We start from the raw sequence: 72,089 nt of genomic DNA, 5'->3' as shown, positions 1-72,089 counted from the left end.
CATCTACTATCTGCGATAGTAAATTAAATGAAGATTTTTGAATATTTTTTTATCTTACCTTGACAAAATAAAAATTGAGATCAACAGTTTGTTAAAATTTGTGATCAGTTCAATTTAGGGGGAACAGGAAGCACTGGTGGTAAGTTGGTGGTAATTTAAGTCAATGATATTTGGTTCACAGTACTATAAGGCAAAAAAAAAATATATGTCTGTTTACGGTTACCCGACCGACCCTATTTTGAAGGCAGACCCTAAGCCATTTTATTTCCGTCATAAAGTAAAAAATAAACTGAACTCGTATTAAAAGTAAAGATAGTGTTGCCTGATACATCCCAATGTTCATAATCATGAATATGATAGCTGTTTTAAGGAAATTCGCGACGCTTGTGATAGAATAAACAATTTGCCGCCATTTTTTTCCAATCATTATCAAAGGGAAATAATCCAATCATTAAAAATATTGGTAAACTCAGCCCACTGCAAGACGGACCACACAACTCAAAATCATGGCGCAAAAAATAAAATGGAAAAAAATAATAAAATGGAAATACCGACCTACCTACCCTATATATTTTGATGATGTAACCTTAAATAGACATATAATTTGTTTTTGCCTAAGCTTCTGAACATCACATTTTCATGGCAATTATTTGGCTAATTCCCGGCCTTAGTCATAGTTGATTGACTTAATATCTTTTTTCAAAGATTACAAATATCTATCATTCATGATTAGCCGCCTAAGATCAGTTTAAAGGGGAACTCTTCTAGCTGTCTGGGTTATCAGCAATATGAATGTATTGTTTTGTTTTATTTTAAGCCTATAGATAGATTTATGAGAAAGAAGTTAAGGTAATACTAATTGCTCAATGAGTGCTGGTATGCAATTGTATTTATGCATTGGCAAATTTTTATTTCCATAGAAATTATTTGGCACCACCACCTAATTCATGGTCTATTTGCTTCAAAACAATTTCATTGTTTAAAGGTTATTTGTGATAAGGTTAGTTGAAGAGGGACCCCTGATGCTAAGTTTGTGATATTTGGTAAAATTATGCAGTTTATATAATCATTGACACATCTCATTTCCATGGAGATTATTTGTCCCTGTCCCCTCTGTCATGGTTTATTAACTTTGAAACTTCTCCATACTTTAAAATTTAGATATCCAGTAGATTAGTTTAAGTGGAACCACTTATGAAAAAGTTAAGTTAGCTATAAAACCAGGTTTAATCTACTATTTTTAATCCACCATTTTCTATGTGGAAAAGCCTTTTCCAAGTCAGGAACAGTTGTTTTCCATTCATTTGTTGTGTTTGAGCTTTTGATTTTGCCATTTGATAAAGGATTTCCATTTTGAATTTTCCTTGTAGTACAGTTTTTTTTTTATTTAACATTTTTTTTTTGTATTTATAAGCAAGATATCTTATATCATAGAAATTATTTGGTCCTGTTTCTCCAGTCATGGCTCATTTACTTTGCGTTTTTTTTTTTTTAATTATTTGCATGTTAAAGTTGCTTTTTTAATATCAACGTTTGCATTTCACTATAATAAAACTAAATACTTAAGTACCATAAAATTATTTGCAACTTTGATTTATAAAAGTTATTCTAACCTACATATATAGGGAAATATTTGAAAAACAATTTCTGCAAATTCAGAATCAACAACTTTGCAGACTAATAAAAAGTTTAAAAGAACTCAGCACTGATGGAAAAAAGGTTAAAATCTTTAGCTCTTATGAAACTCTTGTATTCAAACTCAATAGTAACAATGCTTTGAGTCTTCTATTGGATGATTTTATGAACTGTTCAACTATTAATCTGTTCTGTAATTTTAAAAGTCCTTACATGTGTCTTATTAAACTTTTCAGTTTAAAAGTTGGAGTTATCCTTCTTGCAATAGTACTTGTCATTGAATTTTTCTTTAAAAAATTAGCATAGATAAGGATCTGTTTGATTGTATAAAGTGTTCCAAATTTTTACAAGGAAAAAGTTTAAATTCTGTTTGACTGAAATTTTACACATACATGCAATATATTGTACCACATGGCTCATTGAGGGGTTGACATATATTAATCCCAATGTTGAACATACATTTTAAAGAATATGAGAATGCAATTTTTTTTTTTAATTTTGATTGCCAATAAGATAATTTTGGTATTGTTAATTTATAAGTAAATTTATATTTCATTTGTAAGACAAAGATAGATTGTTCCAATTTTTATTTCAGCTGGTGCTCTCTCCATGGTGTAGAGGATGATACCCATTTGATGAAAGATGTTTTCTGCTATAAAAATATGAGACCGTCACCAACTTTCCACCAACAAGAAAGTCCAACAAGACCATAGGTATTGTGTTTATCATTTTATTTTGTTGTCTTGCCGTGATAAACATGATGAAGTAAAACAGCGAGTAAGTGTCTGGCTTTGCCAGTGTCAACAATTATACATTTGTTTGTGATTACACTGTGGATTAGGTCAGTTTATGAGAAACCACTAGTGGTAGGTCAATGATATTTGATATGCTGTTGTATCAGTTTTGGCACATCTCATTTCCAAGTGCTAGCTTACATTTAGTAACAGTTTGCAGGAAGATAGTTACATAAGCACAATTTGTCAAACATGTTCTATTGAATCGTACTCTGAAAATTATTGTCAAATTATGGTATAAATACTGATACCATATAAATAGAAGTCTTTCATTGCACTGGGATCATTAGATGTACATTTGTAGCTAAAAACATCCTCCATGCATATGCCACCATTAGATATCCCAGTCCAATACTGATTGATTTGACCTTTCCCTTTTCATGCTTTTGTTTAAATGTCAACATGTACATCATTGTGTTATCAATTCAGTTCAAGGCAAAGCTACTTACATTAGATATTAGATAGAAGTAGAGAAAAATTGTCAACTTTTAACGAACAGTCATTAAATATCAAGGCTGTTTGATATTTTGTGGTCTTATAGTCACTATTATTAGGATTTGCAATGTTTAAACTTTTCATGTCTCATTTTGTTTTATTTTCAGCCTTAGAAGAAAAGACAACAAGATAAAGAAGATAACAAATGTATTCTAACACTATGTATAGAAAGATGTTTGCAGGTATTGTCAAAATATTACTTCAGGCTTGAATGTTAAATTCTTTTTTTATATTAAAAAGAATTTGATTGTTAAAGATTTTTTTAGTATTACGTTTTGTTCGTTCTTTCATGTTTCAAATATCCTAAAGCAGTTTTCATCACTTTTCTTTTTATCAGGGATGTTTATCATAATTGACATACAATATTAATTTGAGTAAATGTCATATTGAAATAGTTGTCTTTAATTATACATGTAATTAATTGAGCAAATTTATTTAGTTATTTTCTAATGGAAAAAAAAAACTGTTTAATTCTTAAATTTTTATGTGAAAAATTATGACACATTATTATGTTGAAAATAAAATGATAATTGTATGATACATGTTTACAAATTTTATACAGAAAAAGAAAAGTGAAACAATTCAGTTTTCCATTTAAAAAGTCATAGATACATGAATCTAATAGAAGAGCATATGCTTTTATTTTTTAAAATAAATCTAATAGCTTTTATTCAATAACCAATTAATCAAATAGAGAAAATTGATGTTTCTCTTCTTCTTTAAATCACTATTGACGAAAAACAAAATTATGAATAATTAAGGAAAATAAATGTGATAAAATGATAAAGCTAAACGTCCCTAATAAAAGCTGAAAGAAACAAGCACACTCACACTCAACAGAAAAAGGAGAGATATTTTTGCAGCTTTGAGAAAATAGGCAGAAATTACCAAGTGGGCATTAAAGATTTATAAGCCAAAAAAAAAAATCACAATGGACGAAGGGATAAGACAAAAACTACACAGAAAACTAAAGATTAAACAACACAAACCCAACAGGATGATCTCTGACAGAAGTTCTAAATATATCATATGAGATATGAAAACACAATTTGTACAAAGATGTTAATATTTATTCTGCAGCATTTAAAGTTAATTCATTATTACATGTAATGTAGAAAACAAATAATTTTCATATTTGAAAAAAAAATAATTGACCTATTTATTCAATCTGAAAAAATATTCATATTTGTTGCAATTTTATATGGCTGTCTGTTATAAAAAAATGCATATTTTTTTTTTAGACAAAGCAAAAAAAGAAAGATATGGATTAGTTTAGAGTTATCTTCCTTTGGGTACTATAGTTCATGAAACTTTGGTGGGTCTATTGACATAATCCCCTTCAGATTTTTATAACTAGAATTATTAGTTTTCATGTTATGGGATATTATTCATAAAAAATTGGGGTATTTTCCAGATTTCATAAACAAGACTTGTTGTACATGATATGGTATCCTTGATGGCAGATGATATTGAGTACGGTATTGACATTTTTTTGTAGAAAGACCCAGAAACAAGACTTGGTGTACAGAATATGGTATCCTTGATGACAGATTATATTAAGTGTTTACCTTTTTTGTCTGAAAAAAAAGCAAGACTTGGTGTATAGAATATGGTGGCAGATGAGATCGAGCATCGACATTATTTTGTAGTAAGCCTCTGTATCAAGACTTGGTGTACAGGAATTGTTATCCTTGGTGGCAGATGATATCGAGCATTGACATTATTTTGTAGTAAGACTCTGTATCAAGACTTGGTGTACAGGAATCGTTATCCTTGATGGCAGATGCCTTTAAAGACATTGATCCTTCTTGTCAGAATCTGATGGAAGCACTTGTCATGCAAAATATTGAACAGGTATTCTTACAAAATATGGACTGTCAGGTCTAATTTGTCAGATCAGTACAAAACAAGTAAACTTCTAACAAAAAGACAAAATTACAGTACTGTCACATTTAACTAATGGCAATCACCAAAAGCTAGTTCAAAGCCAACTTGAATTACTAAATGAACTCTGTTCTCTAAGACAAAATAATCAATAAGTACACCTTAAGTAATTAGAATTTATTACATTGGTTTCAACAAATTACTATGAATTCCAAGTGAAATAACATGTAGCTGATGTTGCATTAAAACAATTGAGAATGCTTAGAAAAAGATATAGTTCCTCTTATTTTTTACTTAATTCTATTAAAAGTTCAATGGTCAATTATTTAAAAGAATAACTCAAGAATTGAAATATTGAAATATATTTGACATGTGACCAACAACACTATTTAACTCATGTGCTACTCTTAATTCTTCTATTAATGGTGTTTAATAAATGTCTGGTTGCTACATCGTGAATATTTTTCTTTATATGAATCCTTAGATTATTTATTCCATAATTTCTCTTATTCAGGATGTTATGTTTATTTTGTTTTTAATATAAGTTGAAAGATAAAATTTTGTAACAAGTTCACACTTTTGCTCCTGAATTAATATTTGTTGTGGATTTTTAAGTCAAAATAAATTGTCCCAACACGATTGCCTGACTGGAATTTATTTAAAATGTGATTAGCTTATATGACTGTCTTAATTATGTTTTATCGCTCAAATCTCTGGAATTGATGGTTTTTCACCTAAAAAAATGGACATATAATTATATGGAAATCTTTATTATGTCTTATTGAATTTTGAAACACATTCATTCTGTAATTTATGTTGATGTATATCTCCCTACTTTAACCCTTGGGTGTTCACTTTATATAGCTAGAGTGAGCCTACATACCATTGGAAAAGATTAATTACAAATTTAATTCTGTTGGAGCAGTTTTTTCAACAATATGATTGAAAATCGCCTGACAGTCACGAAGGTTGATAATTTATATTGTGTGCCAATACTGATTGAAGGGAGACAATAACATCTGCTACTGTGAATGCCCATTTGCAATGCTGGAGTTGTCTTTCTTTTATCCTTATACATGTATGTGCAAAGTAACATTCACTATTAGCAAAGAAAATAGTTTAGACTACTTAAAAAGAGTTTTAATATTATTATTATTAGGTAAAAAGCTCCTGTCCTTCACCAAATCAGTTCATTTATAAAATTATTCCAATGCATTGAATTTTTTTTCTATTCATAAAAAACCAAAAACAAAACTGTCAGCAAAGTCTTAGTTTTGGAACAAACATCAAAAGTAGAACAAATATAATATACTGGTCTTACTTCTTAATTATTGCAGTTCCTCACTGTGTGGTATCTTGAGAAACACCCAGGCAGACACATGTGTTTTCCACATTCCAAACATCCAAACTAGGTCTGTCAGACCTTTGGACTATTTAGGTTTCTCATGTAACAGAGATGGCACTTATATATATATAATTAGATTTCTTTTCAAAGAAGGCTGGCATGTGACAATGAACAACTAAGTTTTCAACTGGCTTGAGAGATGCTCTGATCCTCTACACATTTCAGACTTATAACCATTTACCAACCCCTTGGCTACAGAAATGGAAAAGTCCAGGTATGTCAAATTAGTTTGATTGTTGGCACTAATGAGAAAGACTTTGTTAAAAGGCATTAAATTTAGCCATTTCCATGAGCTCAAAGAAAACTCTTTTGCTCCTTTTAGGTTTTATGGTTGTAGCAATAGTATGGAATGTCTTGGTCAGCATGATTAAACTGCCCATGTTACAGGTAAAATTTATTTTTTGGCGCAGAATTGATTCCCAAAGTATTCTGAAAGCAACATCCTTGTGCAGCTATTACTGCTTTGCTTTACTTCAAAATTTCAAATGAATAACTGACATATATGAACATATTGGTAAAATAATAGTGAACAATTTCATTTGCCTAGAATTGTATACCCCAGCAGTAAATTTCTCATGCTAAGATAAACACAAACGAGGCGAAAGGTACAAGAGGGACATTCAAACACATAATCGAAAATAAATTGACAATGTCATGGCTTAAAAAGCAAAAGACCCAACAGACAATCAATAGTTCACAAAATACAACATAGAAAACTTAAGACTGAGCAACACAAACTCCACTAAAAATTGCAGGTAAATTCCAGTGCTTTTGAAGGGTAAGCAGATCCTGCTCCACATGTTTGCTTTCCTTTTAGAATACTTTTAAGATTCTATAACAGAGTTGATGACGTAGGCAAAGTTATGAAAAACAATGCAATAAATTTTGATACATTATTATCTGCCCTTGCTACTGTATTGTATGTCCTTTCATTACATTTACTTTAATCACCTGACTATGTCCCAGTAAGTTTTTTGACAGTTTTCAGATGGTAGAGAGATTTAAGACAAAATAAATTTAGTAACAGTTATGTCTTGCTGAAACATGTTTATAGCCTTTTTGCATTTTAATTTTATTAATTTGATAAAAATTTAATAAAAATCAAATTACCAAATTTTGTAAAATTTGATTTGAGATAAAGATAACCTACATATTTCAACAGTAACCTGTTATACAATAAGTTACCATTGTCCCCGTGCAGTATCTAGTTTATCTATTTGTACTAGTTTATTACTCAAGTTTACAGTGGTATGATTGTGTAACTTCCCGCCATAAAACTCACTTACAGTTATACCTTTGTTGAGGTATCTTAAATTCCATTGTTTCCAAACAGTGGCTTTAAAATTAAATTGTAATTAAATGATTAAATAGATAATGAGATCAAAAGAAAATAGACCACTGTTTTATCACCTTCATTTTATTGAAATCTACATGTTAGACTTCATGTGGCTCAAGCACCAAGGGGCACCTGTATGCTTAATAACATAATTGTAAACTTTAACCAATTGCCCAATTTGTTCAATACTGATCTATATAAAAAGGGGACATAACTCACTCAGGTAAAAATTGCCTTTGGCTTTGAAGTTTTATCTGATTAACTTTTGATCTTTACCTATCTCTATTGTTGAATTTTATTAAGTACCAATAAAGCCAAATTGGTTTACACAACATTGGCTAATATAATGATACACAAGTTATTTATGGTTTTGTTGTCCAAACATTTATTTAGTAATATCGTAAGTTAAGGGCTATAACCATTAGGTCACTGTAAACTGTCTGGTTTTACTTTTAGATTCTTCAATTGTTCTTTCTTTCAGTTGGAATATTGATAGACATTCAATTGGATTATTAGAGAAGAAAGGAAAGGGAAAAAACAGGTTTGTATCTTTTTTCAGGATGTCTTTGTTTCATGTGTATTCTAAGCTACTTTTTGTTTTAACATGGCACTATTATTCACAATATATATAAAGTAAGTCAGTGAGGTGCATACCTTCAAACTTCTAGACTTTTCATTGGGAATAATGAGCATTAGAGATCCTTAAGCATCTCTTAAAGATGTATTAAATGTTGTTAATACAAAAGTACGAAGATGCGGTATGACTGCCAATGAGACAACGCTTTACAGGAGACTATATAACACAGAAATTAACTCCGTACAGCCTTCAATAATGAGTAAAACTCATCAAAATATATTATGCTTTTGGATGAGGATTTATGTGATAAAAAATTACCATTTTAAAATCCTTTGAACATGTGGATATATCTGTTTGCGATATTCATTTAATATAATGAAGGCACCTATCATACTTTGCTACATTTAAATTTAAAGTACTGTGAATTCATTTGTTTTAGTGGATACCAATTTTCAGTATAAAGGAAAAATTGTGATTTCATGGTTTTCCAAAATCCTACGGATTGAATATTTGAATTTGTGGTTAAATTATACCAATTAAATTCCATGAATGATGAGTTCACAAGGATTTTCTTTAACACAAGAATAGATTTATGACGAACTCATAAATGATGAATTAGATTGAATTAAAAAAGTACAAATAACAGGCTATTATTTGAACTTGGAATTATTTTTAATTATGGAATTTGCATAATTTCTTGTGTTTAAAATTTTTTGATAAATTCCATGTAATATTTGGTATTATGATCTTTTGAGCGGTTAATAACACTTTCCATACAATGTATTTTGGTTAGATAGTGTTGTGCGCGGCACAGTACATTCTATTGAAAAATACTATTTTCTTTGTAATAGAAAGTGTTGTGCGCAGCACAGAACATTTCAGTACAGAATAAACGTGGAATTTATTGAAAATTTCTATAACAAGAAATCAAGCAAATTCCATAATTAAAAATAATTCCAAGTTCAAATAATAGCCTGTTAAATGTAAAAAAAAAATATATGATATTTTTATGCAAAAAAGAAATACCCTTTATTGTGTTTTACCTTCAGCTGAGATGCAAATTGTATGCTAAGTTTAACATGCTACACATGCCACCTTTACAATATTATTACAAAATCATAGAAATTACATTTAGTATCATTTAAAAGTCATAATGTTCGTCATTATGGTTAATGATTCAAATAAGTATGAACGCAATGTTTACCAGGAATAAATCAAGTTTTCATGCAGAGAAATTTCAATTATGCTATGGTTGTCAATTGTCTGTCAAAGAGTTGATCTGAAATATAAATTTATTGTGGCATTATAACACATTTAATGATTACATTAGATACATGTAATATAGTTTTATGGCTAAATTATGAATATTTAATGTAAATTTATGTGATGATGAAATGTAAATTGCAGTAAATTTCATTAAGATTTGAATTTCTATCTAAAGCAAATTCAAAGATAAAGTAAACAGAACTGGTAATAATGAATATTTAGTATAATTTTGCTAGCAGCAAATAAAACAGTTTTGAATTATTTACTATTGGTATTCACAGGTTAGGTAGGGCTGTGGAGGGGAGGGCTGACCTGGTTTCTCATTGCCTACTCCAAAACCTTGCTTTGAGTTGCGAAAGCAAGAAATGCAATCGAGATGAGATGACCAATGATAATCTGTTTATCGCTATTTTATCTATGACGACGTTGTCAACTTCGTTAGCAACGCCACATGCCTCCTTAGTTTCTAGCAATAAATGTCCATCTCAAGCGAGTAGCATGATATGAAAATTATCACAAAAAAAGATCAAAGGAAAAATGCACAAAATAGCGATAAAAAGTTTATCACATATACACTGTGGAATCATATATTTTAATGGGTACCAATTATTATGGAATAAGAAAAAAACATTTTGTTGATAAAGGTATATGATTGTAACCACCGTGTATCATCAGTACACCGGATATAGGTACTAACCAAGCGGGCATGATCCATTTTGACCTTACAAGGTAACGAAGATCTTTGTTTTGCTTTATCAATATTCAATGTACATTTCTCAACATTTGAAATTCCTGCTCCCAAATAATGTTTGCATCGATTTTTTCCTATTCATAAAACAACTTTGATATTCAAATAAGAACAATTAACTTGTTCATGCGCAAATAGTTGTGAAAGTCAACATCCACTTTCAATTTCGACAGTTGTTGAGAAATTTACATTTTTTATCTGAAAGAAACCTAATACAGGGCAACAGTAATAGTTACCAATCATAAACATACCTGTGATTACTCATTCCTTGAAACTGTTTGGGTAATAACGAGTATATAAATAAAGTTTTTGTGTATGGTGTACAACAACTTAACTATGCACCGTACATTAGAATTTATGTGGTCAGCTAAACACCATACACAACGCTTCTTTAGAGATAAAATATCGAATAATAACATATGTATGAAAGATTTCAATGCCAATTATTGAAACAGCTATACTTATAACACACACACATTGACCTCCTATCAGAAAAAGAGTTGCAATGAATATAGAAGTATATCGGATGAGACGAGGGCCAACTTCTTTTACAAGTATTTGCACATGCTTTTAGTAATCCCTCTTGTTTTGGGAAAATAATGAGACATCTCTAATCATCAACCTACAACCAAATCATTTCTTAAAACAGCAATTATGTTTAGATTGAAGTACACATTCATATAATGCGAACAAAACAAAGATTTTTCATTACTGTGTAAGATCAAAATCGCTCACGTCCGCTTGGTTAGTACCTATATCCGCTGTACGATGATACACGGTGGTAATTAAATTCTGCATAATACCTATAGAAATTTGTTATTTTGTCGAACAGTTAAATTTGAGGTTCACATGAACCCACAAAATCAACAAATATTGGTGGTCCACAATAAATAATGAATCCACAGTACATGTAGGGGTTGTTTTAATTGAAATGGAAAAATAACTGATATGAAAGTTGCAGGATTGTTTTGAACTTGACAAACTTTTTATGAAATCTGAAAATTAATATGATCATAAGAAATAATTAACTTTGAACTGTAAAATGAAATTATATTTGGGAAGACCTTGCACATCTTTGATGATTTCTATTAGACCAGTCCTGAACTTTGGATAATGTTTTATCAATAGGTTACCTTGTTGACTCCAACCCATAAACCACACCTTTTTCCAGCAAATGGTAAAATAATGACAGTAACAAAATGAGCCACAACAACATATGAGGCAAAATTAGTTATAAAATGGATTTTTCTTGTTTCTTCCATTCCATGAATCACTTAAATTGTTTTTTAAAGTGACTTTTATTAGATTTTCTGTTAGATATGATGTGTAAGAATTTGTATTATATCACTATTGGTCTGTTACACTTGTTACTTTAAAGCTTCCCTTAAAAAAAAGAAAGGAAAAAGATTTCATTCTCCTTTTCTAGTAAACAGTGGTCATTTTGTTCACATTATCAGAATAAAACATACAATGGTATTCCAAATGAAATAAAACAGTAGGAGATTTGACAATAAAAAGTCCTGACTTTGTGAAGATTAGAATACAGAGATTTTATGTATGGGGTGCAATTGACTTATTATATAATTATGATTATCTAATGGTCATTCTGTTTTGTTAAATGGAAGAATTACATCCATTTCACTTATTTGGTAGAAAGTGATAATCCTAAGTATGTCGCCTAAATGGCTATGCCGGCCATATTAAAATGACCTTTGCAAAACAGTTGTATCATTATTTCTGTTAGTTTGAATAGAAATGTGTTGAATGTGTACTAGTTTCTTTTATTATATCCCACTTCAGATATTAGATAACCAGTAAACATTCTTACAAAAAGATGCTATGTAAGGTTTTAAGAAGCTTTCTTACAAATATTTGTTAACTTGCCCCTCTTCCATACATATATATGTATACTGTAACTGGCCTATTCAAATGCTACTTGTATCCTTTTGATTGAAAATTCAAAATGCGCTTTCCTCTGTGGTTTTTTTTCATATTTTTTTTATAACTTTTAATTAAAAAAATGCTACTTGTCATCGTGTTGCCATATAAGATGGATTCATTATTTAGTTTTCAATAACACTCAGTCTGATACTTTTCTTTACTTTCACAATTTGTAAGAATATGTTTTAACTCAAAAACATCAACAAAATGTATAGGTTGATAGAAAATATGACTAACAACTTGAACTTTCCTACCATCATAACTTTTTCTTAAGATTTCTATCTTAAAAGAACATATACAAAATAATGATTTACTAAAACATGTACAAGGTACAAGACCTTATAAATAACTAAAATATAAAGGACGTTCATTAAAGGTATGATATATCCTCAAGGAACCACTTTATACTGTAGGGTCAAAATACTATCATGTCTAGCTGTTTTACCCTGTGATCATAGATAGAGGTTGGAAAACTTGGAAGACAAAGAAACTGATGGATGTATTTCTATTTATAGGGAACATGCAGGTTTTACATCAGTTACATGTTTTTTTAGGTTGAAAAATTATTTTTTTTTGTTAAAAGATTCAAGGTCACTGACAGGCTGTTTTATCATTATACCCCATGCTTTCTGAAGTAGGCAGTTTATTAAGTGTTGGAAGAAATTTTCTGTGATTCTGTCTGTTTGTCCTTCTGTCCAAGGAGGTTATATTAATATAACCTCCTTGTTCTGTCCAATTTTATCATTTATATAATAATGTGTCTGCAAATTCTCGTGAACTGCTTGACATAATTTAATGCAACTTTCAAAGAATCTTACTCACATGGTGTACTTTTGCACCTCCCATTCTATTTAATTTTAAATGTCAATTGGACTTAGTCTGAATTCATTTATTCATAATCTTCATTGTATAATGCTGTGGGCTTTTCTTGCAGTAACTTCTAAGTTTTTCTTTTCTTTTGTTGGTTAAGACTGAAACCAAGATACTAAAGGGAATACTTAACATGATGTGTTTTGTACTTCCTGCTCCATTTTGTTTTCATGCCCTTGCTGTAGGGGAGGGGACATTCAGTTTTACCCTTGTCTGTAATTACAGCACATCCAAATTAGTTCCTGTTCTCTAACTTTAGTTTACCTTAACCAAATAGTATGAAACTTATACACAATGCTAATTACTAACAAAACACAGATCAGGTTTGAATTTTGCTGGCCTCACTTTTACTATTCTAGAGTTATGGCCCTTTACAAATGGAAAAATTGCTGATTTTTGTTTTCATTTTCTTACTTCAGTTTGCCTCAACAAAATGTTATGAAACTTATACACAATTACAAAACATGGATCCATTTAACATTTTGGTTCAGTCACTTTTAGAAGTCTACAGTTATGCCCATTTACAAATGTAAAAATTGCTGAATATTCCTTTCTGTTCTCTCACTTAAAAGTTTGCCTCAACCGAATGAAACTCATACCACAAAGGTCTTAACTAGTACAATTTTGGTAGCGTCATATCTATAGTTCTTGAGCTGTGTCCCTTTTTAACGTTATATGCAAGCGGAGGCATCATCTGTGTCCCCTGGACTCTTTCCCAATTTATTTGGGGTTTGATATGGCATGACAATTGGACTTAAATTTGTCATAAATGTCTCATTATCTTCAATATAAAATGCCAATAAAGTTTTCAATGAAAAAAAAACCTTCCTAAAAATTTCATGGAATTAAGAAGCTGTACAGAAGCTTTTTCATAATCAAGAGATACCATTTGGAACAAACTTTTCATTTTTTCCCCTGTTTTTCCTATTTTTACTTATAGTTATTGGCAGTCAACAATTTACACTTTCCCACTAGAATCAACAGTCACAAGCCAGACATAGGGTCTATGTAAAGCTCTTTTTTTTTTTAAATGAACAGCTGTCAGTTGACTCGACCAAACACTTACTTAGAAAACTAACAAAATAATGACAAATTATATTTTATATTTTTAATTTTGCAATAACTGAACCCATTTTCCGCCTAGAATGAGTAGCTTTGTTATTATTAAAAGTTATTCATATATTACCAAAGAACACATGTTTCCTGAATTTAGTGTAAGAATTAGATTTGCTTTTTGTGTAAATTCATTCATTATTTTATTGTAGTCTGTGTTTCTAAACCTTTATTACTGTGTATAGATGTATATTTAATCGTATTATATATGTTCATTTTATACAACATACTATTATTTTTACACTACATTAAATACTTAAATACTCTTTAAATTTCCTTTAACTGTAAAAATATTAGAAAAACATGTATCGCTTTAGAAGGAAGGTCAATTGGGTTAAACCAAGACAAGTAACCCTGTTCTATACAAAGGATTAGATCTCCACAAATGTCAAAATTCATTCTCAATGACAAATTATTAAAATGATAAAAATCTTGTATCGTAACATATATCTGTCCAAAAAGTTTCTAACAAAAAATTGGTCACAATCTTCAAAAACTTCAAAATTACAGTTTCCTAATTTAAAACGATTATCTCTTTTTGCAAACTCAGTGACCCATTAGTTGCTGAATTTTATGCTCGACTCATTTAACAAGATCGCTTAATGTTGTTAGATTATATCAAACAGCATAAAAATAACTACAAACACAGAATGTTAAATGACTTATGTAAAATAGGAAATACTGATGTCTTTATGTATCATTTTAACGTCTTTGATATCTAAAAGGAACATTAGGAAAATATTGATGGAATTTTTGATAACATATTTCTTAAGTATTTGACTGCAGTCCATTTTATAACTATATTTGCCTATCTTTTAAATGATAACATTCTATTGATTGTAGAATTAGATATAAAAATATATGGGAAATAAATGTCTTTTAGAAAGTATTATGTTGATGTATTTTTTTTTTACATTAGCTTATTTTTGCTTATTGGAAGAATGCCTAGGGGTTAGGAAATATTGAATTTATTAAATTGTTTGCTCATTCATCAGTGAGGTCTATATCAATGAGGCCCTAAACAAACTTAAAAAAGTTAACCTAAATTGTCAGCAGGGGCAAAACCAGCCATTTTAGAATGGGGGGGGGGGTTCAACTACATGTCCCCATTCAAATTCAAATCCAACCCCCAGAACACCCCCCCCCCCCCCCCCACACACAAAAGGATCTGTCACTGGTCAGCCTTATTAAGTGTATGCTAGGTTCCCCCTCCACTTAAAACCACATCTATGTTACCAATTGAGTACCAATTGATTTATTATAAAACTAAGATGTGCCTGGTATGATTGCCAATGAGACAACTCTCCACAAGAGACCAAATGACACAGAAATTAAGAACTGTAAGTCACTGAATGGGTCTTCAACAATGAGCAAAGCCCATACTGCTTTAAAAGGCCCTAAAATGACAAATGTAAAACTAGAAAACAAGAAAACTTATGGCCTAATTTATGTACAAAATAATGAACGAAGACAAATACCAGTATGTAAAACAGCAACAAATGTATACTCTGAATTACAGGCTTCTGACTATGGACAGGCACACAAAATGGGGCAAGGTTAGCACTGAGTTACTGTCCACATTCAGCACAGAGCAATGATATATTAAACAATGTATCCTAGAATGGGATATATCTAAGTGAATTTTTCACAGGATTAGAAAAGTTTTTTAAATGTTAAAAATTAAAATAGTCTTTAATTTGGAGCAATATATAGATTCTGGTTTAATTGTAGTACACTCATATTACCCAACATCAAATAGTTCAGAAACTTGAGAAGTTAAAATTGGTTTATCTGATACTGTAAAATGCTTTGCTCTTTACTCATGGTAAAAGTTAATTGATTTGTGATTCAAATTGTGAATTACGAGACACTTTCATTACAATTTTTACAGATACTTAAATCCTTTTTAAAATGATTACTATTTATGCAAGTGTTAAATCGTTCTGGAAAATGATTTCAAAATTTACTTGTCAACAGGTGACAATTGTTAAGTCTCATTACAATCCTGCTGTGCATAAAATTATTATTATTTTACCCTGTACAAGTGACATACAACCCATCATCCCGCCATCCTTCCTTTCACTTCTTGTCTTAAACAAATAACGATAATTTTCTTATAATTTGTCGGGAACTGGACGTTGACAAATACCCTGAAGCTGGTCATTATAAATTTTGTTTACCCAACAAATATAGTTTATTTACATTTCTGGTCAGTTATTGTTGATCACCTCTTTCTTGGTGTAAGGTGAAAATTTTGAGTATTGTTCAGCTTTTCTTCACGTTCAAGTTTTCGGCTATTTGTGATGAAAGGTTATGGTGACTTTTACAAGTGTCTGATTTGTCCTACTATACACTAAATGATAAAAAGTAGAAAAATTTGATACTACACAAAACTTAAAGAATTTTCCTAAAATGTTTTCCATTAAAATAAGAGCTTGATCTAGCTACATAGAAATCATAGGTGGATCCAGGGGGCTCTGGGTGGCCCGGGCCCCCCCTATTGTGGGAAAAATTTGATTGATTATATAGGGAATCACTGAAGCATGACTGGAGAGGGCCCCCCCTTAGGTCAGTCAGCGGGCCCCCCCTTAGGAAAAGTTCTGGATCTGCCACTGGAAATACTTATCTGGTTACACTAAATGTTTTCAAAGATATAGTTTCTTTTTCTAATAAATGAGGAAAAAGATTTTACTTTTTTCTGCAGGCCTCACATTTTCTTATAAGTTACCTGACTTTTTTAGAATTTGATTGATTGTTCACAATTTTTAATTGACAAAAAAGGTTTATATCCTGCTTTTAACTCTATGCAGTTGTTTATATTTAATCTACCTTACAAATATATAGAGCTCATGCTGACTATATGAAAGATTAGGTAAAAATATAATAAATGACAGGTATTGCTTAAGATTACAGGTGTTTTTCACTAATCGTTAGATGTTAGGAGATAAAACAGAAGATAGGGATAAGAATTAGACATGTTAATTAATAGACTACATCACATCCTATTATTTTGTCTGTCTGAATCCAGGTACATTCTATAATGACCGACCCCCTGCAGGTAAACGTGTAATGAGAAATATTTACCTCATGCTGGTCCAGAGACTATTAAAACACTCAAGTACTCTTGACTGTGTCTGAGTGCTGGAAAAGCTTGGCTCAATTACACCTGAGTGTGGATATGTTAGATAATTATTAAGTGTGGCAAATATTATTTAGCATGTTTAGAAGGATTATATTAATTAGACATCTGGTAACAAAATGTCAGACCAATGTCCAGTTGTCAGTATAGAGTGTTTTTATTTAACTTTTAATTAATTGACTAGACACCTTAGATTTATATGCCATAATACTACTTCTTGTGTTGAATTATAAGTTCCTGTATATTAGTAAAATATTATAGGGTTTTAGTCAGATATATTCGTGTAATTGAAGTTATCTGTACCTATCAAAGATAACAGTATTATTTCAAAACTTTTATTAAAATACAAAACCACATTTTAAGTTGTGGTATCCAAATAAGATGAGTTTCTTAATTATGCAAAAGAAATCTGAAGTTTACCAAAGTTAAAGTTATTGGACACAGTTCCACTAATAGCCTGGAGTTGGTTTCACAAAAAAACTTACGACTATTATGTCACTAAGATTGTTCTCAAGTCATGAACAAATCAGTATTCTTACGACCAATCTTGGTGTTAGCATTGAAAACCCGGTCTCTAAAAACACCGCAAAGGACCTCCTTTGTGCACAAAGGAGCACAAAGGAGCACTAAGGACCTCAAAGAAGTTTAATAAGAGCACAAAGGACCTTAATTTCCCTTTAAAGCATTAAAATATTATAATTCCTGAAGAAAAATGTAAAAAAATTGAAATAGTTTCAATAAAAATTGCGATTTTTATGACGTACGATTTGGTATAATCACCGGTATCGGTTTGAAACCGACTTTATATCCGGGCTATATGATAGCTCATGTATGTGAATTTTTAAATAGTTTTAATATGATATTAATGATAAAAACGTCATTTATTATTCTTAATATTTTTGTTGTAATATTTTTTAAGAAAAAAAATATGTATTAAGTTAAATTGGTATTAAAGTTGAAGATATACGAACTGCACAGTCATGTGTTTTGTAATGGGTACGGATATGCATAATATTACGACCCTTTTCTATAAGATTTTACTTAGTAATACATTCATGAATTATAAAATATTGAGAAAACACAAACATATGATATAAATACAGACTGGGTAATAAACCGAACAAAAATAAAGCAAACATTGTTGGTCAAGATTTCGACTCGAGCATTAATAAGGATTGTTTCATGAAGACTTGATAGCACTTGGGATGAAAAAACGTTATAAATTCTTTACAGTTAATTATTAGCGTTAAAAGACTGTCTTTAAAAACAATTACATTCAGAAAATAATAAAATATGTATTTTTAAATTATAAATTTATTTAAAAAAACAAAAGAAAACTATAGACATATGCACAATAATAATATACCTACGGGTCTCGAGGCCAATACAGCAAACCTTGAATCTATACCAGTGCCAATACATAAACAGCCAGTTAAAAACACTATAAAAACATAGTGTATTTTGAAGTTTATGAAATACGGATTGACAAATTTAAACTAATTACCTACCTTTATAATTATTGCCATAGTATTCCCTTTGTGCCTTTAGAAACGTTTTCGTCATGGCAATACTGACATATTACCATACATAAGAAAGCTAGCTGATGAAATATGAAAGCAAAACATCGGTATCCTTACATAATTTTCGTAGTTTTGGTAAAGTCTGTTATCTTAAAATATATTACAACAACAAAATATTAAGAATAATAATTGACGTTTTTATCATTTATATCATATTACAACTATATAAAATTTTACATACATGAGCTATCACTTTCCCGGATATAAAGTCGGTTCCAATCCGATATCGGTGATAACATCCAATCGTACATTATAAAAATCGCTATTTTTATTGAAATTATTTTATTTTTTTTACATATTTCTTCAGGAATCAGAATATTTTTATGCTTTAAAGGGAATTTCAGGTCCTTTGTGCTTTTATCAAACTTTTTTAGGGTCCTTAGTGCTCCTTTGTGCTCCTTTGTGCACAAAGGAGGTCCTTTGCGGTGTTTTTAGAGACCCTTGAAAACCACCTACTACATTTTGTTTATAATAACCGTGTCTAGTCATAAGTTTTTTTTGTGGAATCGACTCCTGTTCTTTTTAGCCATCACTAGGCTTTAACATTCTGATATAGGTCTGTCACATCCTTCAGTACCAACAATCACTTCCTATTCCATCAGAAGAAACAAGGCATAACATTTTTTGTTACAAAAATGAAAAAAATAACAGGTTACATAAAATTTATGATGATCTTGAACCCCAAAAAATTACAAATGAAAGAATTAAGAATCAGTTAATACATGTGCTTCAATATTTTCAATTAGTTGGAGCTCACTGTATACATGTTTTAAGATGTATGTATATATATTTTTTGTCTAGTAAGCAGGTTGAGTTTTATCCTAAGTAAAGTTAAGGTATTTGATGTATGTTATAGCTGCATAGGATGTAAAACAAATTAAATTGTCATATTCAGGTAAAAAAAGGTAGTATCCGATGATGATAACATTAGTAAATTCCTCAAAGATACGGACCATCTGTGTGACTCACGACACTCTTGTTGACAATCGTGATAGATGGGTGGTCAGACTTTTAGGTTCAGGTCACAGTTATATCGCCATAAACTGATGAATAATGACCAGAGTTGGACCAGTATCATTTGTTACTGACACAAGCGGCCTTTCGGCACAGGAAAATCTCGCCAGTTTAATTAGATTTCGTATTTGACATCTGAGCTTGTTTTTTCAATCATTAAGGATATGATCCATGCCATAGGGGGTTGTTTTATTTCAAAATATTCACCAAATCTTGTTTGAAATTTGATAATATGTTTTACTCTTTATGTTATTAAATTACAGGTTTTTAAAGACCTACAACTTTTAAAGAAAAGCAGAAGAATTTAATTACCCATCTTCACAGTGGTGTGTTTTGGATGGTGTTTATAAAAGGTTAGTATTAGGTTAGTTGTTGTTTCCTCGAGGTGTTAAATCTAACACATAAAGTAGTTATTTTCACTATGTAGACATGGTTAGGCTATGTAACATGTGGGCTATAACACAATTATATTGTCACATTGAATAAGAGATATTGCCAAATAAAAGTCCCTCAACAGTTTAGTTTATACATATTTATTTATAGTGGATTGGGAAACAAGTTTTACAACTTATATTAATCCCTTTCTACTTTGGAGGTGCTAGTGCTGCCTTGTAGCGGCATTAGCCTGCTCTTTTTCGAAATCTACAAGGGTATCTTTGCTGGCTCTCTCTTAACACAGGTCAGCCACTTATCGTCCCCTTCCGACAGACTATCATCGTTTCCTAAAGACCATACTCGCAAATGGTGTCAAGGGAGAGCGGAAAATTCAGTCCCTCAAATTTTCCTCCCAGAATGGGAATCCGAACCAGGAACCTTTGTGTTAGTAGTCCGATGCACTAACCACTACACCATGGCTCCCTCACCAGTAAAGCTTAAATCCAAACAGTGATGATTGATATCAAAGTCTAAAAGTACATGTAAATAAAATTGACTACAAGCATGCACAGGAACGATTTTAGGCAAATGATCTTTTTATTACTATTCATTTTTTATGCCTCACTTTAAAATGGGCATTATAGTTTTCAGTCTGTGCCATCTGTTGTTCGTTTGTCCGTCCATCTGTCTGTCTGGCTTCAGGATAAAGTTTTTGGTCAAGGTAGTTGTTGATGAAGTTGAAGTCCAATCAATTTGAAACTAAGTACACAAGTTCCTATGATATGATCTTTCTAATTGTAATGCCAAATTAGAGTTTTAACCCCAATTTAACAGTCCACTGAACAGAGAAAATGATGGTGTGAGTGGGGCATCTGTGTATTACAGAAATAGTCTTGTTTTTATTGAAAGTTGCTGTCTCCTTTAAGCAAAATCATACAGGAATAGATGAATATCTAATTTACTGTCCACATATCTGGAAATAAAAGTGTTCATCATTGTTCAATGGTAACAGTTTGATCTTAGACTTCTTCACTCATTCTAAAAAGAGATCACAAGAAAAAACATCCAATTCAATTAATTTTACTTCTCAGATCTATGGACTCTGACCAATGAAAATTGGAATATACTTATATGATTGATTGATTGATTGGTTTTTTAATGCCACTTTCAGCTTTTGCTTTCTTGTGGTGGTTAGTTTTTGTCAGTGGAGGAAATACTAGGGATTGCCCATTGAGAACCTCATAATTTCTTAAAGTCCATACCTGCATAGAAATACATATAAAACCAATTCTAGTATAAATAGAAAATTCATCAAAAAGGCAAGACTTCCTTTTGAAAACCCTTTCATGTATGCATACAAGTTTACTCAATTCAATAAGAGGAGTTTGAGCAGAAGTTTATTACATAAAAAGGAGGAATGTTAATTTACATAAACTTACTAAACCTGATGACTGTACTCTTTAAGTTTGTATCAAAGATTCATTTAAATATTGTCTTCCTTGACATAATTATAACATATTAGTATATTGTTCAAATTTATAGCTTTGTTATTTTATTATCCATCAAGGAAAAACAAACTACATAATTACAACAGCATCATAATAGATGAATTCATTATGACAAACTATTGTTATGATTGAAGATATTGTTTCCACATTAAAATTTTATTGTTTTAAAATACTGCTAATTATCATTTTATTGTCATAATTTTTTCAAAAGGTCAACATCTTTTAAACAAATCTACTACTGAAGAATCAGGGGTACCAATTTCTTTTTTAGATTTAATGCAAATGTAAAATTTGCTATGACCTATTTGTTGTTTCAAAGTTTAAAATAAACATTGATATTACTTTTATATGTGTCTTTTTCATGCATCCATTACACAAGTAAAACAATGTGTCATCCCAAATTTTTCTGATGCTCAATCATGTGGTTAACACACGCATAACTAAAGATACTTGTTTAATTACTCTTTCCATGAAATATTATATACTGAAAGGGTTTGATGTTTGAAACCAGGCCAAGGGGTTTGAGGGGTTCTTCTGAAACCCATGAACCCCATTTGAAAATAAGCCTTATTAAAGTTGACATTTTGTTTGTATTGTGACTATTAAAGTTGCGACTTTGTTAGTCTACCTGATTTGTAACTATATAAAGTCACACTAAAGTCACTGTCATGAGTAGTCTTCATATATTTTAGGTTCCCTCTCAATTTATGCATCCTGATCTGGCTTTGCTTTGCATTTTGATGCAGATCAATTTCAGATCTTTTGGTATATCATATGCAATAGTGATGTTTGACGTCAATCCAACTGGTGATGGTGTTTTAAGAAGATGACTAAAACTTCACTACTATAAACCAACATGTAATTCTTGATTGACTTAAGGTAATATCTACCTTTGTGTTAATTAATTTGAATTTCATTATGATTTCATAACCAATTTTTAGCTCATCTGGCCCGAAGGGCCAAGTGAGTTTTACCCATCACTTGGTTTTGGCCGTTGTCATCTGTCAATGATAGCTTTTACAAAAATCTTCTCCTCTGAAACCACAAATGCCAAATTTAACCAAGCCCTGTAATTTTCAGACAAAACTGACAACCCGTTTTTGGGTTGCTGCCCCTGAATTGGTAATTTTAAGGAAATTTTGCAGTTTTTTGTTATCTTCTTGAATATTATTATATAGATAGAGATAAACTTTAAACAGCAATGTTCAACAAAGTAAGATCTACAAATAAGTCGTCATGACCAAAATTGTCAGTAGTAAATTTTTTACAATTTTTGGGATACGATTATTGTTGTTGCATAATTTTAAATCATATGCATTATTTAAATTAAAATAAATTTATTCCTCATCGTAGAACACCCCTTAACGCGAAATGGAGTGTTCCATATTATCGTTTCGAGTTGTCTCCCTTCCTGAAGGAACTTCCGTGAATTCTGAATCAAAAACACGTCGAGTATTAGCTCGTTCTGTCAATAAACGTCGTATTATATTAAAAACGATCGCATTTTAAACCGATAAATGTGTACGGAAAGGAGTCATGATCACTGACCCAAAGGAAATTAAACATTTAAAGAGTAAGGAATGGGGCTCCTAGAATTAACGTAGGAAAATAGGTGATAAGATACGAAGTGAAATACCTTCTCTCGGTCTGAGTCTCAGTGACTGCTGTGGAAAGTAAACTTGGAATTGATAGTACAAAAATAAAACATAGGCCTGATTACATTGTTCATACACTTTTATTCGTGATTGGCTTTTTTGTAACTATTTTAAATGTGCAGTTGAATTAGTTTTGAAAATAATATTATCTAGCTACATGTATACATGTGTCATAGAAACAACGGCAATCATATCCCTCAGAGCAATCTGCTCTTTGATTTACAATTTTTGTTATCTTTTACCAAAATCTTCTTCTCTGAAACTACAGGGACAAATTTATACAATTTTACTTGGCCATAATCATTGTAAGAGTACCCGCCTTACAACCATCATTGTGGACATGGTTAAAAATAGAACACAGTGGTAAAATGCAATTTATCGTTTATATCTCTGAAACTGAAGCATTTAGAGCAAATCTGACAGATGGCAAAAATGTACATCAGATTTAGATTTATCTGTTCTGGAATTTTCAGACGAATCTGACAACCAATTGTTGGTTTGCTGCCCATGAGTTAGTAATTTTACAGAAATTTTGCATTTTTTTTGTTATTATCTTAGATATCATTATAATATCTACTGTTGATTATGATTTTAACCTTATTATACCCCCGCTTTGAAAAAAAGGGGGGTATTCTGTTTTACCTCTGTCTGTCCTTCCGTCAGTCCGTCAGTCCGTCCCATGAATATTTTCGTCGCATTTATCTCAGGAACTACTTGACAAGGATTTCTAAAATTTGGTTTCAGTGTTTATATAAGTCAATTATACCTTGTGATGCGTTTTCAGATTCATCACTCGATAACTTCCTGTTTACCGAACACTTGTATCATTTTACACATAATAGCCAAGTTGAAAATTTTCGTCGCATTTTTCTCAGGAACTACTTGACAAGGAATTGAAATTTGGTTTAAGGGTTTATATAAGTCAGTTATACCGTGTAATGCGTTTTCAGATTCATCACACGACAACTTCTTGTTTACCGAACACTTGTATCGTTTTACACATAATAGCCAAGTTGAAAATTTCGCATTTTTCTCAGGAACTACTTGACAAGAAATTCTGAAATTTGGTTTCAGGGTTTATATAAGTCAGTTATACCCTGTGATGCGTTTTCAGATTCATCACTTGACAACTTCCTGTTTATCGAAATATTTCAGCGAGGTATCATCAGTGAGCAGTAGCTCAAAGTATTACTTGTTTTACATGATTTCCAAAGCATCAGTAAATACAGATGAGTGACACAGGCTCTTGAGAGCCTCTAGTTCTTATAGAAACAAAATCTGCTCAACAACATTTTAACATCCGCAGCCTTCATTTCATACTTGAGTTGACTGGTTAAAAGTTTTGCAGTTACAAGATCAATATCAAATGATTAGGTTGCATTTGTTTATTAAAACCCCACTAGTGAGGCTATATTTTTATTCACTATAATGTCCATCTCTCTCTCTGTATTTAAGTTCAGTATTTTTCTCAGGTACTACTACACAGTACACAAGTTGACTTAATATTTGGTATACATTGGACCCTTACTTCTTGTGTTGTGATACTTTGAATTTAGACAGATGGTATGCTAATAGCACAACAACACATACAACTTCTTAATTTCTTTTGCAGACAATAATTGTCTTTACATGTTAGAGTGAGCACCTGAAGACCAGACAAATTTATCAACAGTTATTTGAAAAAAAAACATTTTATAGATATTTTCCTCTATGAATTCCTAATAATTTTGTGCACTTCTGTTGGACTTTCATATAAAAAAAAGATGTAATAAGATTGCCAATGAGACAGCTGCAGAGAAAAAATGACACCGAAATTAGTGACTACCGGTCACACTACAGCCTTCAACAATGAGCAAAGCTCATACCGCACAGTCAGCTATAAAAGGACATAAAATGACAAATGAAAAACAATCCATTCTAATTTATGTACAAAATAATAAATCAAAAACTAATATGTTACACAGCAACAAACATTATTGAACAACCCACTGAATTAAAGGCTTCTGACTTTGAACAGGCACATACAGAATGTGGCGTTAGATGGCGCCTACTAATTATCTTCCTGCTAACCTGGGACAGCACAAAACAAAAACACTTTATACATAATATGTCATATTTGTATTACAACTTGTATATAGTTGGAACTATAAAGAAAAAAAGTTCAATTTATTACGAAAATATATACATGTAACATGTATATAGATTTGTGTTAACGCAATTCTTTGTGTGTAAATCATAACTGGGTTTTTTTTTACGAACAAAAAAATGCACTCATTAACTTTGATTTCTTATTCATAATAATGTTAAAAAAGGACAAAAGAAATAAAATTGTTTGAGAATTGCATTATCATAAGTTTATAGAATTGAAAAGCTGTAAATAGATCTATTTGCTAGACATGATGACAAAAAGTACTTTACACATGAGTGTGAAAATATCGTTAATATTGATATTTTTATATGTTCAAAGTAATATATGTAATTTTCAATTTATTGTAAAACATTTAACATCTGTGTTTTCATTTTATTGTTATTAGATTTTAAAGATATGAGTGGAAGATCAGAAAGTCACATGACCTAAAGTTTGATAATTGACATCTCCGTTTTTGACAAGTTTATCGTCATTTTTTACCTGAGACCTAGTATTAAAGGGACTAGATATCACTGTTATACAAAGGTAATAGTTATGTTTAGATTGTTATATTTATTTATTTTATTTGCTGAATACTTATTATTATAAGTAGTTTTATTGTATCATTTTATTTAATTTTTATTGCATATACTGGATTATACTGAAATATTACGTTAAAACATCGAAAAAATTATTGAATTTAGATTTGTTTATTTTTTAAATGAACTATATTGTTATTTTTTCTGAAACTTTTTTTTCCTCTTTTTCACCCTTTTTTCACTTTAATTTCAGAGTCATATAAAATTTATTTTAAAATGCAAGATGCAAATTTGAATGTTAAGTTTTAAAAAACAATTTTTGCACATTGAACTAAAATATTTCATTTTTCTTTAATCCAAATGTAATTTCCCTTATTTTATGTTGAAAGATGTCTTCGAAAGAAGTTGACACTCTTAATCTTTAGTTAAAATAATGTTATCTGTTAATTGTTATAATATAAAGCTAAAAACTACAATGATTCATTCCAGGAAGAACTAAGATAATTTGTTTTCAATTCTCAATAAAATGTCAAACTGTACAACATGCACTTATATTCAAAGCTGGAATCAGTATTTAAAAAAGTAAGGTTTTAAGGAATACCATACACTAGTAGAGGCAGATCATTAACATCCACATTTTACATCACTTATGAGAGAAATCTGAAATTAGTAGAAAATTTACATGCATAATCAAAGTGGTTGTGCTACTTCCGTAAATGTGCTGTTTCTGAAAGCAGGCATCACTTATTTAGATTACTTAGCATAAAACTGTAGACAAATAATCAACAATGAAATTAACATGTTAAAAATCCTGTTCATCTGAAGTCCCTGTCTAGATTTACCTTAATCCAAAACTTGAAAATTAGGATGTATAAATACTTGATGATTTAGAGGGACATTTGCATGGGCGGTTCCTGTCATTTTCAAAAGGGAGGGGGGTGGGGGTTCCAACTATATGTCCCCATTAAAATGCAGCATAGATTGTCCAAAAAACTCTACCTCTGGATCTGCCACTGATTTTTCTCTGGTTGAGGGTTGTCTAATTGTCAATTATATCTCTTGTATAGACAGAATAGCCAAAACCATCTATAATTATAAATTATACCTGATGGATTTGGAAATTTTGGTTTATAATAATTTCTAACATCTGGTCCGAGACCACAATTGTCGTCCCTTGATTTTCGTTGTCCACGTGTTACTAGTTAATTTTTTTTATACCCCTTCCAAATGTATTTCTCCCTGTTAAAAAATATGCCTCAAATAGCAAGTCAAGGGATGAAATGACACTGTCAAAAAATTTGGGTCCTGAATTTTAAAGTAAAGCAGTGATTTGGTCCAGTTGAAAAAGGTTAAAAATTAGCACTTCGGAAGCTGTCAAAAGATTTCAAGACCCCCTTAACATAAAATTGTCCATATTTTGAGTTAGAGCCGATGAAGTTTTCTATAATTTTGATATAATTTGTCCCAAAAGTAGTACACACTGTAAAAATTTTATTGAGAAAGCGCAGGTGAGATTTTTTTTAATTTGCATTTATTGTCTAAACAACAAAAAGCAGTTGGTTTCTTTTTTTGGTAACTAATTGAAATGACTGTAAACTTAATAAGGAACAATTCTACAAACAACTGATGAAAACATCTCTTTCCTTCAGCCGCTTTTTTCCAGAAAAGTTTTGAAATACGAAATTGTGTGTTTTACCTCAAACATATCAAAATTATACAGAATTATTTCAAAACGTAAGTCATGAAGTGTGATTTGTTTTTGCATATTCCTTCATAACATAACAAAATTAAATTTTTGTCAAAATTTCATTGAGCGATTAATGTAAGATCTCTTATATATTGTATGCTCTACAGATGAATTTAATTTATTTTAATAAAAAAAGAAATATTTAGATGATGCTTGATAATTTCCCTCTGCAAACTATATTAAAAAAGAAAATGTACATTTCAATTCAATAATTAAGTAATTTTAATATTTTTTTATGATTAGTATTTCATTTTGTGTTTTTTTTTTAATTTTATCTCAATGAGTGACCTTTAATAGATATTTTCACCCTTTCAAATTTAATATTCTGATTGTGAAAAAATGCATCAAAAGGGTGAAATTTGAAATCACTATTAATTTAAAAGTTGAAGAGAATTCAATGACTATTTAATGACTCTAGATCTTTGGTGTCAACAACAGGTTTTTATCCACCAAGAAACAATGATCAGTAACCGTAAATGTTAATATTTTCTAATGATGTCAGGCCGTCAAAATGTCTTTATCGTTTTAAAATTTTATATTTCCTGAAAAGAGGTGCGAGACATAATTAATGTCAGTATGAAATTAAGGTCTTTAGGTGTACTCTGTCATTACTGGATTGGAAAAATATCTGAGGTATTGAAAAACAATTGAGAACACATTCTGTCGGTTGTCATAGTTCTTTTTTTGTAACAAGGAATTGTGCATTTTTATTCTATATTAATGTAAAAAAAACAATAAAATCCAAACCTTGGCAATATAGCAAAATTTTGTGCCTAGCATATGTTTAAAATAATAAGTAAAAATCTGATAAATGCTTTAGTATATACTGTAAATTCAGAAATTATTGCAAGGTTTTTATTGCGAAAAATGCAACAGAGTTGTAGACGTGAATTTACGGTACTTTGAATTATTAATGATTATGGACTAAGTTTGAATTGTGTCATGGAATCATAAACAATACAAAAAGAATTTGTTTCAAAATGAAATTACTTCCCCTGAATCCGCTCATAAGAAAAAAATCATCACTATTTCTTACTGACCTGCTTTCTACAATAGTTAAATGAGTCTGTTAATTCAAATGATTCATAGGTGCCTACTCAAGCTGTACTATACTCTAACACCAATGATTCAACCTTTCTTTTATTAAAATAAAAAAATGTGAAGCTGGAATTTACTGTTAAAATTAATTGGATTTGCCAGAAACAAAAGCCCATAGAATGCATCTTTATCCATGTCGGAAGTGCTCATTTAAATGCATAAAGTTAAAATCATTAATTTATCAAAGAAAGAGGGTATATAATTGCTAAGCTGAATAGTATCCCAATTTTTAAAAGAAAGGAAATGGAAAATGACAAGAAATCAGAGAATTCTTTAAAGATCTATATCTGGTTTTGTTGTTAAAATGTGCAAATTACACAATACAGCAATTATTGTCTGAATTTTAATGTCTTTGCTGTGCATTAAAGATCTTTATCTTTTTTTGTTGAATGAGAATTTAAGGGCACTACTGAAAAATAACTTTTGTGTAGGATCAAATAGTTGGATTATATCCCTTTTCAAGGTTAAGAGATAATATGACCTTTTCTGTATTCAATTTGTATCTCTGACATGCAAAGTTTTTTAACTGTGTGGTAAGAATAGCATAAATGATTTTATTTTACTGTTTTCTTTTCCCTTGCCTGTAACAAATGTTGCAAAGCTAGAGTTATCTGTGGCTTGTCATGATATGGTGGCATTAGTGGCATTGCCAATACATGTGTTTTGTTTTAATTTTGGGTTTTCATTCACTCTTGATTTGGTCATGTTTATATTTCCTTCTGGTCTACTAGAAAGGATTCAGATAATCATTATTTGCAATGACCACTGATGATGAGGGAGTATTCTCAGAATCATGATTTGTATGCTAATTATTCATTGAAAGACACTTTTGATCTGACCAGTATACAGAAGATAGCTTCTTACAAATTATCACCCAAAAAAAACAATATTTGATTGAATTATTCATGTGATAGAACAAGCTGCAATCATCCATGCACAACTCAGTTCGATTGTTTCACGGCTTTTTTTAACATGGAAATGGAAATTGAGCAAATTATGTAAAATTTACTTGTTTAATGAGCCTTTGGTTTTATCCACCTGGGACTTAAATAATTTTCTGAAAGAGAAAAGATCAGATAGAAGATATTAATCTTCAAAGGTCAAATTAGCCTTTTTTGTATCTTTTTTATCCTTTTCGACATGCAAGTTTTTTTACAAGCTGTGTTTATATGAGTAAAGATGATAAAAGATTGACTCTTGACATAAGATATCAAGAAGCCAGTTGTTTTTGTCTGCATGAATCATAATTGTAATGTAAGAATTTAAATGTGAAATCAAATGCTCGGAGTCGGCTTTTTAGTAGGGTTAATGTTGTCCATCACACTAGTTTTTTTTCTCAACCATATAGTTCAGTTTTTCTAATGTATCAATCTATTTATCTTAAGAATAATTTGATATAAAAATGATAGATTTGTCAATGTTGATGGACCATTAAAAAATACATTAGAGTAAAACGGACCAGTTGATGAACAATTATGAAATTTTAATTTCAAACCATAATTGCTTTTTCATTTATAAAAAATCAAATGAATGTACAAAATAAATTAAGAAAATGAACGAATGTATCATACAAAGGCGAGAAAATATATTTTGGCTTTTCGCCTTACATTAAATTGACAAAAATCAAATTTATAACAAAGACAAGTACAGATTATTTGTTTGTCAAATAAGCTCTAAATAGCCATAAATAAGTTATACAGACATAAAAGGTTTAGGTTCATAATTTATTTGTATACAGTTAAAATATATGTTGTTAGATTAAACACCACATCATATATAGTTTATCCTTTGGTGAATATTGGCACAGATTGTATTAGTCTAAGACAGGAAAATAAGTTATCCCTATATGATTCATAGCTGGTTTCATTTCTGGTTTGATGCTAACCCTCAGCTCACCCCTCATACAGTTTGATTTATATTTCGATTCTTTAACTTTAGTTTATTGGGTGGCATCACTTTTACTGTTCATGAGTTATGTCCCTTTATAAACATACATATTGCTGTTTTAGTTTCTGTCCCCAAACCTAGATATGAATTTAAGATATGAGACTTATACACAATGCTTATTATCTCAAAAAACAGATCATATAAAAAAGAAGATGTGGTATGATTGCCAATGAGACAACTGTCCACAAGAGACCAAAATGACACAGACATTATTAACAACTATAGGTCACTGTACGACCTTAAACAATGAGCAAAGCTCATACCGCATAGTCAGCTATAAAAGGCCCCAATGAGGCAATGTAAAACAATTCAAACGAGAAAACTAACGGCCTTATTTATATAAAAAAAATGAATGAAAAAACAAATATGTAACATATAAACAAACAACAACCACTGAATTACAGGCTCCTGTCTTGGGACAGGCACATACATAAATAATGTGGTGGAGTTAAACATGTTAGCGGGATCCCAACCCTCCCCTAACCTGGGACAGTGGTATAACAGTGCAACATAAGAATGCACATGTTTGCAATTGGGTAGGGTCACTTTTACTTTTGTTGAATTATGCCCCTTTATAAATGGAAAAATGCTAAATCTATCTTTTCTGTTCTCTTACTTTAGTTTGCCTCAACCAAATGTTATGAAACTTATACACAATGCTTATAATCACAAAATGGTCTGAAATAAGTGAATATTAAAATTCCTGCATCTGATTATGTGGATGTTGACTCATGCATCTTTACAAGCATGTCATTTGTGGCCCATAGACACATTCTTCATTTATTTTAAAATTCATTTCTCTTGCCTCTGTAAAATATGTTTGAAAATAAAAAAAAATTAAAAAAAATTTATATGCATTGTTTAATGATCATTTGTCCCTGACCTTAATTGTGACAATGCAAATTGTTTGGTATTTGACATTCATTTGTATGTTAATATTTGTAAATATTTGTGGTTTAAATTTGAGTGGTGACATATTTGCACCAAATTTGGATAGCTAATATTTAGAAAAGGCAGAATAGGAAGTCTGTAAAATGTGCAGTGGACTTTGAAATTTCAAACTAAAGAAAGGAGTAGGGGCATTAAGACCCTTATTTGGCCCAAAAATTACTGCAAAGTTATCGTACTATTCTAAAATTTCTACAAACTTGAATAAGGTCCAAGATATTCAGAAAATCAAAACAAACTTGACATTGAACAAGTGACCATGCCAACAAATCATGACTTAATTTGCATATTTTGTAAAATTTCGTGATTTTCCAGGTTTTTCATCAAATTTTAAGTAAATCTTAGATTGAAAAAGTGTGTGCGCAACCAAGAATCAACTTTATATTTGGTGAGATTAGGTCTATCATTATAATAAAGCTTTTGTTAAATTATTTTGTTGTTTCTTGGCTGCGCACGATGTTTCCACAACGGAAATAAGGATAGAAAACTGCATAAATTCTGTATTTTTCATCGTTTTTGTGAAAACAGTACATATCATGAGGTAATTGTGACGTCATCAGATAAAAATCTTTTTGTTTTTCATTATATTTCTTGACCCTATGCATTTCTAAACATTATGTGTCAGTTTGAAATAGTTTTTTTTTCTTGGGCCAAAACCAGGCCTTAATGCCTTTACTCCTTTGCCCGATTCTGAAGCCACATGGCATTTGTTTTGACATTTATTAATCAAATCAGCAAAACCAAACAAGGCACAAGAAATAGCATTACTGAAATTTATTACATTTAAACACTTATGACTGCAGCTCTGGTGAAGTGGAATAGAGTTGATTATCCCATTACAATAATGATCTTGAATTGAAAACCAAATTCCTTGATAGACTCTGAAGTGGATGCAGTTCTGTAGGCTACTAATTTGGTCTTCAAATGAAATTAACATCTGAAATATAAGACATGTGGTCATGCAGTCTTTCTCTTTCATGTACATGTATTTTGTGTTTTGTTATACCCAACTCACAGAGGAGTGATATTCTGCAACGACCTTGTCCATTTAATGATATTGTCCATTTGTTGGTTACTGATTGTCCATCCATCCATTTGTTCATCCTTGAACTTCCCATTTTCTGTATTAAAGAATGAAGTTGAATGATTTTCTTAGAACTTAAAAAATTTGGAAATGTTAACTGTTAAGGATTGAATGCTCACAAACATATTTATAACCTAGCCACATTCTGTATTTGCCTGTCCCAAGTCAGGATCCTGTTATTCAGTGGACGTTGTTGATTTCTGTCTATCTGATGTTTTTATTGGTTATTTTTTTTGTCATTAATCAGGCCTTTGGTTTTATCTTTGGAATTGTTTCTTATTAAGGATCTTTTATATTCTATTTGTTATGTGTTTTGCTCATTGTTGGAGGATGTTCAGCAATCTATAAATGCTTACATCTATCTCATTTGATCTCTAGTTGATCTCTTCAGCAATCACAAGACATACCCTTATTTTATCTAAATCTTAATCTAAATAGAAATTGAGTTAAACAGAATATTTCCTTACACCTCACTATCATGTGACCTTGATGTCTATTCTTGATATTGAATAAATTTCATCTTTTAAATAGTGCACCATAATGTACGGTAATAAATTTGGTGAGGATTTTCCAATAGTGGTAACTGGTAACCCATATTTATATTATGCCTACAATGCTATATAGACCCTCGTTTGTTTTATACCTACAATTGCTTACATCTATATCTCTTGGACTGTAGTTAATTGTGATACTTTTGCCATCATAAGACATCTTGTTTTATCCTGATCTAAATAGAAATATTGAGCCAAACAGAGCATTCCCTCACAGCCCTGTCACAGTGACCTAGATGTTCTTGATACAATGTATTGAAAAAAGTTCATGTACTAGCTCTTCATAGTACACAGTTGTACTAAATTGGATGAAGTGCTTACAATAGTGGCTACCCATATTACACCTACAACATTATATACTTTTTAGACCCTCAGTGTGTGCAATGGAGGATAAAGTTAGTTTAATTTTAGGGGCGGGTATGATCCAATTTTTACATAATTAAAAATTCTATGTATTTGATTGCCATTGAATTTACATCTGGTCTGACAATACATCACCCCTATATGTATAAATCATATTATTTGCCTAGTAAATTAAATCGCTAGTTCCATTATTGTTGATGATCTTTGAGTTTATTGAAAATGAAAATGAAGTGATATTTTTGTAATAAGCGTGAAATCATTGCTGATTTTATACATGGTTATGTATTATTCATGAGGATTAGAATTACCAGGTACTAGATTCCCTTTTAATTAGAACATCATAATACAGCATGACCTTTACAAAAGTACTATCATTTACACAGAAATTGAATTCATTTCTGATATAGACGATGGATTAAAGCTGATCTGAATTTTTCCGTAGATGTGTCTTTGAACAGCATAAGGAAGAGCTTTGATTTAAACATCAAAATGCGTTTTAGAAATACCTCCATGAAAATGAATATATGCATTATTTTCAAGGGAAAGTTTTATAAATTAAAGTAAGATTGAATTTATGAATAAGTTGTAGGTATGAATATTGTGAAGATATGCAAAAATCTAACACAGAACATTTGAGTAAAGCTTGGTGTGAAGTACGATGAAAGTATATTCCTCTAAACTAAAGATGTCTTTATTATGATTCTGCCTTGCATTTTCTTTAATGTGTATCCAGTATATTCTTATTCACATTGATAAATAATGATTTGAAGAATTTTTAGTCATTGTTGCAAACCATACACACACATCTCAAATTGTCAAGAAAAGGAGGTGATATTAAATAAGGCATTGTATCAGCACAGAGTTACAGACTATAATAATAATATAGTGATAACTATTTTTTAAAGGGTAGATGAATATGAGACTTAAAATCAGAACAGAGAAATAGAAGTTCTAAAAAAAACAGATTCGTTTTACACTGTGTTGTAATTGGTGCTGCACTAAAACAGTATTAAATTGATGTACTAATAACGTCCATGCAATAAGATAAAATCAGATTTCTTTTTCATTTTTTTCAGATTTGATATTCAAAAAAGACAAAGAAATAGTTTAAAATAAAGATTATAGTTTTATGAAGGTAAACTTAACTGTACATCTTGTTACTGCATATGAACATTTGTTTCATAAAACGACGTCCGAGTCAAAACTGCATCAATATTGTATGTTACCAAATTTCAACAAACTATGGTATACCCCCCCTCAAAAAAAATAAAATAAAAAATAACCTGAACCACCAATTATACTTTATAATATATATTTTATGTTCATGAATTACCATATCTAAGAATAATGTCCATCCACTTTTAAGCTTGAAATTAACTTTAGATTGCCAACTTAGACTGGTCAGATATGTTTCTAATTATTACTTGATTTTTGTCCTTGTCAAAGAATTTGTCATCACATTTCAGATGATTTACTTGGTATTTTATACAATCATTTTTATGTTAGTGAATTGTGCTTACATTTCTGCCTGATTTAACTTTTATTTAAAATTCTAAAGGTCCATACACCTTGTGTCCACTCGAATAAAGTTTAGAATAATAAAGAATCTTAAACTATGGGTGTCCGAATGTCTCTAACGCCCATCTGTATAGAGAAAGTTGAATACTGGATTTATTTATCTGAATTAAGGGTGCTACTTTGGATGATATATTTTACAAGCTGCTGTTCTCTAAATAAGATAAAAAGACAGGAAAAGTCATGAATAAAAGAGAGATGTCATCTTGTATGATACTGCTGTTTGAAGTGTCGTTTTCTTCATTGCCTTTGTCTGCTTTGACCTTTCATGTGCATCATTGAGAGTGAAAATTGAGCTACTTGACACATAAACTTCTGTGGTGTTTTTTGTGGGAAATACAAAAAAAATAGTCTACAGTTTTTTTTTTTCTCTTTAAATTTGTTACACAATTTCCTCTGTTCATTGAGAATGAAATTATTTAAATTTTAATCATAAAATTCTCATGGATTAAATGTTTTTTATTTTATATATCGAACTATTCAGACAGATTTTGGAATTGATACAAAATCTATTAAATAGTAAAATTGTTTTAGAAGAATGGAATAAACATTATCAACTTATTAATCAGTTTAACCGAAATAAGATCTCATTACCGCCCAATGGTGCACTTGTAATTGCATTTTGTGCACAATTGAAATTAGTTACAATTTCATGTTTTCAAGGATGTATTGATTTTTTCCCATTGTATGATACCCTTTCCCTTATTTTTTTCTTTCTTTGTTGCGATGATAAGATCGGGTAGGGCTACATTTAGTAATTTAGATCTGATTTTAAAGATAAAAGCACAAGTGTATCAGATTTATTCTAAAGATAAACAAATATTAAGTTGCATTTTATTAAAAAATGTATACCAAATATACAGTCATAAAACTAGTTCCCTTTTCCCCCATGATTTTGATCTCAGTTAATGGTTCGACAAGATCTCAGCTTTCCTTTGTAGTAACTGTAAAGGAATGATAATGGAGAGAAAAATAAAGCGTTCTAGTCTAAAATAGGTTTACCATCAAACTCTGATTTCAAACAACAGGGAAGTTAATACTGTTTGTTTCATTAAAAACCAGGCTAATGGGAATAGAATACTTAAAATGGAGTAAATAGATAGCTACATCTATGTGTTAGGGAAAAACCAAGTGCATTATATAAACTATGCATTTTGTTACAGAAATATTTGCAATATCTAAAGCTTTTTTGTTTATAAGTCTGAGGTTTTTTTAGGAGGAGTAGTGTTAGTGGACGGTGTGGTCTGATGTACATTTCAATATTTTTGAGTAATTCCTGTTACATGAAGCACAGAGCACTAGTTGTGAACTGTTTCTTGGTTATTCCCCTTGAATTTACCATATTTTGTTTTCCTTATTTTACAAAAGTTTGAAGGAGTGACCACTATGTTGATGTTAGCATTCTACTTTATTAAATGAACTTGTATTAGAAGCAATGTGTTAGATCTAAGAATGTGAATATCAGTAAAAAACATTGATTGTATATTAAAATATACTTAATTTTTCTTGATTCTTCATGTTAAAAGTGAATCAAAACTTTTCAAAAGACAATTTATACAGCTTGAAAATATTCCATGTTGCCATAAAGTCTTCTTAATTCTGATAGTATTCTGATAGTATCAATATTTCATCTGGCTTTGGAGAAAGTTGACACCAATTATAAATTTCGTTTAAAATCATTGGAATGTAAAAGAACCAAAAAGATTTTATCATGTTTAATTGAAATTAAAACTAACCATGTATGATAAAATCTGATGTTGACTAGAGTTGTCAATGCCATGCTTTAACATGAACATTTAAATTGTAATTTACGATAAAATTTCAGTCTATTCTGAAACTAAATAACTGGTAATTACTCCGATTCAATTCATAACTTCATGATCATGTATTGTAAACTTTTCAACATACTGGCATACTGTAAATAACTTAAAGGCATGGGGGACGATGTCCTGGGCAGGTAGACTTGTACCATAAATACTGTTCTGTCAGTTTGGGTACTAACTATACAGCATCGTTATCAATGTTTAACTGTCCTAACTAGTTGTCTAGTTTAATAGATTTGATAGTGTGTTAATCAAACCAATTAAAGTTTTATGTGCATTTAAACCTGCTCAATTTGTGAGTTAATGCATTGGGGTAAATTTTCTTTTACCCCTTAACAGTGGCGAAACCAGAGGGGGGCCCAGATTTATCCTTAGTGTAATGAGATTGAGGACTTATATCTAAATCCATCCCCAACCTAACTCTATTGTACAATAAGTAAAAAGATGACGGTACCGGGAAGAATTTTTATCCTATTCCAGTTATTTAGTCATCTCTGTAAATACTACAGATAAATCCCTGTATAATACACATATATGATCCATAATAAAGTGTGTGACATAACTTTTATAATCACTATTGATAATGCTGGCTTAGGAACATTACTGTTTTATATAGATATTTCATAATCTTTGGTCTTAATCCATCAAAAGTGACTTGGTCATTCTGTCTAATCCTCACAAAACCTATTTATATTATTGCTGTTATTTTAAAAACAAAACCAGTGGTGTACTAATTGATGATTAATATTTCGATATGTTGTTGCTTCTGGGAACATTTTAGGGAAAGGATTTGTTAAGAAAACTGTTGTATTATAGAAATGGAATTAAGTTTAGAAGTAGCGTTTTAAAATTAAAATTGTATCTTTCGGGGGTGATTAAGATTAAAATGCAGGTTAATTGTTATTGATATATGGTAGGGTATTGTGGAGTCAATCCTTTTATGTGAGTCTATGATTTCTTAAATAATAACAACAGATTTTAGTTTTAAGTTAAGAGATTAATCATATCAAAGGAGAAAAAACATACATGTATATCGTAATAAAGCTTATTTTGCACAATATCTACCGGTACTTTCAAAAAACATCTTTCAGGAAACAATAATTATAAGGGGCAAGAGAAATACATGTATTGAGATGATGAAAATTATTTTTGACAACATTGATTAAAAATATCATTCTATACCTATATAAATCTGGTCTGCATACATATGCATAAAAAAGATAAGTTTGATTTCAATTTTATATTGACATCTGATGAAAAGAAGGAAATACATGCAAAATTTATTTAAATTACCAATAAAAACTCTACATTTGGAAGCATTGAATAAGTCTGATTACAAATTGACGTATAAAATTATATCTGTCATATTTTTTTGGAGTATAAATTACCATATCGAAGTCATAAAATAATTGTTATCGAAGTCATAATATGCATTGTGAGTTTGACAAGGTACGGGAAGTCAAATTGCACATTATAGACCCATTACACTTAATTTAAACATTTAACAAATTAATCGTCTATAATTTTCTTTTCAATTCCTCAAAAACATTCCAAATTACACTTTTAAAGGATATTTAACGCTAATATAAATTTTCCCACCATTATATCAACACTATTCTATCATAGTTTACATAAAAACTAAGTAAATCTATCTGATCGTTTTATTTGTGTTAAATCTAGTAAACTAAATCCAGTACTAATACCTTCCATTGTAAACTTTTTTACGATCGAAAGACTTGAATCCCGTGCCCTAAGGCTGTTAGGCCTAGCACTTTGTAACAAAACAAGGTACTTTGAATTGAATGATACTTAGCTTTGATGTGATTGGCTGAAATTTTATTCGTTGATTTCATTTTAATACCACCTGTTGACAAACATGATAGAATCGTATTACAGTCCATTTAAATTTTCTGGTTTATATTTTATTTTCGTGTGTGGTGTAAAATTATCTACGTTTTAGTGATTGGAGTTTATATATTATTCTAATAAGGCATATTCATTTTCTGTGGTATGTATACTTTTTATACAGTATCAGGGGAATTTGTGTTTCTTCTTTTGAAATGAATGCAACTTTATATTTGAAAACACAGTTTTAACAATATGTTACATTTTATGATGAAATGAAGATGAAGGTATTTTTTTTAAAAATCAAGAAATTATCAGATAAATTATAATACAAAAATGTATATCATATTTAGTTGTTATATATTACAAGATCTATTTTTTTCATGCAGTTTGCTGAATTAAATACTTTTTGATTTATTTAATATTTATGAACAAAAACTGTGAAGTCAATATGAATATTTACTTAATTAGAGATTTACATATAATTAAGACACCTGTTTATTTATATAGACTGCATGTAGCCATGTGGATGTATTTTGGTTGTTTTTATAATTGGGTTGCTGTCTAATTGATGTACTATACCCCATATCACCTTTTGTTATTTTTTTCTGTAAACTGTCTAAAATTATTACTAATGCAAAAATAAATCTTGTGGTAAAAAAGTCTTTAACTGTACCATTGGAAATCTTAATACTATTACAATCCTTGGCTGTATGACAGCACTATATATTACTACAAGATGACATTAGAAAAGTCATCATACAGTATCAAAATAATAGAATATAAAATGTGTGTGGATGTTTGCTTTAGTTCGCTTAGAACTATTTTTTTCAGAGATAATATACTTTTTTTTGTCGTATGTATGTACATAAGAGACATAGGCGAATCTAGGGGGGGGGGGGGCCTGGGGGGCCCGGGCCCCCCCCCTTTTGTAGGAAAAATTTGGTTGCTTATATAGGGAATCACTGAAGCATGACTGGAGTGGGCCCCCCTTAGGTCAGTCAGCCGGCCCCCCTTATGAAAAGTTCTTGATCCGCCACTGAGAGAGTATAAGTATTTAGTGTGCTGCAGGTACAGTGTTTGTCAAAATTTTATTAGTGTGATAAAATTATAGAATGAATTATCTCCCCTTGGTACATGTTTCAAATAAGTATGTTAGGATACATTTTATTGGATAGTTTATTGAAAGCATTTAATTTAATGTGAGGAACACAATTACAAAATGTAAACTTAACTAATTCAAATATAAAATAGAGCTCCTTTAAAGAAAATAAATTTCAAAAATGTTATCTAGTTTTACTTTGACCGGTTGTTATCAGTATAAACAATTGTTCTGAATATGCATGAAATATTTGCCATTGGATGTTAAGTGAACAACAATCAATCAATCCATATGATCAAAAACAGACATATGTTAAACTTTTGTATTTATATTCTTTTCTTCAACCATTAATTTTTTTAGGAGAAACATATTGTAAGGTTTTCTTTGGGAAAATAGATTCTGAACCTTGTCTCCAATTATATATTTTCATATGGATATATTAAATAGCGGCCATTATCACATATTAAGAGTATTTTCAATTAACCAAGAGAATAAGGTTTCCCAATATAGTATTTCACATGTACCCTATTATTTCCTGTTCTTTAATAAGTTCAAAGTGCAACTGTTACGTTGATTCTTGGGGAGATAAAAAAAGAAATAAGACATTTTTTTCAAATTTATGGACACCAGCTTGTGAGCAAATATTTGATTAAATAAAATTGCATCCTGTCAATATCACAGGTGTAGGGTGTAAAAAGCATGGTTTATATTAGTAATTCCATTTGAATCTTCATGTTACATACACCCAGCAATATTGTTCCATCAATCATAGGGGTGGCCACAAATCTTCATCTAGATTTCAATTTGAGATTTACATCTGATTTATTTTTACAAAGGATTTTAATTTCCAGAACAAATTGGGATCCAGCAAGTGTGACAAGAACCTACCTTTTGACAATACTATACAAAATTTGATCTTCCCAATTGTTGAAATTGAAATGGACTAGGATTTTATAATTAAAATTTTATCATTTTAATCAATATCTTTTTTTGTGGTATAAAAAAAACAAAGAATATACTTCTCCGACGAGTAATTTAAATTCGACTATGATTGGATTGGAAAGCTCTTCATATGTGCCGCCTCTTATGATGACAATTCACTTTGTGTTTCATCAAAAAACGTAATTTCGAAAGGGTACCATTTCAATAAGGATTTCCATAATTGGAGGTCGCTTGAGGAAAAATATACAGTTCAAACTCCTTGAAAATCGGCTGTTTCTTTTCATTAAAATATTGTTGACAACTGAAAGAAAAAATTATTTTAATTACTCCTCAATGAAATTGACAGGAAAGTGGTTTCCATTGATATCAGATAGACTAGTTAGATCAGATGATATTGAGTAAAATGAACAGAGTTTATTAAATTAAATCTTTTCTCAAAGTTTTTGCTACACTTGATCAATGGAATGAAAAATTGAACAAATTAACCGAGGAAGTATTATCCATTTGAATTAAGATGGGATGTCCTTTTCTTTTTTGTGATTGATAGGTTGAAAATGACAAATATGTTGCTAATTGATGATATCTGAAATTTAAATTTCTTGAACTTATATTGTAATATGTCATCGACCAATTATACATGTATTACTGTGAAAAATACATGTATCGTTTTGTAATAGGCTTGATCATATATTTCAATATTACTGTATCTGAATACTTTAATGTTAGGGTGTTTTTTTTTAGATCATTCAATAAAAGAATATTTTTTTTATTGAATTACTGCAAGTTTAAGTATTTGAACAAAGTGAAATGTGTATATATTTTTTTTATAGTTGCCTGCTTCTTTAGGAAAGCATATAAAACACTAACCATATTTTCAATTGCAAAACATAATCATTTGTAGTGTCTATAAAAAAAATGATTTTTTTCTTATTGTTTATTTTATTATATTTGATGAGGTGAAAGGAAAATAGGATTGCATTCTAAATGAATTTCTAATGATTTTATGATTTTAGAATGTTTACAACTTGTCTGCTATTGTTTTAATATTTTTGCATATGAAATGCTAATTAATTGTAAGGTAATTTTTTTCAAAATAGCTTTTAGTTTAAGAAATACATCCTGAAAAATTTTGAATGATTTTGCAAGTTTATATCACAAATATAAAATCATGAATGAAAATATGACACATTCACATGTTATATTTTATTATAATTTTATATTCTAAAAAATGAATGTACAAGTTAATTATGCAAACTTTGTGGTAATTACTATATGATATAAAGCTTACTTTCTATACATTCATCACATTTTAAGTAATAAATCAAAATTGTCATACCACGTACCTTAAGGTAATAATAAAAAAGAAATGTAATTTTGTTGTTAAATTTTATAGGGGGCATCTATTATAATTCATCAACAATGAACTCAAAAGTTATCCATAACAAATTTTTATGGTTGGCAAAAAGTTAATATAGTGACAGAGGTGAAAGAATTATTGGTGATTTTAATATTTTTATGAAACCCCAACTTCTTATCTAATCTTTCGATCTTGTGTATACAAAGAGTATTGCATTTTTAATATTAACAAAGATGACAAAGTTGCATGGGTTTTTGATAGTAAGATATGGACTTTAAATTTCATATAAGATATTGAATTTCAGGTGGTTGGCATATTTGACAATGAAATATAAAAATTATCAAAAGGCTGGGCAAAACTCAAAATTTAATGAAAGTATAAAATATAAAATATAAAAAGGTTCATAGTACCTTATTTATGAGAATAGATTTATTTTTGGAAAATGACGCAGTCATTGTTCCATAACTGCCGACCTGAACTTCATTACATTGCTCTGCCTACCGCGCTTGGTTTCGTATTTCCTATTTTCCAAACAAACTGGAATCTGCTTGTGTTATCAATATGCATCATTGTGTAGTATTAAACCAGCCAGGACCCAGTTTACACTGGTTTTTGCTTGTATTCCACTACACTCGAACAAAGTGTTGTAGTTTGACGGGAACCAGTTTTAGAATTTGTAAACTACAAAACGTAATCGGTTATTGTTCATTCCGTTTTGGTGTTTCATACCGACTTATATGGTTTGAATAAGCTTAAGACCATTCAAACATTAATGTGATAGGTATATTAAAGATTGTTTTACAAAAGGATTGAACTGTTTTACTTTCAAAGTCGTACTATAGGGATATCTGTCATATACGGATTTCCACTCTCACCGGTTAATTTCTTCTTTTACACGTGCTTTGGAAACTTCCTGTTTAATCGCAAGTTTTAAAATTGTTTTTGAGTGAATTGAACTTATTTTAACAATCATGAAGCGTTCCAGAATCATTTTAAAGCAGTTTCTTCTTCTCTTTGATGATGGAAAATAGGTTTTCTCAAGAAAATACCGCAAACGATCGCAGAGGAATTGAAACGTACAAGTCAAGTCGGCACCTGGTTAAATTGGCATCTAGTCAAATCGGCACCTATTCGACGTCAATTCGGCATCCAATAATATTTGATATAATATTTTCTATTCAATTAATTAATTACTGTTACCAAGTACATAGTGAATATGTTGTTGTGTATTTTGGTAAACCACGAAACGAAAGTGAATATGTAGTGTATAAAGGTAAACAACGAAGCCCTTACCAAAGCTGTTGTTTTAACAATTAGACAATTTGTGTAATTGTAAAAACAAGTCAATTATTAAAATAAAATGGAAAACTATGAGTCCCTTTCAATAAATCAAACTTTCATGCCAAATAATGAGCAAATTTAAGGTGTTTGTTTTTCAGTAAAGTTTAAACAGCATTAAACCAACAATCCTGTAAAATGCTCAACTGGTTAAAATAATGCAGAAAAATACACAATATCTCATGTATTAGTCCAAATAATTATGACGTCTGGCAAGGCTATTTTATTATTTTTCTGGGACGCCTTCCTACGACGTTCAGGTGCCAATTTAACTAGGTGCCAGTTTGACTAGAATTCTTTGACAAATGTTTGAAACTATCTGAGTTTCATTAGACCTTTGATAGCAGTAACAAAAAGATTATTTACTTAATATTTTGTGGGAGAAGGGGGTTCAGACTGTGTGGCATCAGGTCTGTTTGTGCCCAATACATTTTCGCACCCTACACGTTCGCACATTCACACTCTACTCATTCACGCCCAATTTTAATTCAAATTCAAGTTGAATAATTGGAAAATTATGGTTGTTGTTTTAAATTGCTTTGGTGTAAATACTGAATGTATTTATAGCTTGGTATGAGTAAAACATTGAAGATTTTAAAGGAAAAAACACAAAAGATAATTGTTTTTAACAGCTTGGTCCCATTGATCTGAAACAACGAAACAATAAAACATAGAAACCAAAATATAGCAATCCACTAATATAACCAAAACATGATAAAATTTATTCAACACGCAGAAACAAACATAGTCAGAATCTCACTTCATTTTGAAACAAGTCAATGAAACAAGTTATAGCAATACACTAACCAAAACATGATTAAGAGTTATTCAACACAAAATAAAACGTTGACAAAATACCACTTTATTTAGAAAGGATTATTATTATTTTTAGCAATACCTTATCCAAAACATAATTAAGATTTATTCAACACAAAAAAAAAATTGCTGTCTCACTTTATTTTGAGACAATGACAACAATTATACTTATAAGAAAACACTTGCTTACATAGTTATTAAACACAAAACCAATTAAGATTGGGTGCGAACATGTAGGGTGTGAAAGTGAAAGGGGTGAAAATGAGTGGGCGCAAACGTGAATGGAAGCGAACGGACTCAGATTCAGACTATGTACCAGTGAGAAATATACAAGCCTTTCTACGGTATTTATTTGTACAATTCAGCTAGTCTTGACCTATTCATTTGTCTTAAAAAACCAGCCAGTTGTCACCTTCACTTCACACACACACACATATACGAATATCAATTATATGCTTACGATACATGTTGCATTATTAAACTAATTACGGTATGTGAAAATCAAGACTTGCATACAAACTATCCCAATATTAGAGACAGTGGCGTCATTTTTCTTCAGAGCTTTCAGCTCTTTGATTATATGAACATGGTAAGGATAAAATTTATTACATAAGGTAGTAATTTTTAGTGTTTCTTTCATCTTATATTGTTCCGTTTTTTTTTTAATAGTAAAAAAAAATCCATTTACGTGACAGTGCACCTGAACTTTCAATGCCTGGTCATTCTTATGGAATTAACATGGTGATATATTTCTAATTTGAATTTCTTTTCCCCCTTGAAAACCTCTTTTCTGAATGCATTTTTGCCATTTCTGCATCAAAAGATATTGTTAATAATAATATCTTGTTAGATACATAGCTGTTGAAATAATGACCCCTTTATATGGCTATATATCAGTGTAGAACATGAATATAGCAATATTGTGTGTATTTTATGGTTGTCTCGGACATAAAGTCACACTTCATGTAACTTGGTCAATTGTGGCCATTTATCACACAATCATTCTTGTTCAACCTGACCTCACTTTCAAGCAGGTATTGGACCTCCCTTAGAAAGGACGGGATGAAAAATACATGGATGTGACAATTTTAACATACATTAGCAATGATATACGAGACAATTTTAAAAAAAGTTCTCAAGTATAATTCTAGTCCATTCACATAAAACATTTTCACATATCTTATACTTATTACTTTTGATATTTTGATAATTAAACCTTTTTTTTTTGTATACAGTTTTCCATATTTTTTATGGGCATAATAGAATTTAATGATTTATTCGTTCATGTCCAATATTGGAGGTCCATATAAAAATTAGACTGAATCATAATTTGTACTTTAAATTACCCTCAAGCATGTTGTTAAAAAATGTAGGATGACGATTTGTTTGAACTTTTTCTAAAATATCGTAAAATTGTACATGCATTTAAAAAAAACTATGTAAAACTTTGACCTGACAGTCATGAAAAACTTATTTTGTACTTGTAATACAACTACTTTACATTATGTTTAAATTTCAAAAGGGCAGTGTAAATTTGAAAAGAAAAAAATGAATAATGTCCATATTATTCTGTTTATCAGATGTGACAGTTTTAGATTTAATTGATGTATCCTTTTTCCCAGTAATATATTTATCTGGCAAAATATGGTATTATTACTATAGTTATCATTATATCTGCCTCTTTAAGTTAAACATTTGATATTGTGTACATAAGCAGTATAATATTTCATTCTTTTTAATGATGAAAGTAAATACATTTTTTGAAATTTAAGCTTAGATACATCATATTAAATATTTAAAGTACTTCATTTTTTACTTGTTTGCGTTTTTCTAAATGGATTCATGTTAATTTGGTATAAGAGTTGTTGGTTTTTTTTTTAAATAATCATATATTTTATTTTAATCAGTTTCAATTTTACACAAATAGGACAAATTCACATTTATAGTTACCGAACAGTATGTCGATGAAAAAAGGAATATAATTGGGAAAATGAGAAAATAATACATTTATTCATGAGGATCATTATTTTGATAAATAGACTGATTAATCATGTAAAGAGGACCTTTAAAAGTGCCAAAATGTGGAGTTTTGTAGAGACTGTGTCTACAAGTCACTTTATATAATGTAAGACCTCTCCTGTTTGATGGATTAACGAAAAAAAGTTTTTTTAAATTAAGGCAAAAATCTTAACATTCAAATTGCTATTATGTTAAGTGACAAAATGTTTCAAGGGGTGGGGGTGCTATTAATTGTCATTTACTGTGACTTTGTTAAGTACAATTTTATCATATAAAGTCACAACAAAAAATCTGATAATTTGGCATCTGGCTTGAAATTCTATCAATAAATACAATTCTGATTTTCCATTTTCACATCTGAGCCTAGGCCAAGACTAATAACTTGATCAGGAATAATACTTGACAAGAAAATAAATCCATTTTTTTCTGGAACTTGGGTATAATATGTGCTAAAATACAATATTTGTGTCATCAGCAATTAAATTTTGTTACTATAACCCCCTGAAGTTGCATACTTGAATTAAATCATGTACATAAACTTTACATTGACATTAAATTTAATCATGTCACAGCCATAAGAACACTTTCTGGGCACGAAAACATGTTTTAATTTGGTTCTACACAGAATTGTTTGGGCCTCAAGTTATAAAAGAGTTCTTACTTACTAATTTGTCATGTTTTATTAAATTGTATATAATGTTACAACAAATATCTTGTGACATTCTTCATAAATTTGTCAATCAAGACAAATAGGAAATAAGTATGTCCAGTTAGTAATAAAAACATATTTTTATCACCTATTAAAGCCAAAAAATTATTTTACATGTTGATATATAGGTATTTTCCTTGTACAATGTCATGTTTGGCTACTGGCTGTATCTGGTCCAAGTTCCAATATTTTAAATCTTTCAAATATAATTGAAATTTACAGCTTTACATGAATCATTACAGCTGGACTTAAACTCACATCATAAACTGCATAGAAAAAAAATTTTACCATGTAAGTAAGGATTCCTTGATATTTTGCTGGTACAGGTATTATGCAAAGTCAATATTATATATAACTCTGCCAAAATTGATAAACTGATTTAACTGACTACTCATTTAAAAATATGTCGAAGTTTGTACACACAAAAATTTTGTTAGTTTTAATTTTTTTGACTTTTTTAATGAGAATTATATGTGCAAAGAAAAAAAAATGTATTTCATTCGTAAACAATTTTTTGTGTGTGTTGTAATCCAATTTAAATAGGATGTTTTTATTGAAGAGTATTTTATGAAGGGAACATGTTTATCTTTGAAAATAATTTCTAAAAATATGATAAAAAGATTAATTTCTGAAATTATTATTTAAATTATCAAGTTTCTTTTCAGCTAGTGCTACTGATATTATCACAAAGAGATTTGATACCTGATCATAAAACATTAACATTGTTGATAGTTTTGTTTACACGGACCCCAGGGGACTAACACACCCAGACATGTTAATCCAATTAACATGGGGGATCACTACTCCCAGCAAATTACCAATAGAATGACCAGATATTGACCAATGCATATTTCAATTGATCTTCACCAATTGTCCACCTATTAGTCTGTAATTAAATCCTGCCTCCATTTCATGTTAAGGTGTAAATTTAGTCTGGTTAATATCATGTCTGAGATTCTCATATAAAGTGGACATAGAAAACAATTTAAATAACAGTCCAGTTAGAGATATTGATGAGTGTGCACAGATAATTGTTATTATTATAATAAGAGACTTTAATTTGAAAACCGTGTCGTAAAAATTGCTACTTTGTTTGGAATAAATTATAGGATAAGGACTCTTTGAAGATCTCAATATTTGAAATTTATTGACAGTTTTATGACTGATTAGCAACAGTCATCATTGGAATTTGTCACCTTAAAAGGTAGGTTCACTAAATTTTCAAATATGATACCAAGTCTTCACTTTATTTTAAATTTTGTAAGTTTTGGATGACTTTTATTTTGCAAAAAAATTCAAAGGTGGAAGAAAATAAAAAAAATAAATCATTTTTATGTGTAGCAAAATAATGTTTATTTTGTGTAAATAATAATATACTACCAATAAGTGAGAATGAATGCAAACTTAAAAAACTAAATTATCATCAATGAAAATTACCCTAAGCTTATGAACCAAAATTGTACAAAGATCCTTCATTATTTTTATACTTCCATGTTCATATTAAAACCTTTTAAAATTTAGGGTCCTCAATGCTCTCCAACTATATTTTGATATTTAACTTTTCATAAGTCATTTGCAGACGTCTTGTGTTTGGCATGCAAAAATATTAAGCGCAGTATTTTCTATGATGTTTTTTTCATCAAAGAATTCAACAGAAATTCTCTAGATCAGATTTTTCGGAATATTATATCGGTTGTAAACTGAAACCAGATAGGTGATACATTTAAAACCTGAATTATTTGTACATGAAAATGCAACATATGGCAGTCTGTCTTTAATATGTGTTGATCAGACAAATCCTCTGCTATCATTAGGGAAAATCTGATTAACTTTCTTCTCATTCCAAGACCAGTGGTCAGTAGAATACCTGTACAGGTAGCATCCTATTATATGACAAGATATTGAGCCATCAAAATTGGTCATTGATCAACAGGGGATGGTGATTGGTTTTGTCATAAACGGCCATTAAAGTCCTGTATGATTTATTTTATACAAAACCATTGCAATTGAGACAATTGATGACCACTGGTCAAATTTGGTCAAAATTCACATTACCAAACATTAACAGAATTGTATATGGACCTCTGCAATTATATTACACAAAGAAACATTGGGTTTACAAGACATTAGAGGGAAATAATTACAAAAGATCTAAAGTGGACCGTTTTACCGACAGTGATAATAATTTTAAATGCATTTGTGCAGATAATAATTAGGAGACGCATTTTGAGTTATTATAATTGGAAGTTAATGTGAAAAACATTTAAGTGAATTTCATTTGGACTACTTTATTTGTTTTTGAGGTCTTGCAGTAAGGTCTGCATGAAGATTGTGTTAGTTGTTATTTTATTCTAAAATGGAATATAAAATCTAAACTGCAAGGTAAAGAAGTTATCATAGATTACGAAATACAGAAATTTTTTAAAAATATTTGATATTCTTTTTAAAAGAAACAAAACTGATAAATACATGTTAATCAACAGCATTTTTATTTTCTTTTTTAACCATCTTTTCAAATGCATTCCTACAAGGCTTTATAAAGTTTTGTTTTTTTACTACATAAGTCCCAGTGATTCCTACAATAAAAAAAAATGTAATATGATTGTCTGACCGAGTTGTTCATTTACTTTAAGATGAACTCATAAAACCCCAATATAAGATAGACATAGAATTGGAGTGTTCATTATATATTGACATATTTTATTGATCTTAATGGTTCTTTTCTTAAAAATTATAATAAATATATAAATCAGTTATCTATATTCTGAGTTCAACACATACCCCAAAAAAACAATGTCTTACTGGAGTCATCTAAGGTGAGAAATTGATTTGTTTTTGTTTTGTAAATATTACAAAGACAATATATCAAATATAAATGATTATTTGTATCCTGTGAAATTAACAGCTTTGTGTCAGGTAAGGTCAGTTTCTGGCCAAACTATTTCATTCTGTGGTCACTATCCAGGTATTGTACTGGTCAGTTTAGACTTGGGCGAGACGATTCTGTGATTGTTTGTAGTAAAGAAATTTGGATACATGGTGGTTATTGAATGTAATGTTTGTATGTATTTTTTGCCACTTGTTTTGCAATAATTTTGTATTTGACGATAATATTAGATTTTTCAGAGAAATTCTGTGGTTAATAATTCAATTTAGGTGTTGTGAAACAAAGGTCTTTGGAATTAATGGTATGTCTAGTGTTGTTCAACATAAGTATACATTACACAGGGAGGTCCAAATTCATGGACGGCCATGGACAAAAGTTTAAGAAAATGATTATTTTAAGCATTTAATGTCAAGTAGGCAAATCTATACAGCATAAAGACAGGTATTTTTACAAAATATTATATGGCAACCCCGACTTTTACAATTAATCCTTTGCTTGACTCTTTAAGAAGTAGGGTCGATCAACTTTTCAAATATTTAAACAAGTAGCTAGAATAAATATCTTTTGAGATTTCTCATAACGATACTTTTGAAAATGTATTTGAATTTTTAATTGAATTAACTACATATCGAGGGTGAGTACATGGTCTTTGATAAATAGAGTAAAAAGAACAATGTATTTACTTTTTACCTAAAGTAGGTTGTAAAATATGTTTTAATTGAAATTTGTAAATAATCCATAATATTAAATGAAGGACATGAACTCTTCTTGTTCAACATAAAATGCATACTATATTTGATGTTCTGGTACAAAAAGGCTACAAATGCTGTATTCATGTTTATATAATATAGGTATTGAATTATTATTTTTCTTGAGAGCTGTTGAGGTCCTATACATCTTAGATAGGAATAAAAGAAATATGTTATATGAGAATTTGTAATCTTTATTGACCAAAGTCATATCCAGTTTAATACTGGCTCAAATTTTATTTGACAGTAATTGATACACCAGTCTAAAAGTATAACTTGAAACAGCTTTACAAATTCAGGTATATACAGATACATGTATCAAGTTTTAAAATATTTCTTCAGTAATAGCAGAGACATATAATACAATGTATTATATGTCTCTGGTAATAGTCATGAATAAAGGGAGACAATTCTGTTACAAGAGGTAATTAAAGCTTTTTGTAAACTGGATCCCTTATTGCTACACTAAGTGCAAAGCTTAAGAAGGAATGACAGACCAGTTTAAGTTTTAATATTCATTTTAAAGTCGTCATAGACTTGAATATTTGTTTACAGAATATTTTTAATTGTCAACATTTTTGCACCTATTACTCCATTTGGCAAATAAACATCACACATTATTTTAAATAAGTTTTGAAACTTATAGAATTATAAATACATTTGGGTTCTGGACTTCTGTTCATTTAGTTAAATGAGTACTGAAACGCAAAATCAGCATAAATTGTAACGACTGTATGTTTATTTCTATGCCATTGCATAAGAAGATCTATGTCCAAACTAGAACATTCATTGTATTGACTTTTATTGAAGAGAATCATTTGATATATTGACTTTGTTATAATAAAATCATTTGAATTTGAAGATATTCGCAACAGATGATATTATTCTAATTTATGCAAACATTTTCTATAAAAACAAGAACAGTAGCTTGTATTTGCCTTTCTAAATGGTTCATAATCCTATTTACTCTGACTGGTAACCAAAATTAATTTACATTGTAGCTTTTCTCACCTATACATAATAGAAGTTACTGTATACCTATATTTGAGAACAAACATTACCAGTAGAATGAAAGGGACATTGTATGACAACATGTCACCTTTGTTTGGTTCAGTTTGAGCTCAATCTGTGAAGGTACTATCATATTATCAAAATGTTTACTCGACTAATGTGTGGAAGTTGATTTAAATGGACAGATCGCTTCTCATTGGGCATTTAAAGTGTGTCTATTCAAGTGGCAAGATAGTGTTGGGATGAAACTGTATCGATATTCAGAAAATTTACACTAAATAGACTTCTGAATTTTTTATCCCTTTTTATTTTTACAGAGATTAAGTGGAGACATTGATGCCCTGATAATAACATAGTAATGATGATATATCTATAGTTTGGACTGTAAAGGTACAAGTACTAGTAAGTAAAATATATATGTATATAAAAGTAATTGAGAATAGTTGCTAGAAAAACTAAATTTAAAATAAAAATAACATATTTTATAAAATTGCTAGTATCGTTATAGAAGTTAGTAGTACTAAAATATGGAGCATTTTTTAATTTTTTTAAAAACTTTAATATTGTTTTCAAGTTTTTTGTGGCTGTTGAAAAAAATAAGAAATTTACTAGATGAATAAACAGGAGGCAAAATTCTAAAATTAAACTTATTTGTGGTTGATTCATGTCTTTCATATAAGCATGAATTTATTTTTCCATAAATTGTTTTGTTATAAACATGATAAATTAGACTGTTAGTTTTCTCAAATAAATTGTTATATATACATTTATTTTCTTCTTATGAGGATGGGATGGCGGCAACTATACAGTATTGTTTTTTCTCATTGTAAAAGGCCGTAGTTTAGCCTATAAATGCTTACGTTACATCCATTCCATTTGATGGATAGCTGTCACATTTGCAATCATACAACATCTCTTTTTTTATATAAGAAAATATTTTAAACTCAAAAGAATACTGCTTCTATTGCTGCTTTTCAAATTGACAGTTCAGGAATATCTTTTTCAATAAGCGTAGGAACACTGCACAACTTGACATGGTATTCCCCAAACAATTTGTTAAGTTTTGAGGCAGTGCTATTTTGACCCCTACATTTACCTGATGTCAATTTCACCAGTTATCTTAAAGTTGAAAATTAATGTTTATATATATTGCTGATAGATTACTGAATATGTTGGAAATATCACTTAAAACTAAACTGATTTCTCTATCATTATATACATGTACATCATCAGTCACTGCAATTAATGTTTAAATAAAAACAAAGTTATTTATTAAGCCTTAAAATTAGACAAACTAGAAATTTTCATTTAATTTTGACTTGTTTTCCCAGCCAATCATTTTTTCTGAATTAGTCAATTTATAGATTTTTTTTCTCTCAAATGATTCAGAAATTGTACATTACATATTTCATATTTCCTGTATTGTACAATATAAATGACCTCATAAATATTCTAATATCAGATAAATTTAAATTGATTAAAAACTGAATTTTCAAAGTTATGATAAACATATTTGTTTTAGACAACTTGCTACAATAACATATTTGTGTAGAATTATCTCCCCTAGATAAAATGAATACTTAGATAATTTAAGGATTAAATTAATAGCTAAATTAAATAAAAGATGTGATTTATGACAGAATCTATTTGATTAATTGATAGTGAGGGATCAAAGAGACAAGATATCCACTTATTCAATAAAATTCAAAAAAAAAGGTATTAAACTTGCATCAGAGAAGAAAATTTACCAGAAATATATAATTAAGAAAATAGATTTCCCCCCATTTTAATACACAATTTTTTATCAGTTGCATTTAAACTTTATATTTATTTTTCTCCTTCTTATAGCATTTTTTTTTATAAAATTTTGAATCAAACTAAAATTATATGGTATAAGTGGGTATTATAGAGATCTCTATTTCCCTCATAAGGTTTAATTTCTTGTCAATTTTCCATTTTTCCCAATAAAATAATGAATTCTTATATTTATTTTTCCAATTTACAACACGTTTTATGAGATTTCAAAAAAAACTTGAAGATAATTTATTTGCTTTAAAAAAAATCAAATTAAATCATTATTATAACTTACAAAGAAATAATAGCAGTATGAGATGAATCCCAAAACTTAAAAAAAAACACATTTTTTTGTACATTGAAGAAAAATTAAATGGGGTTGTTTCGATGTATGTGAAAGTGATGTTTGATTTTAACATGTAAAGATTATTTGACTTTCAAAACCAATCCCCAAATTTTAATTAAACTTTTCTAAAATTGACTTGTCTATTCTTGAAACAATAGTTAATTGAAACTCAACTTAAATATCAGGATCAGATTTTACACATGGGGGCCAAACGTTAAGCTATATGAAACACTTCACACAATTTCTCATGCTTATATTATTTTCCTTGTCAATCCAAAGATAAACTTGTGTACTTAGGAATCATCTTTATTAGACTCATAGATCTAATTAATTCCGTGGTATAGAGTAACAATCCCGTTGTACTAAGTCCTTTCGATATCCTGATGTCATTCTTAAGACAAGAGAAAATGAAATAATACGGTTGTTGTGACCGTAGGTAGTGACTTTACATGGAGATCGGTATCCCTACTGTGTCATATCTCTGAACCGACTGGTGTAAGAAATAATATAACATGGCAAAACAGTCCTATCAATACACCATCACTCGTAGTGATAGGTTTTGTTCACAAATATGAAATAGACAACATTTTTGTAAGATGACAGGAACATTGTGATAAATATTGACATGTCCTTCGGAAATCCTGCGGACACCATGTCAGAAAAGATAGTGCCGGAGCCTAAAGAATGGCTGTTATCTCCGAGGAGGAAAGTTAACTTGACTCACGGCTGATAACACCTTCATCAAAAACATAGTAAACACTTGTTTTGGAAAATAATATTGATAAACATGGAAATAAAAGGGAAAGAGATTTCGTTTTCCTATTTAAAAGAATTTGACACATCGTTGCTAATCCTGTAATTTATTATTGAATTTAAATACTCTGATCTGTTAAACATATTTTTTTACCAGTCAGTCTAAAGAGCTGACAATCAAAGTAGAAGGTTAATAATCTATAATATATATATACTGTTAATTCCAAAATTAATGCATTTATTAATGCATTTATTAATGCCATTTTTTAGGAATGGACAAAAATGTGAGATTTTAGACAAATCTGCTGAAAGCTATTTGTGCTTTACTCACCCTATAATAGTCCCAATATATGTATAAGAATTTGAAATAATTTCTGAACTTACAACTAGTAAAATTACTGTAAAATTGTATGTCTTAATTTTTAATTCTTATATTTTTATTTTCAGGTTTGCCATAAGCACTATGATTCATTGATGTACTACATGTATTGAGAATAACTTCATCACAATGGTGCTATACATATTCATTGGACTAGTTTACATAGTAACTGTTTGCTATGGTGAGAACATCATCAATTTTCAACTTATGGAAGAAATGCCATTAAATACATCAGTTGGTAGTTTAGCAACAAATAGTGGACTTCAAGTAAATATGACACCACAAGAATTCAATAATCTTAGATATAGTTTCTTAGATCAAACAGACATGCAGAATTTGTTTAACATCAATGACAAAACTGGTGACCTTCAAACCAAAATTCAGATAGACAGGGAACATGTCTGTGATGTCGTTGATTCATGTGTTCTTAAATTTGATATTGCAATCCATTCTAATGTTCCTGCTATGTTTAAAATCTTCTCTGTTCAGATCACACTGCTAGACAAAAATGACCATTCACCAAAATTTCCTTCCGACATTGTTAACCTACAAGTACTGGAATCATCACCCATTGGTACATCTGTTACCATTGATGATGCAACAGATTTAGATTCCAGCCCAAAGTATTCAGTGCAGAGCTATGAAATTGTACCATCCAATAGTATTTTTCGTCTAGATTCAACACCTAAAGTAGACGGTGGGTTTTGGTTGAACCTAGTTCTTCTTCAGAAGTTAGACAGAGAAATATTAGATAATTATCAACTTCAAATTGTTGCAAAAGATGGTGGCTTTCCTCCGAATGTAGGAACAGCAACTGTCAATGTGGAAGTTACAGATGACAATGATAATTCTCCAGTTTTTGTACAAGATGTTTACAATATCAGTATCGCAGAAGGAACGGCATCAAACACGGCCATTTTGGCAATCTCTGCTACTGACAAAGACATTGGTGATAATGGAAAGGTCACATATAGCTTCAGTTCTCGACAAAATGGATTGGACTCAATAACAAGTCTGTTTTCTATAAATGAAACCACTGGATTTTTATCTGTGATTGGGAATATTATCTATGAAGCCGGCAAGGTATTTAAGATTTATGTAGAAGCAAGTGATCACGGAACATCGCCAAAAAGTTCACAAGCTACTGTTCATATTAATATCATGGATACGGGAAATAACCAACCTATCATAAGAATTAACTTTATAAGTTTGGGAAGTAATGATGTCATGAATATATCCGAGTCTTCCAACATTGCAACTCTTGTAGCGTCTCTAAACGTAGAAGATCCAGACACAGGAGCCAATGGTAATGTTTCTTGTAGTTTGTCAGGAGACTTTCTTTATCTACAACCTATTTCAAATAAGAAAGGATATCTTATAATGATTAAAAAGAAATTTGACAGAGAAAAGCAAGATTATCATAACATTCTAGTGACATGCCAAGATCAGGGATCACCTGTTAAAAGCACGACTAAAGTATTCCATGTTAGAGTATTAGATGATAATGACTGTACGCCGGAATTCTTACTGGCAAACTATTTTGCTTCCATGGATGAAAATAACTTAAAAGGGACCCCTATCACAAAAGTATCTGCTAAGGATGATGATTTAAGTCCAAATAATGATGTTCAGTATTTCTTGGACTCTGATGCAGAGGGAAGGTTTGCAATTAATTCTGTTTCTGGAGTGATCACAGCTAATACAGTTTTTGATCGTGAACAGGCTCTGAACTATAAATTTACCGTATTAGCAGTAGACAGTGGTAATCCTCCGTTAACTGGTACGGCATCAGTGATATTGACAATCAAAGATGTCAATGATAATGCACCATACTTTGATGATGTTCCGTTTTTCCAATTTTTCGTTAAAGAAAATGCTGATACAAGAAATCCCATTGACAAACTTACCGCTCATGACAAAGATGAAGATGGAACTAGAAATTCTGATATAACATTTTCTCTTGATCCCAGAATCTCAGATGCCAATTTGCCTTTTATTGTTTATCCACAGGGGAATATTTATACTAACATGAAACTTGATCGTGAACGGCAAAGTAGTTACCAATTCACAGTTATTGCCAAAGATCAAGGAACACCACAATTGTCTGCTTCCATGGACGTGAAAGTTTATGTATCTGATGATAATGACAATAGACCAAATATTACTTTCCCAACAAAACAAAACAACACTGTCAAAATCCCATATTCCGTTGAAGTTGGGACTATGATCACACAAGTAAAGGCTGTTGATTTGGATGAAACTGGACCCAATAGTCAATTAAATTACAGGATAAAATCTGGGAATGAGCAAGATGTTTTTATGATCGGATCTACCACAGGAAAAATATATCTGAAGAGAACATATGAAATTACTTCCGATAAAATGTTTCCACTAAATATTGTAGTAAATGATAATGGCAAAATGAAACTGAACAGTAGTGAAACTTTAAGAATTGTTCTGCTGTTTGCTAATATGACAACTGCAGCACAAGACTCTGGCTCTGGTAACAGGAATATAATCATTTCTATTGTCGTGATAGCATTGACAGTCGTCATATCGGCAGCCATGATTGCCATCATTCTGATTTTACGGTACAAGGACAAACAAGATAAACAACAAAGCCAGAAGCCCCTAACATACCCACAGATCACACCACACGAGAAACTCATGGCAAATGGTTTATCTAAAGATATGGATATGCAACTAAAAAAGAAAAAAGAAGTCAGCTTCTCTATTGATGAGGATTTAGACAACATGGAGTTGTATAACACCAGTTCAACAACTACATCAGCTTTTAATGATTTTGAGGTAAATATTATTTTGGAATGTTATTGTTAATTATTTTCCTCTTATTATAAAAAAAAAATTATATGAATGAGTTGATGTCCTCACAACCTCAGTTGGTCTTGCAATAACATCTATTTAAGTAGCGAGCTGGGACATAAAACTTTTATTTATGCTAACCCTTTTCGCTTTGGGTATGAGTACGAGAAACATAAACCTTATGTCAGAATTTATACCCTTTATGGAAATTACATTGTATGCCAAAACTCCTCTTCATCAAACATTTATATATTTGCCAGTGTTCTTTGCTTATTTCTTAACATCTAGTGATGCATTCATCACTATAAAATGTCAGATAGGATAACATTATGGCATTGAATGAATAATTTATGGCAAAAAAAGGGAAAAAAATCTAAATTTGTAAAATTTTGATGTTTAATCAATCACTGACAAATGACTGGAGCACATCCTTGTTTTTATCTGAAATTCACACAAAACCAAATGTTCCAAGTAATAGGAATATATTACATCCGACATTACAATATAATGAAAAACAGATGCAACACGTATTCTATTATAAGTTATCTTATATCGGTCCTTTACAGTGTAAGAACTGAACCACCAGGAACAACATAAATTCACCATTAAATAGTTCACTTATTCAGTAGTATTTTACATGTAAATGAAAGATTTGATATTTATATGAACTGAATTAAAGTATTAAATATTTGATAATACCAATGTTTACAAGAACTTGTCAAAATATATATCTTTAAAAGTGACAACCACTAAGTATTGGACATATTGTTTGTATACACATTTTAAAATGTTTAGATTTTAAATTTTGACACCAAATTGACCATGATCTGATGATTTGTAAATAAAAACAAGACCGTTCTGTAATAATCTAAACAAAATTAGGTAATTGGTAAATAAATTTAATTCACATTTTTAGTTAATTATTTCTCAAGATCTACTCTAACTAAAGCTAATTTCTTGTTCTAAAATTTAGAATAGAAAAGATTTTTTAGGGTTTTTTTGTCCTGTTTTGAAATTTTATATTGTGGTCTTTTATCATGTTATAGCCATTGTTCAATAATATCAATACTAATTTTCAATACTTTGTGTATTATTTTTAAACATGATTTTAGAACTTTTATTGTGGTATAGACATCTATATTGTTAATAGACTGCTAGGTGTTCTTTTCCAATTTTATTGACACCAAATTAAAACTCCATTAAATTGTAATTATTTGATTTTAGATATTTCACTCACTTATAAACCGGAAACTGGCTATTTGTTAACCTTTATATAGTATAGAACTCATTGTCACAAAGAAATGTCCCTTTAATGTAAAATACAATATACATTGAGTTCAAATGTATTTGCCTTTATTTTTCAGAGGCAACATGAAAAGTACAAAATTAACAAGAAAGGAATACATGTAGAATTACCTGAACAAAAGGTATGTTATAATATCAAAGTCTGAATATGGAGGCAGATAGCTATTGTATTAGTTCTATTGATGAACATAGTTACTTATATAAAAAAAACATGAATTTTCCTGGTTGTTGATTCTAAGTTGGGCACAAAACTTCCTTTATCAATAGAAATTAGCCACTAAGGTAAGAGCCAAGAGTGATTAAATAAACTCATCATAGATACCAGGACTAAAGTGGCATTAAACACCAAAAGTCAGTCTATATAGCATATTGTTACAAAAAGTAAAATAACATAAAATTTATACCAAACAGTTTGAACAGAACTTTAAGGAAAATTCAAAACATAAAGTCCCTTATCAAATGGCAAAATTAAAAATAAAATTACAAGAATAAAACCTATAAAAGAAAGCTCTATATATCATTTTGATGTATAAGACTGTAAGATCTCTAAATATATTCATATAAATAATTAATCAATCTTTAGAAATATCTAGTATAGACAATCTCATAATGTGATCATTTTGAAGAATTGGATTAATTTTAAGATACTTTTATATTTGTTTTGGCTATTTTATCAATAATTTTGAGAAAAATATAAACCAATCATGAACCAGGACAGGTGCTAAATCTTGAAGATTAAAAATTCAAATGAATTGAAAACTGAATATTACAGTAGAGCCCTAGTAGAAAACCCTTGTTATTGTTATTTATGACCTGTTCTAGCTATACAGAATGAATTGTGACCTCATTTACATAATTATTGTAAAAATGTTAGTTGGGAGTGAGAAATATAATCTGCTGGTCATTCATCTTGTAAATGAAATGGTTGCATTTTAAATTGAATTTCTTTTATTTGTCCAACGGCACTTTATCACTTTCTGATAGCGTCTTTTCATTGTAATTATAGTTTGTCAGTGTTATGTATAAGTTTACACCTATTGTGGAGGCTTTAATGATGGGTTAGGGTATAACATGGTTTGGAGGGACATTACACCTTTGTAGAAAAGTCTCAAAATCAAAAAAATATTTTGACAGTGTTAATGGCACGTTACACTTTTGACAGTATTTGTTTTTTAGAACCTTTTGATTCAAGCTAGGTTTTCAACTAAAGGGTGTTGTTAAAGTTTCGACAAAGTACAATATTTTGTTGCACATAGCATTTTGACTGCACTTTTATAAATAAAAAATTGAATTAAGTAGATGCAATCATGGTAGTAAATCAGATACATGTACAGCATAAAGGTTTAGAGAAAGCTGCCTTTTATCAACATAAGGAAATAGACCCTAATAACACAAACACATGCACACATCTACAAAGATCAAAAATAAGATGGAAAAAGCAATGAATAGATGTTTAAACTTGATTTGTCTTTCAGGCACACCATAATTTTGACAATATAAGTGAATTATCAGATGAAGCCACAAACTCAGACAGTGGCCATGGTAGCAGTGATGTAGATATAACTAACCAATCAAATGGAGCACAGAGTAAGTTTGAAATTTTAATGGAACCACTTGTTTGTTTTGAAAACTACATGTTCATATGTATAGCGGCTATAGCCTGTTGAAATCTAGCAGTACAATTGGAATTTTGTTACATGGTGATGGGCAGATGGAATTAACACATTTATGTATATTCTTTTTTATTTCTTTTAAAAAAAAAGGTCAAACAAATATAATATCAATATACAGAATTATTTAGACTTACAAAGTTGATAAAAAATTGTACAAGCCAGAAAAACAAATTTCAGAAAGGTAAGCTTGGAGTAAATATGGTCTATAACATGTATTTTGACCTGCATTTGTATTAAATATGCTTTAAGCACATAGTTTAATTAATTTATTTTTCTTTATAGGTGATAATTTTGCACCTAAATCTGTGAGACTACAGCCAGTATTATCAGCCAAGTGTCAGTCACCCATTAGGGCTGATGATGTATTGACTATAGTGACAAATAATGGTCACAGAAACTCTTTTGACAATTCACATCGTAGCTTGATACTAGACGGTCGGAAAAAATCTGGTAGCGGTGCCAAGTCAAAAGACAACTGGGTACCATCATATGTGTAATATATGTATATAAGTTTCCACAGTATAGTGCAATATATCAGAAAAATGGACAACTTTTAATACTCAGATGAAATATATGGATATTTCTTGAATGTTGTGTGAAATACTGGAATTATGAATGAAGACCATGTGATAGTCACCTGACTAAAGCTTCAATGGCACCCTGATGATGGAGACAAGACTCTACCTAGAAAACTGATTGTGGACTAATGAAATAAACTGAATCAAGGTATGCAGTGTTGGTTTTTCTGAGAAGTCTTCTTATTAATACTTTAAAGATGATATTTTTATCTCATATTTTGTCATATTTCTTCCAGGAGATTTTTTATATCACAGCATATCTCTCCTATTTTCATTTTAACGTTTAACATGAGTAATTTATGAAGTCAGATGAAATATTGTTTTCAATATTATAACTGGCCATTTGTGAAAAAAAATATCTTAAAAACAAATAATACAAAATTAATATCTAATTTGCCATGACCTTTGTTATCTAAACATTCTTGAGAAAAAAATCAGGTAAATAAAGAAACAGTTATGTATGACAAGCACAATAGACTTTTACAACCTCATGGAAAAGGTTACAAGGAACCTGAAAACTTATCAAGTCAATATCTATAAACATTTTTATGACTTGAATAGCTTTTTCTTATAGGAACCTTAGATCATTTTATTGAGAAGTAATAAAAATTAAGAAATAGTATTATACTGTTCCATGCAAGCTGTCATTATTCCTAATTTTATTGGATTTCTTCTTTATTTTGTAGGACCATCAAATATGTTCACTTGGAGGAATAAGAATCCAGAATCAAAGTGAGGCTGTAAATGGAGACTATTGAAAAGGACATTGCGACTTTTTTGGCAGAGGAAATTATTTGGATGTGAATTTTCTAGTTTAATCAGTTGGAAAACGTGGATGATTTTCACAAAATTACCTGCATTTCATTCTTTTGCATCAAGAAATGAAGACCAATTTTATATGAAATTGTAAATTTTTCAATTTAATCTTACAGAACTGTTTTCATTTGTCACCACATCATTCATATATAAACAGCATTAATTTGTGATATTCAATGTACAGGGTATATATTTTGTTATTTATACAATTGTTAAAATTTATACATAAAATAAAATTTTGAAATACAATTACTTTGTCATTGACGGCATTTCTGTTGCTAGTTGAAAATACCTACAGAAAGAAATTGAACAAAAATAATGGGTTGTGAATCTGTTATTGCTTTTATGCCCCCTTCCTCAACTAAATGCCTGAGGCATGTAGTTTTAACCATGTTTCTTCATCCTCAATCCAAATTCCTACTGTTGTCTGGTCTTCATTTTGTTATGGTCATAGATATTGAGCTGTTTTTTTGTTTTAAGGTAGATGGGGTGTCTGAATTATAATCCATAGAATTTTTTAATAATTTGCCAAAATGTAGTTTATATCCTGCTTGTTTAAAAACATTAATAAAAAGAATAAAAAGAATGGGTCACGGAACATATTTTCACATTACAGGTTGTGCAAAATTGTCAGATTTTGTATAGTTTATGCATGGAAAATCCAATTTTCCGCCATAAAAGGAAAACTACACCATAGAATTTTGAGATAAAATATGAGAAGATAGCTCCAATATTATGCTTCAGATAAGAAAAAGAAAAAACAGGTTCACCGGACTTGTTTTCTTGCTACATAATAAAATGGGTAAATTCCTAACACAGTCTATTGCAAAAATAACACTATTTGAATTATCTGCCTTTCCATTTGAGTTGTCTCCCCTTATTTGACAAAGTTGGGAAAAAATTGAATCAAACAAAGGTATTCTTTTTTTTTTTTTGGTAAAATGCAAACATAAATATGGTAAACCCTGGCATTTTCTATATTTTAATGGAAAATCTTACACATTAATTACCTACTAATCTTAAAATTTGCACATTTGATTAAAGATCTAGACCTTGTTTTCTGGTATTTCAAAATCCAAGATGGAGGAAGACACCCTATCTACCTTAAATATGTATTAGTATAAAGTGCGTTTCTTGATTGAATTGGCAATTTGGTTTTGATGTCAGAGTGTTTTTCCCTTGAAACTGCAGACGACAATGAAGTATTTGAAAACAACCTGAAACTAAAGACAACATTGAAGTGTTTAAAATACCAATGAAACTACAGATAACATTGAAGTATTTGAAAACACACTGAAACTAAAGACAGCATTGAAGTATTAGAAAACACCCTGAAACTATAGACAACATTGAAGTATTTAAAAATACGCTTGAAACTACAGACAACAATGAAGTATTTGAAAACAACCTGAAACTATAAACAATGTTAGAGTGTTTAAAGATACCATTGAAAGTACAGACAACATTGAAGTATTTGAAAACACCCTGCAACTTCAGACAACAGTGAAGTGTTTAAAAATACCAATGAAACTACAGAGATCATTGAAGTAATTGAAAATACCATTGAAACTATAGACAACATTGAAATATTTGAAAAATCCCCTAAAACTACAGACAACAAAGTATTTAAAAATATTCCTGAGACTACGTGCAGCATTGAAGTATCCAACGATACCCCTGAAACTATAGACAACATTGAATTAATAAAAGATATCCATGAAACTACAGACTACATTGAAGTATTTAGAAAATACCATTGAAACTATTCACAATGTTGAAGTATTTTGGCAAGTTTCGCATGATTAAATAAGTGGTTAAAACAAATTGTTGACGGTTGATCATATAAGAGGTTTTGTAACTTGAGACTTGGATATGTCAAGAGACTGGCTGTGCTGGAGGCAATTTCTTCCAATCCTTGACGCTGTTTACGAAGAGGACCATTTCTAAAATCTTTGGTTGCTGGCTGTAATAGGTTATATGATGTCCTATACAATTAGCTGAGGAATTTGTATGGGGAAAACGTACTATAATATGTGCTATTCAAAACATAAAAAGAACAAAACTAAATACAATACAGAAAGATATCGTTTAAACACACCAGAGCCTAATAGAATTATGGTATTATATGTTTCTGAATACAACAATCTGAAAATTATGGTGCATATCTTGTTACTATAGTAACAGAAAAAAGAAAGTTGTCATCCTAAGTTTTCATTGTATACTATACTTTGAGAAATAAATGTTGTATACTGTTCGAAAAACATCGTTATTTGTTATAAGTACTAATATTCATTTAGAATGTCTAACGGTTGTGCTAAGCTTGTTTGCAAAGGTGCTTGGTAGGTCATGTGGATTAATCTGGCCTCAATGTTGTATAATGTTTATTCCTGATCATAGATTATAACGCCCAACATATTAAAAACAGAAGCCCAAGGCAAGGATTCAGTTTATGTGATACAAAGAAGGATCTAACCAATTACCTTTGCATGGATTTACTTATTGTATACTGGTTTTACAGAAAATTAGTTTGGTCAATCTATAATCTATACTTCATTTAAGGAGAGATCTGTTTATGCATGTAGACACAACTTCATATGCATAGGTTTATTATTTATGATTTCGCCGAATTCAAGGACACAAAATATTGCTTTCCATAGCTTCTTTTGCTGTATCATGAAGAAGAAGAAAAATCCATCTCCCGTGAAATTTGCCAACAAGGACACTATTCCAACTTTGCAGACAATTTTTAAGATATTTAGGTTTTAGAGTTCTCGGTGAAGGGAAATCCAGAAAAAGCTTCAGATTCAACAAATTTAGAAAGTGTCATTTTCATTTTAAAGTCTCTAGTCGGTCTTGTGGGAAAATTCAAGCGATATGTAATTGAGAGACATGTCTGTGTGAAGGCTATAAATTGCGGTTTGCTTATGAATCTGTATTTTAAAACTAATTCATATAAAAATGTTTTTATTTTATCATAATAAAAGTTTATCTGTTGTAGTTGAATTTCTGATTATAGCCATAATAATGAAAAAGCAACGCTTACATTTGTTCTTATTGAATTTATTCATATACATGAATCAGTCTGTTGTTCGTGTTTATTACTTTGTGATATATTATCCGACTCTTTGCACATCTATTTAAAAATCTTCCTAGGCGTTAACAAGAATTCACAGCAAGATTTTTCAACCGTTTTGTTCCTTTCTCAAGCATTTCAGCTTTTCCGATATTTGATACAAATTGTATTTGAATTCTTTTAAAATGTCACAAATCCTATTTTACAATGGAAACAAATTTGTACCCGGCATGTTCATTTCAGTTTGATTGACAAAGTAGAAATCTACATCTTAAGTTTTATTTACACAACAAACATTCGATGTTTACCCAAACAATTTATTTTGGATTATTCACTTCTACAACCAAACGTCTTAGCTCAGATGGAAGCCGGACCTGTCATCTCACTTTTTGATTTTCTTTTTCCATGTGACTTTTTAATTCATTATCAAGTTTCGTTCCTTGCAAAGTTTGTTTATTCATTAATTTCTGTCATTGTATGAACAGGGATTTGCATGAATTGTTGACCAAAGAAAAACATAGGATCAATTCTAGATCGGCTTCCCATTCCATTGTTAGACTGGAGTACATTCTTGACTTTCAACTCACAACAATACTAATTGTTACCAAGATTAATGAAAGCATCACCTGCAGAATCTGGAAAAGAAAATTGAATATTTGTCATACAAGAAAAAATCAATTCTATAAATTGCTGAATCTTGTCATTCTTGTTTCAATTTTGACAGGTCTGTGGTTTAATCAATTTCCATAAAACTGGTCTGATATGAATCATCATAGACAAAATTCAGAATGTTTGCATCGACCAACTGTTCAGTGGCTTGTATGATTCTGTCCTTTAAATGTTTGAACTTTCCCTAAATTTCAGATTCAGTGGTCTGCCTTATTTCCAGATCGGATGATGTTTCAACCATTTTATATTTATGAATACATGTACTTATTTGCAGATATCAAAACTTCAATCTTAAGCATATATATGGCATAATGATGATCAATTATTTTACATTAAATGCTTCTTAAACATTGTTTAAAAAATAATAAACTGAGTCTTAAGTTTGCTTCACTCAGTTTCTTTTCGCTAGTTATAAAGACATGTTACACTCGTCATAGAGTAATTGCCTATCCTCGCTCCAGAAGACTTGAGAGTATAACAGTATCAATAAAATAATAATTAGTATAAATGACGATTTTGAACCATAACACTATTGATTTCACTATATATAAAGACTCGACCTCACAATTATGACTGTCAATAGGACAAATCTGATTAGTTTCATGTATAGGTCGATCAAACAGCTTACTCAATGTATGACTTAATCATCAGGTCATCCGTAAAACTAGGAGAACATGTACAAATCCTTGGATATACCATGCAGTGGTGTATCCAGGGTGAACTAGGTTGGAACTCCTTATATTGGACGCTCAATGCATTGGAATGGGACATATGGTTGGAACTTTTGAAAATGCATGGCTGGATCTGCGCCCATGGCATGGAGGCAATCATTAAGTCGAAGCACTATTAAACAGTATCAATGACAAATAGAAAGAAAAATATAAAAAGAAATGGAAATACAAAGAAATCTGGATTTTTTTCTCATAATTTCTAATTTCCGTTTTTTTTCTTGGTGTATCTTTTTTCAGAAGTTGTTGCAGCCGATTTCATTTAGTGTGAAGGCAAAGGTAATATCTTTGGTAAGCTTGCTTGTGTGCTGAACCGTGAAGTCATTATTATGTTAGGTAGACAACCCTGACCGATAACCCATCTATCTGTCTGTTGGACTAGGCTACTACGAAAAGAGGGTAGTATACCTGATCTAATAAATGACTTCAATGTTCAGCTAACAAGCAAGCTAACCAAAGACATTACCTTTGCCTACGAACTAAATGAAATCGGCTGTAATTGATATTCAGATATTCCTTGTGTTTCTTGTAGGTCTTGGTCTTTTTTCTTATACTTCGAAAGGAGGGTACAGTATACCTGATCTAATAATGACTTCAATATTCAGCTAACAAGCAAGTTAACCAAAGACATTACCTTTGCCTACGCACTCAATGAAATCGGCTGCAATTGATATTCAGATGTTCCTTGTGATTCTTGTAGGTCTTGGTCTTTTTTCTTATACACGTTGTTAAAACCAGAACACTAAGATTGCAGTTTTACAAAACAGCAAATTACTTGGATATCGACATACCTGAATGCGCGTTCAGTTCTATTCTGGTCATTAGTTGCAGTCAAGGCAATACGTAGAAATATGTGTCAACATAATGCATCTATGTATTTGGTAATACTTTATAGAATACTGTAAATGCTACCAGTTGGACATATAAACGTCCCAATAAATAACTGACGTACACTCTATAAAAAAACTGATATTGCGTAGACATGTAGGGTGGGTTACTGTGACGATAAAATCACTTTTTGTTTTGCGTTGTATCTTTCAGGAACATATTTAGTTATTTATGGTTGGTATATGTTAAGATTTACACCTGAGATGAAAGAGATATGACAAGAACATGACATATTTTCATTAACTCCCTGTCAATAAAGTATATGCATTGTCACTAGCTATATAGATTTCTAGTAGCTATGCATAAGAAATATGTGTTCATTACCGTACTTTGTAAAAAAATCGAGGATGGAAATGGGGAATGTGTCAAATGGACAAAAACGCGACCTAACAGCAGAAACTGACAACATTCAGATGGCCACTAATGGGTCTGTAATATATACATGATATATATAAAAAAAATGTGCAATTGACTCAAAGAAAATACTTTTTATCCTCGATCGGGATAAAGAATATACGCAACATTCACATGACACCTTTTGGTTCTGCAGATTCAGAGTGGTATAACAGCAAAATACAAAACAGACCATACTAGTTTACAGAAATCTGAGTTAAATGGATATTATACATTTTTCAGCAGCGAATCGATGACCAATTAATTTTATCAAAACAGTCAGTAGGAAAATCAAACTGTCACTTCATTCTAAAGTTACAAGTTGTCCACGAGAAACAAAACAAGCAGATATCTACAGAGATCGTTTCCTAGGCAGAATTTGGGGAATCAAATTAGATCTGTAACAGTAAAACGACCCCGAAAAGTGCCGTATGATTAATAAGCACCGATCGACTTCTTAATCTTGAAGTTAAAAGCCAGGATTAGTAGTAATCCTCTAATTCATAAATCTTTCATTTTATAATAATCCAAAGAGACGGCTTTAAGATTAGTATACCGTTTTTACAAACAATTAACTTATTACACTAGTGGAGCAGTGTATTGTACTAATGGGTTAGATCACGAGTAAATCTTAACCTTTCCAGAAGTGAAAACTAATCTTTTATAGTACTATAGTTATACAACTTACAAAAGTATTAATGGCTTTTCTAAATTCTCACGAACTTTGCCAAGTTTGTACGATTTGTAGAACAGATGGACGGTCAACAGAATATTATATGTGTTAACTTTATTGTAAACTGACTATTAATAGTGCAAATATTGATTGATTTGTGGCTGTTAGGATTATTATGTCATTATTATTTCCCTTGTTTAAAACTATAAATTTCATATTCCTTTATTTGATGATTTAGATGACACTTATTCAGTACATATTTGTTAAATTGCATAGCTTTTGGTATTTGAATTCATTGGTTAAAGATATTTATTCATAATGTAAAGTTGAATATTTGCATCGTTGCAAAACCTTTGCATACCTTCTTTGGAAGACCTATATATTTTAGATAACTAATTTGCAATTAACATGGGACAATTTTCAGTCACGTCTCAGTCATGACAGCTGAATGGACGTGCTGGGCCAGCTCTCCTTTAAAGGGTTTGTAGTTAGATGATGAACGACTTACTACATAAGATGGCAGAAACTAATCCTAGCCGTACAGTAGACGTAGTAGTTGGCGTACCCGCGTTAACATGCACTCCAAATCCATTGTATCATGGGGAGTGTTATACCGATTAACGTCCGAGGGCTGTATCCTAGGTGTTGGGTGATTGGCCTTCATTTCACTGCCTCACGTCTTTGGTCCTGATAACGCTTCCTGTCATCTTTAGAACTACGTCCACGACTCATCTACCAGTACTACATCATCGAGGTTAGCGGGCTGCTAAGCTGACCAAACTGGCCCTGAAAGCAGCCGTTGTGAAGAAATAACAACAAAAATAGTAAACAAACCAAAAAGAACTCACAAAACCAAGATGGTGACCTCAAAAATGGCGACCACCACTCGTTCCTGACCGATGGCACAAAATTATTAAAACGCTCATCAAACGCCTTCGGGCACCGAGCCGACCGTGCGAGGGCTGTATAGCCAGTCAAGGTCGTCAAACACTTCCATTTGTTTGGTTGAATCCTTTGAGAACTGACATAAAGTCCAACCAAAACCAAGGAAAGCCAAGCTTTCCAACCATCGTTTAGGTTAGTGCAATTTGCTACATGCCTTCATAATACGGGTAGTTTGAAGTGATCGAATGCTTCATTTCAAATCACCTTTGGCATATCATGATAAAAGTTGTACTTTGTTGATTAAATTATATATTGTTTTCAGTTTTTGGTTTTCGTTTACTTAGATACATTATAGTGCATCACATTTGGTATCCATCGTCTCCGTATAGTTCAGTTCACAAACCAGAACAAGCTGTTGTCCGAATCTCCAGCAGAATTGTTCCTGCTACAGATTGATTGTTAGCTGCCTAACGTCCAGTGACAAATAGTTCATGCATGTTCAGACCGAGCGTAATTTTGAAATCAAGTATTCAAAGATTCAGAATATAAACATTAAAAGAAAAGAATTAGAAACATAAACAAATGTATTTTTTCACAACAAAAGTTTTTTTTATGTAAACGATGACTAACCACTTCACTCATTCCAGAATTAATTCAACAGAGACTACCACAGTATGTTAACAATGCCAAAAATTCCTTAATGCACAAACATCGAGGCGAGTCGTTTTCTCATAAAAAAATCGGTTCATGAAAATTCGAAATGTCACTCAACGCCTCGACGGAAAAATGAGATCAATTTGTAAACTTATCCAATATACACTTTCACAATTTTGGTAAGTTTTAATCGTATATGTTTTTGTTAAAAGATCTATTGGCAATACAACAACGGCTACGACTGGCTATGTTCTCTTGTACAAAAACAAAACATTTCTCCTGTAGGACTAAACACAAGGGCAGACAAAACATGTCTGCCTGGATTCCTAGAGGACTTAGCACAAGGGGATATAACAATATTTCTGTCTGTGTTCCTTTGTGACTTATAACAAGGCGAAACGCAGACAGTTCTGCCTGGTTTTCCTAAAGGACTTAGCACAAACACAGTCAAAACTATGTTTGTATGTGTTCCTTTAGGACTTAGAACTGTCGCAAACCACGACTAATTTGTTCCTAAATGTTCCACAACATCCAAGAAGAAGATATATATATATTTAGAAATTACCCCTTTACAATTGCAACGGGGGCACTTGCGGACGGGGTATCCACAAATGCGTCGAACAACATATGCAATGAATATATACAGACAAGTAAAAATATTCATAAATAACATTTTAAGTTTAGGTTCCAAAACCTATTGTCTCTTAGAGTACATTTCACTGAACATTTTTTTGCTTAAACTGTCCAAAGTTTTACTAATGTAGGGATCAACCTGGTAAAAGCAATCACCAACCAGTATTTGCATTTTATCGTAGGACAATAACTCTGTGAAGCGGAGGCCCGGGAAAGTAAAACTTAGATATTCATTTATATCAGTTATATATTTATTACGGATTGAGGAGAATATAGTTATCAAAGGTACCAGGATTATAATTTAGTACGCCAGAACACTCTAATAGGAAGTGTTCAATAGACTCTTCAGAATTAAATAAACACATTTTAGCAAGTTGGACTCTCGCTAAGATTCATCCTATACAAGACTTTGTCTATAGGTTAACAATTTGTTCGTATTAACAACTTGAGTCTTGCAGACTTGAAGTCCAGCAAGTTCGTCAGATATGGTTGCCTTCCTTGTGCAAAATTAAATTTTGAGAAAATATCTAGACTGCTTTTATCATTTATTTCTTTTTATCATATACTTGTATAAAATATTACTAAAATTTTACAGTTCAATAACATTTGAAAATATCAAAATGGCTATGAAAGGATTACTAGGTTTATTGACCAGATTCCTTGGAATTTCAATAGCGGGCTGATAAAGGTACCTTTATTGACTGCTTCCGGTATGTTATCACATGCCTTTCCGTTAATTTCCGTGACGTTTATCACATGCAACTTCGTGCATTTCCGGAAATTTGTTTGAAAACGACAACAGAACGCGGAAAACGGCAAGTGATAAGACTTTTCCTAAAATGGTTGAGGAGCAAAAATGAATTAAGTTAAACTTGTTTTGAAAGACATAAATGAGTTGACAATATTAATGAAGAACATGATAATTGTTGTGAAAAGATAAATACATGCTTGTAATCGCGTGCAACAAAAACAATTAAAGTTAAGATTTTTTTTGGTTGTCTGTAAATATTATCTCAAAATGCAAAGACAAACAAAATTAAATTTTAATAGTTCTTGTCTGTATTTCTTCTGCTGAAGTATATGATAAAAAGATAATTACATGTCATTTTTCAT

The 72,089-nt window shown here is 30.4% G+C and overlaps 1 protein-coding gene across 4 annotated transcripts; it reads left to right on the top strand.

Annotated features, from left to right (window-relative positions):
• The first annotated feature begins 25,992 nt into the window (after positions 1-25,992).
• On the top strand, positions 25,993-62,629 carry LOC143085350 (protocadherin-9-like). 4 transcript variants are annotated; one of them, XM_076261630.1, is made up of 7 exons: positions 25,993-26,009; positions 34,817-34,875; positions 52,231-52,315; positions 55,254-57,993; positions 59,373-59,435; positions 60,789-60,900; positions 61,269-61,713. In XM_076261630.1, the coding sequence occupies exons 4-7, from the start codon at positions 55,315-55,317 to the stop codon at positions 61,481-61,483; spliced, it is 3,069 nt and encodes a 1,022-aa protein (XP_076117745.1). In that variant the 5' UTR covers positions 25,993-26,009; positions 34,817-34,875; positions 52,231-52,315; positions 55,254-55,314; the 3' UTR covers positions 61,484-61,713. The 4 variants fall into 4 exon arrangements, 1 of the variants encoding a protein (XP_076117745.1); XR_012981313.1 differs by lacking the exons at positions 25,993-26,009; positions 34,817-34,875 and adding exons at positions 48,327-48,470; positions 62,251-62,629 and having other exon boundaries at positions 61,269-61,712; XR_012981314.1 differs by lacking the exons at positions 25,993-26,009; positions 34,817-34,875 and adding exons at positions 49,515-49,648; positions 62,251-62,629 and having other exon boundaries at positions 61,269-61,712.
• The last annotated feature ends 9,460 nt before the right edge of the window (positions 62,630-72,089 follow it).

The sequence above is a fragment of the Mytilus galloprovincialis genome, chromosome 8 (assembly GCF_965363235.1).
Source record: "Mytilus galloprovincialis chromosome 8, xbMytGall1.hap1.1, whole genome shotgun sequence".
In the NCBI taxonomy this organism is placed as follows: domain Eukaryota; kingdom Metazoa; phylum Mollusca; class Bivalvia; order Mytilida; family Mytilidae; genus Mytilus; species Mytilus galloprovincialis.
Note: the sequence above shows the minus strand (reverse complement) of the source record. Positions and strands in the feature narration are given on the sequence as shown.

Bases quoted from the DNA above. Each gene is read 5' to 3' on its own strand.
- LOC143085350 (XM_076261630.1), top strand. From the start codon at position 55,315: ATGGTGCTATACATATTCATTGGACTAGTTTACATAGTAACTGTTTGC. The intron at 57,994-59,372 runs GTAAATATTATT...TTTATTTTTCAG, and splicing joins CAGCTTTTAATGATTTTGAG to AGGCAACATGAAAAGTACAA. The intron at 59,436-60,788 runs GTATGTTATAAT...TTTGTCTTTCAG, and splicing joins TAGAATTACCTGAACAAAAG to GCACACCATAATTTTGACAA.